The 71,001-nt window shown below is 44.9% G+C and overlaps 5 protein-coding genes, 1 long non-coding RNA gene and 1 pseudogene across 18 annotated transcripts in view; 5 read left to right on the top strand and 2 right to left on the bottom strand.

Moving 5' to 3' along the window:
• Positions 1-4,673: 4,673 nt before the first annotated feature.
• Positions 4,674-5,741, top strand: LOC120669271 (annotated as a pseudogene).
• An 18,151-nt stretch (positions 5,742-23,892) lies between these two features.
• LOC120669270 (proline-rich receptor-like protein kinase PERK2) lies at positions 23,893-25,752 on the top strand. Its single transcript, XM_039949048.1, has 2 exons — positions 23,893-24,053; positions 24,801-25,752. Exons 1-2 carry the CDS (start codon positions 23,893-23,895, stop codon positions 25,750-25,752), a joined length of 1,113 nt encoding a protein of 370 aa, XP_039804982.1.
• A 7,390-nt stretch (positions 25,753-33,142) lies between these two features.
• LOC120671130 (ribosome-associated molecular chaperone SSB1-like) lies at positions 33,143-36,701 on the top strand. 6 transcript variants are annotated; one of them, XM_039951378.1, is made up of 3 exons: positions 33,143-33,952; positions 34,064-34,140; positions 34,182-36,701. In XM_039951378.1, exons 1-3 carry the CDS (start codon positions 33,410-33,412, stop codon positions 34,339-34,341), a joined length of 780 nt encoding a protein of 259 aa, XP_039807312.1. In that variant the 5' UTR covers positions 33,143-33,409; the 3' UTR covers positions 34,342-36,701. The 6 variants fall into 6 exon arrangements, with proteins under 6 accessions (XP_039807312.1, XP_039807311.1, XP_039807314.1 ...); XM_039951380.1 differs by having other exon boundaries at positions 33,144-33,948; XM_039951377.1 differs by having other exon boundaries at positions 33,143-33,948; positions 34,064-36,701.
• Positions 36,702-42,243: 5,542 nt separating this feature from the next.
• On the top strand, positions 42,244-42,950 carry LOC120670923. The gene is made up of 2 exons (XR_005673438.1): positions 42,244-42,394; positions 42,696-42,950. It is a non-coding gene; the product is annotated as an uncharacterized LOC120670923 (long non-coding RNA).
• A 1,471-nt stretch (positions 42,951-44,421) lies between these two features.
• On the top strand, positions 44,422-47,737 carry LOC120671016 (agamous-like MADS-box protein AGL61). 2 transcript variants are annotated; one of them, XM_039951235.1, is made up of 2 exons: positions 44,422-45,126; positions 47,479-47,737. In XM_039951235.1, exon 1 carries the CDS (start codon positions 44,531-44,533, stop codon positions 45,101-45,103), a length of 573 nt encoding a protein of 190 aa, XP_039807169.1. In that variant the 5' UTR covers positions 44,422-44,530; the 3' UTR covers positions 45,104-45,126; positions 47,479-47,737. The 2 variants fall into 2 exon arrangements, with proteins under 2 accessions (XP_039807169.1, XP_039807170.1); XM_039951236.1 differs by having other exon boundaries at positions 45,219-47,737.
• A 1,632-nt stretch (positions 47,738-49,369) lies between these two features.
• LOC120668398 (agamous-like MADS-box protein AGL62) lies at positions 49,370-56,087 on the bottom strand. Of its 6 annotated transcripts, XM_039948100.1 has the most exons (7): positions 55,602-56,087; positions 55,015-55,174; positions 54,501-54,585; positions 53,957-54,076; positions 53,612-53,727; positions 53,254-53,329; positions 49,370-51,242 (listed from the first exon to the last, which is right to left on the bottom strand). In XM_039948100.1, the coding sequence occupies exon 7, from the start codon at positions 50,265-50,267 to the stop codon at positions 49,632-49,634; it is 636 nt and encodes a 211-aa protein (XP_039804034.1). In that variant the 5' UTR covers positions 50,268-51,242; positions 53,254-53,329; positions 53,612-53,727; positions 53,957-54,076; positions 54,501-54,585; positions 55,015-55,174; positions 55,602-56,087; the 3' UTR covers positions 49,370-49,631. The 6 variants fall into 6 exon arrangements, with proteins under 6 accessions (XP_039804034.1, XP_039804029.1, XP_039804030.1 ...); XM_039948095.1 differs by having other exon boundaries at positions 49,370-50,994; positions 51,086-51,242; positions 53,612-54,585; XM_039948096.1 differs by having other exon boundaries at positions 53,893-54,585.
• Positions 56,088-63,704: 7,617 nt separating this feature from the next.
• Positions 63,705-71,001, bottom strand: part of LOC120670010 (WD repeat-containing protein 7-like) — a 17,650-nt gene continuing 10,353 nt past the window's right edge. The window contains exons 3-9 of one of the 2 annotated variants that reach the window (XM_039949956.1): positions 70,494-70,563; positions 69,122-69,928; positions 68,076-68,278; positions 67,360-67,483; positions 65,687-65,893; positions 64,766-65,043; positions 63,705-64,333 (exon numbers count right to left, since the gene is read on the bottom strand). In XM_039949956.1, coding sequence (XP_039805890.1) covers positions 64,900-65,043; positions 65,687-65,893; positions 67,360-67,483; positions 68,076-68,278; positions 69,122-69,928; positions 70,494-70,563 — 1,555 coding nt within the window. In that variant the 3' untranslated portion in view covers positions 63,705-64,333; positions 64,766-64,899. The remainder of the gene's footprint in view (positions 64,334-64,765; positions 65,044-65,686; positions 65,894-67,359; positions 67,484-68,075; positions 68,279-69,121; positions 69,929-70,493; positions 70,564-71,001) is intronic. The other variant, XM_039949957.1, reaches the window with a different exon arrangement.

Genomic DNA, 71,001 nt, shown 5'->3' with positions numbered 1-71,001 from the left:
ATCACCACTCCAAAGCCCACTGAGCCACCGGCTCCAGTGAGAGGGGAATCTGACACTGATGCTGAGTGGCAGGAAAAGGAAAGGGATTATGCTCCTTTAAAGATGGCATATGATCTCCAAAAGATAAAGTGGAATAATGCCAACAAGAAATGTGTGGCAGTGATAAAGAACACAATTGATCCTAACATTTTGGGTTCCATTGGAGAGTGTAATTCAGCTGCAGAGTACCTTGAAAAGATAAAGAACCAGTTTACTAGTTCTTCAAAGATATATGCCACACAGATCATAGAGCAATTGGTCACAAAATGGTACTATGGCAATGCCGATACTATAAGAGATCATATCATGGGGATGTGCGCCTTGAACTCCAAGCTCAAACCAATGAACTTGGATCTCAAGGAAGAGTTTATGGTGCACCTGGTATTCGCCTCTCTGCCAAAAGAGTTTGCAACGTTCATTGTAAACTATAACTCACAGCCAGAGAAGTGGAATATGGAAAAGGCAATTGACATGTGTGCGCAAGAGGAAGATAGACTCAAGAAACAGAATGGTGGGTCTATCAATTTTGTGCATAATAACAAGAAAAGGCCTTTCCATGCTGCTTCTTCCCCTAGGTCCAAAGACAAAACTCCTATGCCACAGAAGTATCAGCAACAGCGTCCTCCAGCTGAAGATGAGTGCTTCCACTGCCATGACAAGGGGCAACATAAAGCAGATTGTCCCAGCTACTTAAAGATGATAATGGCAAAGAATGATGAGAATGTAATTTCATTTGTTAATGAATCCCTGTATATACAGTTTTCTAAATCTACTTGGTGGATTGATTCTGGTGCAACTGTGCATATTGTAAATTCTTTACAGGGATTCCGTTCGACAAGGACTACGCTAAGAAGCGAAAGACACATTAAAGTCGCGAACGGAGTACAAGTAGATGTGGAAGCTGTTGGCGATGTCTCCCTCGAGCTAGTTAGTGGTTTCATGTTTGTATTAAAAGATGTTTTATTTGTTCCTTCGCTTCAAAGAAACTTGATCAGTGTATCACGCTTAGACACAGATGATTTTGGTTGTCATTTTGCGAATGGCAAATGCGAACTATGGTTTGATAATAATTGTATTGTTGATGCTTTTCTTTACAATGATCTTTATTTATTATCTATGCGTGATAAAGTGCATTCTGTATGTGATGTGAATGTAAATGAATCCTTGTCAGAGAAAGAAATAAAGAAAAGAAAGAGAACTCAAGATACTTCATCGAAATTATGGCACTGTCGTTTAGGACATATTTCGAAGGGGAGAATTGAAAGATTAGTGAAGAGTGAAATTCTTCCTCAGCTAGAGTTCTCTGATCTTGAACAATGTGTCGAATGCATTAAAGGAAAATTTGTAAAGCAAATTAAAAGGGTGTCAAACGAAGTGCAGGAACATTAGAAATAATCCACACTGATATATGTGGCATGTTTCCTGTGAAAAGTATGGATGGCTATGATTCGTTCATAACATTCACAGACGATTACTACCGCTATGGTTACATTTATCCAATTAAAGAAAGATCTGAGGCATTGGATAAATTTAAAATATTCAAAGCTGAGGTTGAAAATTAGCTTGACAAAAGAATTAAAATAGTAAGATCAGACCGTGAAGGGGAGTACTACGGTCGACATACCCCTTATGGACAAGTTCCTGGACCCTTTGCAAGATTTTTACAGGAAAATGGAATAGTTGCCCAATATTCCACACCGGGGAGCCTCAGCAAAATGGAGTAGCTGAAAGGCGCAACCGTACACTGATGGATATGGTGCGCAGCATGATGAGTAATTCCACACTGCCATTGAGTCTGTGGATGGAGGCGTTAAAGACCGCCATCTATATTCTCAACAAAGTGCCAAGCAAATCGGTGCCCAAAACACCGTATGAGCTATGGACAGGAAGAGAACCCTCACTGACTCACCTTCGGGTCTGGGGGAGCCCAGCTGAGGCTAAAGTGTTTAATCCAAGTATTGAAAAATTAGATCCCAAAACTGTAAGCTGCCATTTTATCGGCTATCCTGAAAAGTCGAAAGGTTTTCGTTTCTACTGTCCAGACAGACATACAAAGTTTGTAGAAACGAGACATGCTGTCTTTCTAGAAAATGAAATGATCAGGGGGAGTATGGTACCTAGAGAAATTGACCTTGAGGAGAAGTGGGTGTATGTGGCTACTCCTATGATTCAAGAGCCATTTTTCTCACTACCTGTTGATGCTGCATCAAAAGTTCCTGAAATAGTGATGCCAGTACCTTCTTCGGTTGTTGCTGCGCCAACTATTACAGATATTACGGTGACAACATCTGTCGTAACTCCACCCATACCAACAGTGAGCGAAGGTTTGGAACCTGTCATCCAAGAACCGCCTGAACCCGCGGTTGGACATGAGGAGGAGGAGCTGCAACCCCCTATGGAAAATGTGCCAGAAGTTGAGGCACAAAATGTGCCACAAGCAGTGGCCCTTATAAGGTCACAAAGAGAAAGAAGGTCGGCTATTTCTAGCGACTATGAAGTTTATAATACAGAAGAAGTCTATATGGAGGGTGATCCCACTTCATATGAAGAAGCCATGAGAAGTGTTCACTCATCTAAATGGCTGGAAGCTATGAAGGATGAGATGAAATCAATGAGTTCCAATGGTGTTTGGGACTTAGAGGAAATTCCTAAAGGAGACAAAACAGTAGGCTGTAAATGGGTTTACAAGATAAACCATGACTCCAAAGGGAACGTAGAAAGATTCAAAGCACGACTCGTGGCAAAAGGCTTTACGCAAAGAGAAGGGATAGACTATAACAAAACCTTTTTCTCCGGTTTCGTGTAAAGATTCCTTCAGGATTATAATGGCATTGGTGGCACATTATGACTTAGAGTTACATCAAATGGATGTAAAGACGGCATTCCTTAACGGGGATTTGTATGAAAATGTTTACATGGCACAACCGAAAGGTTTTGTCGTGAAAGGAAAAGAACATATGGGGTGTCGCTTAAAGAAATCCATTTATGGATTAAAGAAAGCCTCTAGGTAGTGGTATTTAAAGTTTGATGAAACCATAAGGAAATTTGGGTTTAAAGAAACTGAGGAGGACAATTGCATTTATGCAAAGTTCAGAAGTGGAAAATTTATTTTCCTAATCCTGTATGTGGATGACATTCTACTTGCTAGTAGAGATGTTGGTCTGCTATTGGAGACAAAGAAATTCTTGTCCTCAAACTTTGATATGAAAGATCTCGGTGAAGCTTCATTTGTTTTGGGAATTGAAATTCACCGAGATAGAACAAAGGGGGTATTAGGACTATCACAAAAGGCATACTTAGAAAAGATTCTAAAAAAGTACAGTATGCATATGTGCAAGCCTTCACCTGCTCCAATAGTCAATGGCGATAGATTTGGGAAATTTCAATGTCCCAGGAACCAGTATGAGATCGATCAAATGAAAGCGGTTCCATTTGCTTCAGCTGTCGGAAGCCTACAGTATGCTCAAGTTTGTAAACGCCCTGACTTAACATTTGTTACCGGGATACTTGGCAGATATCAAAGTAATCCAGGACAGGCACACTGGATCATGGTAAAGAAAGATTTACGTTATGTGCAAGGTACAAAAGGCCTCATGCTAACATACAGAAAATCTGATTCCCTAAAGATAGAAGGGTACTCAGATCGGATTTTGCGGGGGACATCGATGACTGAAAGTCCACGTCCGGTTATGTGTTCACACTCGCAGGGGGAGCTATATCGTGGAAAAGCTCAAAACAAAGCATCACTGCATCATCGACGATGTACGCTGAATTTGTGGCATGTTATGAGGACTCGGGGCAGGTTGAAGAGTGGTAGACAGCATTCAAAGACCACTCAGAATGTATTGCGACAATGAACCAGCAGTGTTTTATGCTCACAACAATAAGTCAAGTGGTGCTGCCAAACACATTGACATAAAATTTTATGTTGTGAAGGAGAAAATACAGAATCACTCTGTTACACTCGAGCATATAAGCACAAAGAAAATACTTGCGGATCCGCTCACTAAAGGCATACCATCCAATGTGTTCATGGAACACATAGCCGGCATGGGTTTAAGGGAAAGCCTGTGATTTCTGGAGAATAAAAGGGCCCAAAAGATAAAGAATTTGTTTCAAAACAGTGATGTGTGTGGTAGCTGTTGAGTCTATCAGTCTTGGACCGTGACAATAAAGCATGCTCTATTTATTAATCTGTGATGGAACAACTAAAGAAAAAAGTTTCAAGTTAAAGTATAAAGTTAAAGTAAAAAGTGAGATCAAGGGGGAGAATGTTGGATTGATCTCCTTCCTAATAGGCCCAACGGACTATTAGGCCCTTAATCCGTGCCCTGATCGGGGGCGCCCAACCCTTAATGGTTGGTGGGCCCCGCTGTACAGCGCCAAAATAAAAAGGGGTGAGGGGCCGGGGCACTGGTAACGAGGTTCACCGCACCGCCAGTACCCTCACCCACATTTCCTAAACCCTAGCCGATCTGGAGGGGGCGCTGGAGCAGCGGGAAGACTCATCACCGCCGCCATCGATGCTGATCCATCGGTGTCGCTGCCACCATCCTCGACTCCGCCGCTACGCCCACGACGCCTCTGCACCACTCGTCGCCGCCCTTGAACGGATCTCCATCAACAAACCAGTGATGGCCGCTTCAAGCTTCACCGGTGGTGATGGTCTCTACCTCTCTCTCCCTGTGTACTCTATGTTCTAGATCTAGGACCCCTTTGTGCTCATGTACTTAAAAAGAGAAAGAGACCCTCACTTATCTATGTTCTAGTGGTCCTAACAGTTTAACACCTGCCGCAACGCCGGCGGACCCACACGATCGAGGAGGAAGTAGTATATATCCGCTGTCAAATTAATAACCTGGATTGTCAATTTATTTTCTTGCCAATGCTCGAGCTCTTAGGCTCATCGCGGCATGTATGTATGCTGTAGGAAGAAGAAGAGCCAGGTGAGCAAGGAGGTGACGCGGGTGCCCGCCGGCGCGCCGTCACCGGACCCCTGGGCGTGGCGCAAGTACGGCAGAAACCGATCAAGGGGTCGCCGTCGGCCGTACCCGCGCGGCTACTACCGGTGCAGCACCGACAAGGACTGCAAGGCGCGGAAGCAGGTGGAGCGCTGCCGCGCCGACCACACCACCCTCATCGTCAGCTAGACCGGCGAGCACAGCCACCCCGTCCCGCTCCACCGCAACACCCTCGCCGGCACTACTCGCAACAAGCCGCAGCCGCCATCGTCCCCCTCCCCCGGCGACGAACCTCCGCAGCCGCAGGTTGCGTCGTCGACCGGCACCAAACAGCAGGGCTCGCCGTCCGCGTCCGCCGGGCTGTCCCCCACGACTCCGCTGCGTTGTCCGCCCGCGGGGTTGGAGCACGGGGATGAGGACGAAGAGGAGGCCGTCGCCGCTAGTCTGCTGCTCGAAGAAGATGTGGAGATGGAGGAAGAAGATGACGTGCTGCTGTTTCTCAAGCCCTCTCCGGGTCCCGACGACGGCAGTGGTTGCAAGGACACCATGCTACTCCTGGAACCCAACGAAAGAGGTCCCGCGGGCAATGGCGGAGGCTGCTGGGAGGACGACGTCAAGCTCTCAGTAATAACCACGAGCCTCAGCAGAACGTCCATGAACATTAGCGAGGAGAAGTTCCCTGTCACGGGCCTTTCGCCGTGGGAGGCTACAGCGATACCGGCAGCGAGCAGCTCGGCCTGACTTTGCATACTCGATCTCCATGCACAGTATGCTATTAAATCTTGGCTTGTTGTAGCAACATCCAGTAGTAAATGTAATTATGTGCACAATGCATTCTTATATTTTTTTATTGACTCTTTTTAGCAGTGGAGCACTTATATTTTATATATATATATATATATATATATATATATATATATATATATATATATATATATATATATATATATATATATATATATATATATATAGCAGCAATAAGAAAACAGATGTTTCACAATATTTTTCTTATTTGTTGTGCTTATCTTTAAACATAGCACTTACATTATATACCATGCTATTAAATCTTGGCTTGTTGTAGCAACATCCAGTAGTGAATGGCTTATTTGTAAATCATATATATTTCCCAAATAGTGAAGGGCTAGCTAGTTAAGCTGAGCACTGGAGATAAGCTTGTCATGCTTCGTGAAGATCTTCAGTCGACTTTTACAGCAACATACTCCTACTTGGATTCTTGTAATCCTATACTAGGACTCTTAACTTGTTACTAACTAGTAATCCCACCCCCTTGTCAAAAAAAAATAGTAATCCCACCCCTGGAGTACATAAAGCAGGGCAGAGGTATATAATAGATCAGCTAGGTGACAGGTATAAATACGCTGGATACATAAAATTAAGGGTTAGGGGCTAAGTCGCTCCGTCACGCGGACTGATAGCAGCATCAGCCATCCACGACCTACGTGGAGGGCTTTCCGTCTTGTGCGACCTAAGGGGCGGACCCCTTCCGCCCAACCTAAGAAAGAGGTCCGTGCCCTGCCCGACCAATCGACCGGGCCCGCCTTGTCAGGCGGGCGGGCTGACAGAGGAGGAAACGCACCCGGCCTGTAGTTGGGGCCCACCACGACCCGTGCCGAACTGGTCTGACAGCGGCGCAGGCAGACAAGTGACCAAGTGTGCTCTGGCGCTGTCTGCAATACCACAATACACAGTGGAGCGCCCCTTCCCATCACATCCTACGCGCGTAGTAGGACATAGGGTAGGGGCCAGGCGTGCTGCACTGAAACCAAAATATCGTTGTGTATCCCACTCTGCAGACCACGGGGTCAGACGGACCCAGCCGCGGAGGCGGAGGGCGGTGACGGCAGGGCCAGGAGGGCCCATGGAAACCAACGGTGACTAAGATGACGAAGGGAGGGACCCGCTGACCTCTCTCTCTCTACGATTGTACATTGTTCTCTCCCCTATCATATAAAGGGTAGAGAATGGCCCCCTATGCGGAGGGGATCGATCGAGCCCAGAAGCAACACACGAGACTGGGATCGAGCCCAAGACAAACACACCCACGAGCACACTCTCGCCGCTGGGAAAGAGGCAGGCGGAGCTCCGAGTAGCTTCTTGCCGGCAGCTACCCTAACCAGACGAGAGGCCACGAACACTCCACCTTCTCCCCGATCTCAGAGACTTGGGACGTCCGTCACTCTCTCGACCGTTTGTAATCCCCTACTACAAACCAGTGCAAGATACACGAGCAGCACAAACTGGACGTAGGGTATTACGCCTCCTGGCGGCCCGATCCAGCATAAATCCTTGTGTCTTCCTGCATTACCATCCGCCCCTAAACACGCATCCATGAGAATCACTAGCCGGTGCTAAAAAACACCGACACTAGGGTACACATACAATTTCACGCAATACAAACCATCAAACAGGATTTAGAGTACTACGCTATTCAGCGGCCTGAACCTTTCTAAATGTTTTGTCACTACTGATAAACACGCTATCGGTTCGCCCCACCATTAATTCCGGGTCTTCTTACTACCAGTACATTTTTGGGAGGATGGAAGCCCATAAAGACCTTTAGTATCGTGTGATAACACCACCCGGTACTAAAATGAACCTTTTAGTACCAAGTGGTATTACCACCCGCTAATAAATGGTCCGATGTTCCCATACTAAAATGTCTCACGAATTTCCTCCACGTCTAATTCCAAAAATCAAGTGGCTTTCTGATACTAATACAGCAGGAAATTGTTTTGCTAATAGTAATAATTTTGGATTGTTCATAATTGATAAGGCGAGTTAGTTCGCAATCCCGCCAATTCATGGTTTTCAAAAGCGGTCGGTAACGGTTTTGTGGTTGCGTAACATTGTACACGTCAGATGCCACATAATTCAACTCGGATATTTGACGACCATTAACGTTTGCATTATCCAAACCCGCTACTAGCTCCCACAAATTAGGTAACCGAAGAATAATGCATGTGTACGGATATTTGTCGTACTCGATCGACCAATAATAGCGATCCGTTGTCGTATTCGATCGACCAATAATAGCAATCCGAGGTTTCAATTACATTGTGACATGGCCACTTTACTTAGATAACGTCTCACATAACCTATGCGGATCGAGGACATGCAGGTGGTGGAGTTAATGCCGTGGCAAGAAACGAAGCGTCCAACGCCGTCTGACTCCGAGGGAAAATGGGAATATACCTTGCATTCTTGGATTTTTAAGATTTCCTAATGAGCCTTGGATATTTGGATGTAGGGAGTATCTAGATATAAGATCAAAATCCACAACAGCTAAGACATTCTGGGTGTTGGTGTGCTTCCTTCCTAAGAAAGCAGCTCTTGCTTTGGCAGGGATCCTAGCCAGCACATGAGTGCCATCAATTGTACCCACACAATCCTACAGCATTGGCCAACAAATTAGCTAACATATATAACCTCTAAATATACTTGAATCAAGCTTATAGTAGGTAACCTTGAAGTAGGGATTCCACCGCCGACTGTTCTGTATGCGCGTTGGGACTTTGGTTGAGGGGGGCAAAATCATTTTAGAGCTAAGTTCTCCAACAGCATACAAAACCTCTTGGAAGTATCTACTGATAGTTTCAACAGATCTACAGAATGAGAACTTGATGCACCTAAACCTCTGATTGTGGCCCACCACATGTAGAAACATTGCCACCTGCTCCTCAATATCACAGTGGATGGTGTCTCTCAGGAGGCCCCTATTGCGGAACAAGTCACACAACTGGAAGAAAGGCAACCTCCTCATCCTAAGTAGCTCAACACATTGGGTATCATTTGAATGTTAGATGAATCTAAGGTTGCTCTGGCGCTCCTCTTCCCTAGCACTCAAAGGGCCATAGTATAGTCGGTCTGGAATTTGCAGACACCTAAACCTGACCATCATCCAAGCACAGATCACACAAACAAATGCTGCCCCCCTAACAATCAACTGGCGGCGCCTAGAACCAACATCATGTTCCATGGCTAAAATGACATAAAACGTGCAACAATTAGAACTTTGCAGTGGTGACATTGTGCAGCAAAGATCAATGATTCAATAATAATAGCACAGCTGCGACATCCGTAGAAGCACCACCCAATGCAACATCTAGCATCCACATCATAGACCATTTGCAAAAGCGTATTCAACATATCCATAAGATAAACAAAATTTACCAATCAAAGGCATACAAATAAAGTGCACAACGGGTAGATCTGAGGGGAGAACAATCAAAAAGTGGGATACAAACAATCAATACAACCAGATCCGAAATCAATCCTAAAATGTAGCACAAACAAGGCAAGAAGAAATGATAGCATGCATGAACAAGACAAGCAACAGACAAAGAAGTAAGGAATTCACTACTAGAAAACGGGCCATCGGTCCAGGCCAAAGGTACTAGTTGCTGTTGCAGCTGGTACCGGCTGCAACAGCAGCTGGTACCTTTGGCCTTGGACCAACCAAGTGGAGGACAATTGGCACCGGGTGGTGGTTCCAACTGGTTCCAATGCGTCAGCATAGGCACCGGTTTGAACCACCACCCGGTACCAAATGAAGGCGGCGCTATAGGCACCGGTTGATGGTAATAACCGGTTCCTATGGTGATGAAACGTGGTAGCTGCCAGGAGCTCGGGCCTAAGGCACCGGTTGGTGCCTTGACCCGGTGCTATTGAACAAAATTTAGCACCGGGTCATTGAAACCAACCGGTGCCTTTGGCCCGAGCCTATAAATACCCCAGCCCCTCCCCCCTCAAGCTGTCGTGAACTCACTGTTCATGGCAGCTGAGTGAGGTGAGGGGAGGGGAAGTTTTGCTTTTTTAAAAAAAAGGTTAGTTATTTTTCTTTATAACTTAGCAATTAATTTTTAGAAACAGTTATTATTTGATTTAGTTTATACATGTGATAATTATTTTTATTTGTACCATCTTATTGTAGTTATATGCGTTATCAATTTATTTGATATTTGAATACTATCAAATTATTGTATTTATATGTTTTATCCATTTATTTGATAAGTGAATAGTATCTATTTATTATAATTATATGCATTATCAATTATATAAATGTATTGTTATAAATTGGTAGTATGAATGAACTATTTGTATAGTACAATGATGTATATAAATGTATTGTGGACCCAGATGAGTCGGCAATGGATGTACATGGCCGACCGGCGTTCAAAGGAGTTCATGGATGGCGTGCATGAATTCATAGAAGCGGCCGAGGAACACAAGTATGGCGGTTTCGTTCGTTGTCCATGCAAATTCTGTAAGAATGAGAAGGATTACTCATCATCAAGAACCATCCACAGTCACTTGTTCAATAGTGGTTTCATGCCGAACTACTATGTTTGGACCAAACATGGCGAAAGAGGAATTGTGCTGGATAATAATGTAGAAGAAGCGGACAGGATTCCTGACTTTGCAGCCAATTATTCGTTCAAAGAATTGAATTCTCCTGCTTCATTTAAGGATGGACACATACTCTAACACAGTTTTACGGTTTTAGTTAAGGATGGACCCCTTTGGTGATGACGAGGCCGCTAGGCAATACATGTTGGACACAATAAACGAAGATACGAGGGCCAACACCACCCAGCCAATCGGTGAAGAAGATGCTCGGACAGCTGATTCGTTCCTGAATATATCTGGAGATGCCGATGAAGAAGATGATGACTTTGCGCCACCACCCAATCAACAGCAGCATGTTCCAGTACGAATCTTAAAACTATATGCATGGTTACTTCGGTAGATTAGTTTTGCGATTAACATATCTTTTCTGTAATTTAGTCGATCTCCGCATCGACTTCATTGAGCCAGTCAAAAGGGAGACGCCGGCCAACCAAGAAAATGGAGTGAAGACAAGTCGTCACAGAAGTGGACGCAGAGGGCTGTCCAAGTGCTCCAGAGGCTGCTAGCACAAAATTTGTCAACCAATGTGGGGTTATTGTTCGGGCAAGAATTCCGATCACCACAAGACTATGGAAAACGAGCAAACCCGAAGAACAGCAACACGCCGTGCCTGCACATCAGAAGGAAATGCTATGGGCAGAACTCAAGTATATGTTCACTCTTACACCCCTGAATCCTTCTACTACAATTCATGGAAGGCCGATACCCCCTGGCTACACCTCCGTCACAGTCGAGCAGATAGTTGGAAACAATGAGGATCTTGAGCTCAACTTCGTTGGAGGAGATGGAGAGAAGACATTGGGAGACACACTGCACGGGGTCGTTCTATGGCGCAAGGCCGACATCAAACTTACTGCAAGCACAAAGGCTCCCGTGCAGACCGATCGCTCGTCTCCGCGGTCTCCCTCACCGCCGTCCCCACAACCACCTCCTTCACCACCGTCTCCGCCGGCGCAAAGGGCCACGAGTACTCCAACTCCTCCTGACCCAGAAAAAGGAAAGAAAAAGACATCATCCGGCCTCCCAGCGGATGGACCCTCAAAGAAGAAGCAGAAAACGGTCGAAAGAAAATTAACCTACGAGAAAACTGCTGAGGAGTTGGAAGAGGAGACTTCTCAATATATAAAAGAACAATTGAAGCCTAAAGTCCCCCCACTGAGGGAAAGGGTACCTCTAGAACAAGGGAAAAAGCTTCTCGCAAACCTAGACAACCCACCAAAACCAAAAAGCTTACCCTCAGACTATGATCATACTCTGACAAAAGCACACAAGGTGAGAAATCTGAAGAAAAAATGTGGCAAGACCATTCCTCAGCTTGGTACACAACAAAAAGGACTCGAGCCCCTCCATGTGCCAGGGTTGCCACTCCTACACCCAATGGACGTACAACTCCAGGCGGACCTACAGGCCGTGATATTTCTTTCTGAAACTAGATTAACGCTAGAGGAGGCAACAGAGCAAGTGGAGATGGATTTCCCTGTCACTCTCGTTCTTACTCCATTCTAGCATGGAAAACCTTTTGTCACTGAGGAAGAGGAGAAAAGTCTAGGCACGCAGATGTTCAATTTGCATAGATGGTACTTGCGAATGTCGAAGGACCATGGGAAAATGTTTGGAGTCAAGTATCGTGACCATGATTTCTTCCGTGGGGAGGAGGACTTCTGGGTGTACTTCGAAAATTTATATCACATTTACCATCGACAAGCCCTCGACGCCGCTATCATCACCATTTGGGTTTTGCAAGTATAACTTACCTCTACATTAATACTTTTTGTTAACAAGAACATAATTATATGTGTGCATTATAAAATTTCTATTGTATCATTTAGACAGGAGACCCAAAGAAGCCGAAAACATGGATGGCACCATCAGATCGGCTTCATGTCTCCTTTGCTAGTCAACCAGAAAGTGCTCAACGAAAATTACAAGGAAACGTGCGAAAACATGTACGATTCATTGACTAGGCAAAATTACAAATCCTATATATTCATACCATACAACTTTGGGTAAGTCTTGGTTGACTCAATCCTCTGTTATATTACTAAATAAATACTAAGTTGTCTAATGCATGTATGTATATATCCTATCTATATCCGCAGTTATCATTGGATTTTACTCATAATTTCCGTAGAGACCGGCAATCTTATAGTCTTTGACTCAATGAGAAATTCAAAGTCCGCAATCCAACATATCATAGACCCCTTGAACAGGTAAGTTCAGTTTGCACAATCAAATCTTTTTTCTGTTAATAACAATTTCTCAATATCAAACTTAACTTTGAGCGCAGGGTTTGAAAAAAATTTGTGAGAAATAACAAAGGACATGGTCAATGGAGGTCCGAACTGAACGTTAACATGGATTATCCGGTATGTTGATTCATAAAGATTTGTCTAGTTAAGTATATAATCCCAAATTGTTCTAAATTGAGTAATTTATTTGTTTCTCCTTAAGTGTGCGAGACAACAACAATGAACTGATTGGTGCGGGTACTACGTATGCGACTACTTGCACATCATGACTCCATGCGGGAAGGTTACTGATGAAGACACGAGAGTACGTCCAAACCGTTCACTAGTATATTTTTATAATTGTACTAACGCACATGATGTTAATCTTTTTTCTAAATGATAGATGTCTCAAATGGCGGATGAATGTTACTCTACTGATTGGATCAACACCGTGTGTGAGCAGCTCGCCGAATTCATTTTGAACGAGATCTTCGATCCTAGAGGCGAGTTCTACCACGACGGTCACATCCATAGAGGACTTCCATCTACCTCCTGAGGGGACCAGTAGTTGGACTACAAACATGATTTGTACATTTGTAAATATTTTTAAACATTATGTCTTGATGTTTGTAAATTTGTAAATATATTAGTTCATATAATTAGCTTAATTATATGCTCGCATTTCACTTTTAGTTAGTTTCAAATATTCTCTGAAAACGAACACGAACGACCAATGAACGTATAGTACTGTAGAGCTTGAGTGCGTTTAGAAATTATAAAAGAATAAACAGTAATAAATATAACAAAGAAAACTAGATTTGGGAAAAAAGGGAAAATGTCATTGGTACCGGTTGGAAAGACCAACCGGTACCAAAGGGGCTGCCACGCTGACGTACCAAAGGGGCTGCCACCTTGTGTTAGCGTGGCAGCCTCTTTGGTACCGGTTGGACTTTCCAACCGGTACCAATGGGTGCCTAAGGCACCGGGTTAAATACCCGGTGTCCTAAGGTGAGGCCATTGGTCTCGGTTGGCGGGAACCGGTTGGAAAACCGGTGCCTAAGGCCATTTCCAACCGGTTCCCATGGCCTGTTTTCTAGTAGTGGAAGCATATAGGTGGGCAGGGGAGAGGTGCCGTGGACGGAGATCGGCAACCTGCTTCGCCGGGGAGTGGAGCGCCCAGACAGAGCTGGTCACGAACGACGGTGAGGAGCGATGAGCGGCGCGTGAGTGAGGAGAGCGGAGGAGCCTGGATGGCGGCGCGAGCGATGTACCTAGTGGAGGAGCCTGGATGGCGGCACACTAACCCTAGCGCTTGCTCCAGGTTTTATCCCTTGCACTAGTGGGAGCAGACGGAGCTGCAGGAGCCCACTCGAGTGGCCAGCCCAAGTGCAAACCAGGCTGCATTAGCTGGCTACGCTCGAATTGGGCATTCCCAGCAATGCAGGCTGTGAGAGCACTTTTACACTAGCGAAATCAGGCTTACAGATCTATACAAAAATTCAATTATTCGTGGACTGCATTGTGCAAACCTGGCTATGCCCTAAGCCACCCATCCAATCACACCCTGCAGTCTCGGTGGCATGCCTTGGCGGCTGGGCCACACGTTGTCCTGGTTGCGGGCTGGTGCTGCTGGCCTGTCCGGCCCGATCGATCCCGATTCCCGAGACGCCCCCGGCGGAGTCGCTCGCGGCCCGACTTGCCACTCACCGGTCGCCAGGTCGGCTACTTGGCGACATTGATTATTAATCTTTTTTTCAATTATAAACTATTGATGATTGCAAATAAGACGTGGCCATGGCATGCAGCGGCAGTGCCATTTGTCCTGTCGCCTAGCCCTGCCCTGCCTGCGCGCAAGGGCGGCGGCCAGGGGGGGCGCGCGGCCCCGCGTGGAGACTGGACCCGCAGCAGCGGCGGGAGGGAGCCTGCCTGGCTGCACGGCATTCCCGTCGCGAAAGCTGGAAACGCCTCGACGGTTTCTCCAGCCCATAGCTACAGTGCCTCCGTCACCACCCCGCCGCTCACGCACTTCGCTGGGTGGGTCGAGCCCGTGGGCCGTGGGCTCGCCGGGTCATTGTTCGCTCACCCACAGGATTGGAGTTTTTTTATTTTTATATTATTTTTTATTCGTTTTATCAAAAATATATATCCGAAAAAAAATTTCGCAAAAAATATCACCCTACCCCCAGTTCGTTTGGCGGTAAGGAGTTACCGGCGGTAAGATCCTTGGCCCACGGTCCATGGAACTTACCGCCATATCATCCGGCGGTAGCTCCTTACCGCCAAACGAACCGGCGGTAAGTGCTACCGCTGGGCTACAGCGCGGCTATAGTCGGCTGTAGCTGCCCTGTAGACGGCCAGCGCCCTACCGCCATTTGAAACGGCGGTAGGTATTCCCACAATTTGTTTAATTATTTTATCTGCTCTCACTGCTGTAATTAATTGTATAATTATTTTAAAGATTGTCTGAACTGTAATTATTTTCTTTACGTGTGAGAGATATTTCAGAAAATAATAGAGATAGCGGAGGTTAGAGAAATATTTTTTTTTAATTTATACAAATTAGATTTAACTCTAATAGTCTGTGAAAATATATTTTCATGAGTTATTCATGAGTTTCAATTACGATTTCGATGTCTTGTCACCTTGCATCAGATTCTTCTGCACCCCCACTATAATTAAAAATGTGGGAGGACCTACCGCCGTTTGAAACGGCGATAGACATGCATGAACCATGCATATAGACCATATAGCTCCATCTATAAATAGAACATCGCCCCATCTCATATGAAGTCAGTAGCCATCTCATACGAAGTCTTTAGCCATCCCCGCACGACCACCATGTCTTTCTCTGATTCTACCTACATTCCGTGGAATAAGATTAGAGAACATGTGCCTCAAGGAGTGCAGGTTCCAATGTGCTTCTGCGGTTCTTTGTGCAAGCTGATGGAGTCCAAAGTTTTGGGCGATGACTTCGGCAGGAGGTTCTTCATGCGTGAGAACTACGAGTACGATCCGCCAAAGCGCTACGGCAAGGACAAAGCGAAGGTATCACCTCGCACTATCTAGTTTGCGCCTTCGGAGTTCAGTAAGTTAATTCTAACTCGGGTTGGAAATAGAGTCCACCACCTCTTTGTGATTTCATACAGTGGCTGGACACGGAGCAATCGACCGAAGCTAAGGAACACGTTGAGCGCGAAGCAAGATGGGCTGCGGAAAGGTGCCAGCAAATGCTGCAAGAGGAAAAAATGGAGGTGAAGCGCAAGAAAGATAAAGAAGAGATCCAGAAGAGGATCGCAGATGTGGAACGTCGGCTGGCGGAGGAGCGTGAAGCTGATAGGGAGAGGAAGCGAGAGAGGGCCCGCCGTGCGAAGGAGGCGGGACCCGAGGCTATTAGGAAGGGGAAGTATCCTCGGTGCACTCAGTAGATGACTATCATGTAATGTTCGAATTTCATATTCCCTAAGGCATGTTAGGTCTAGATGGAACACGACATTAGCGTGTTCCATGTACATGCCAGTGCAATTGTTATTGTAATTTCAATGTCAAATTAATCTGCATTGTGTAATTTGTACTAGGTACAACTAGATTTTTCAGAAGCATTACCCTACAAATAAACTTTTCAGACCGACGCGATGACAACTCCATGGGCATATATCAGCCAATACACACAATAAAAACAATAAAAACAATCACCGTTCATACATTGAACACAAATTAAATAGTGGTCCACACAATTGAACGCACAGAACACATGACATGGCATGTCAGGACCTGTTGCAAGTTACGATAACGAGGTCCAAGACTAAACCTAACATGCCTTAGGTAATTCGAATAAACGTTACATTATTTATTCAGACGGAGCCGTACAACATCAATCATTCACGTGCAGTACCCTTATCACGTCCCGCGATGTCTGCTTTAGCACGCTCGCCTTTGCGTAAATCTTCAGTCACCTACTTCAACCACTCCATATACTGCTGATCACGATAAGTGATCCACGTGTCAATCCACTCATGGAAATGACACCAATGAGTATGCGTGTCATCACCAGCGTACTTTTGCAAACAAGAAACGATTCAAAATTAATAAAAATAATAAAAGCATATTAACAAATTAATCTATACCTGTGATGTTGTACCTCTTTTTTGGACTTCCTCGATATTTTTGCAACACCAATACCTCTGGCCAAAAGTCTCGTAATCACGAGATATGTTCGGAACACAACGCATTTGGCAATAGCAATCGGGTGGCTCTACACCTTTCGGCCATACCTTGCAATCTGTAATACATCTATTGAGATCGTTGGGAGAGGGTCCTAAATTAGCCTCCATTTCCCGACAGAAAGCTGCCCGGGAAAATGAGGAGCTCATAGCTGTTTGTTTGGGCTAATTAAAAAAGTGGAACCTGAATTGCAAGTCTGTGCTCTCGGGAACCACAAGGTGCTCTTTTATACACGCAGGGCTGCCTACATGTCCAAGCACTTTGAACACAGATATTACCTCTCACTGCTCCACAGTCGTCCACGGCTCTGCACTCGCACGCTGCACAGCGCGCACTCATTCCACTTTAAACAACAACAGGACCTCTCACTGCTCGTACCATCAGTACTCGCACGCTCCACAGCGCTCACTGCTACCACTTAAAACACGAATTATTGCATCGACCTACTCATCGCATCGACCACTTTAAACTCGTCGTACTGTCACTGCATCGACCTACTCGTGATTATTGCACTGCCCTAACACATCCCATCGCCCGAAACACTACACGGTACCGGCTTAATCGTCACAATGTAAACCATAGGAATTACATCATAATACAACGTTAATGAAACACACAGCAGAAATGCAGTGGCATGGCAGAACCCGTTGCAACTACGGTAAAAAGATTCTGATCTAAGCTAACATGCCTTAGGTAATTTAAAAAACCCAACAAATACAACGATGCGTCACTAGCACTAGGTAGTCCTAATAGCCGTACCCCCACGTAGCAAACTGCGTTGACCCTTCTCCGCAGTATCCACCCATTGCAGCTGGTGCAGGCGGTGGTGCCGGAGGGGCAGGGCCCTTCTTCTTGTGACAAGGGCAGTTGTAGTAAGGAATAGTGCATGGTTCATCTTGTGAAGCGGCAGCATTGCTGGTATCATCATCTTCATTGTCTTTGTTACCCTCGCTCACTTCCTCGTAATGGTTCACCTTGCACTCTAGATCAAAGATCTTTATCTGGAGGTACTCGATGAACTCCTGAACTGAATCAATTGGTGCAGGATCAACCCACCTGGTAAATCCACAGTTTTCTGGAGCATCTGAAGACTGCAAAATAAATTTCATGTAAGGTGTCTCAATGAAGATAAAGAAATAAAACAATCGAGCATTACCCATGCGTGTGGGCATTTGAAGAAACGCCGACCGCCATCCATCCCGTCGGTGCACATCTGCACTAAGCAGTCCTCACCATGTCTGCATTTTGGCCACGTTTCTCTACGGTTATCGTATTGTCGAAGAGGAGTTTCATTGGTAAATCACTCTTGTGCTGTGGCGGAAACTCAAACACTGTTTCCGGAAAGGAATCAGGTCCAAGAGGCCCCTCCCATATTATGGGGTCTCCCTTTCTTCCCCCTTTTTCTTTCCCAAAACCGTAGTAATTCTTCCCGCTAGACCCACCTCCAGACATTGGGTATACAATGAGCTTTGGTGTTTGAGTGGTGCTGGGAGTTCACAAACTGGTGAGTATTTATAGGCGCACAAATGTCTGATACCCGGAGTGTGGAGTGTAAATGCACATGAAAAGCCTACAGTATTCGCACGCTCCACAGCGCTCACTCCTACCACTTTAAACACGAACACGACCTCTCGTTGCTCTTGATTTGTACCCTCACACGCTCAACACCGCTCACTCCTCCCACTTTAAACAACGACATGATGTCTCACTGCTCATGACTTCAGCACTTGCACGCTCTACAGCACTCACTCGTGATTATTGCACTGCCCCGACATATCCCATCACCCGGAACACTGCACGGCACCGGCCTAATCGTCATAATTTCACTGCACGGACATATACCATCGCCCGAAACACTGCAACGGCCTACTCATCATAATGGAACGTAATGGACACATCGAATCATTGTCTGCACAGGCCTACATAACATAGTATGACGGAACAAAGTAATTAACAAGCTACAACCTGTAAACTAGATGCGTCCGCGCTTGCCCACTCTCCTCCTACCACGTCGCTTTGCAGCCTGGCCCGCCCTAGTGTGGTGCTGCGAGTACGTCAGTGGCTCCGGCGGGATGGTCTGGCGAATGGACCGACGACCCTGCTCAGAAACAGGCGTCTGCTCCACCTGACTATTATCGCAAATTAACTACTGGTCTTAGACGTACCTAAATCGTGTATGGGACGACGAAGAGACGAAGATCCGGCGCCGTAGGGATCTATCGACGGAAACAGCGACGAGCCGGGCGCTACACGAATAAGAAGTACAAGTTAATGAATAAAGTTTTACATGATACGGTATTGTAAGTGACACGAGGTTAGAGTACGATTTACCTACCGAGTACAAATGTGCCGGTCGCGGCACGTACGTGGGCCGAGCTGCAGAACCCGAAGGTGTCGCCATCGTGTTAGGTGGCGGTGACCTGACTGTGCCGCGGGTGCAGACCGTCGTGACGATGGACTGGTCACAGGAACCGGCCCCGAACTGCGAGGTGGGAGGAAGGTGTTGTCCTCACGACAGGTCACGGCTCGTCAGAATCGCTTGCACATATCGACGATCTTCTGCAGCGTGCTCTGGTGCTGGGCGGGCGTCATGTCATGGTACTGGCCCATACTCGAAGAAGCCTCGGACTCAATCGCTCGTATGACATCATACTGTACCGAGAAAGTAGTAACATCATATGCAACCAATTTTTTATACTACAAAATCAATCAGAGAAATGTACCGCTATGGCGAAGTTCTGGTCTCGAACTACGGGGTACGTCTCCGACTGAAGTCACCTGATGTAAATGGGCCTTTTTGAAAGCTTCCTCCATATGCTCCGTAACCTTGTATCCGTAAACTTTGCGATTATCGACCATATCTTACTGTGCCACAGCGTAACGGTCCCTGAAGTACTCGCAAGTGCGATACAAGAAGAACTCCAAGATCCCAACAAGTGGCAATGATCTTACACCACGCAGCACCCAATTGTATACCTCGGCTAGGTTGGTAGTCATTAAACCGTACCTAGCACCTCCTTCATCAAAAAGTAATGCCCATTTCTCTTTTGGTTCGTGCTCAATCCACTCAGAGAATGTCTTAATTGCCCTTCTCCTTTTGCGCCTGACATTCGGACCGTCCAAGCCCACGTCTTCAAGTGAGACCTGGTCGTCCTCCTCTGTATTGACAGATTTCTTCGGTAGCTCCGCCGTTTGCTTTTTTGTTAGCTCATCCAATTTTTTCCACAGGAAGTTGAATTTCCTTTCCTGATTCTGGCTGCATAACCACTTGAATAGCTTCAAAAGGATTTTGTTCTTGAACTGGCTATGAAAGTTTGCCCCCATATGCCTCATGCACCACCTACTCTTTAGGTCCGGCCAAAGTGCAGTCCTACTACGCTCAGTAGAACCATTATGTATGTCATCGATTGCTTGTAATATACCCTTGTGCCGATCATGAATCAAACACACGTTCTCTACATCTTTGACAATCATCTGCTTCACCCTCTGCAAAAACCAATACCAAGTATCCCCTGATTCTTTCTCCACAAAGGCAATTGCCAAAGGCAACAATTGTCTGTTACCATCAGCTGCAACAGCTGTGAGGATTGTGCCTTTATACCTTCCTGTTAAAAATGTCCCATCTATACAAATGACTGGCCGGCAGTGCGGAAACGCCTCAATGCAAGCGCCCAAGGACAAGAACGACCGTTGGAGTACCTGCTTTCCAGGCTTCTGGGCACATGGATACGTTTTCAAGTCGTAGTAGCTACCAGGATTTCTAAGACATATAGTGTGCAGCAATGCCGGCATAATTTGATACGAAGCTTCATACGTCCCCCACCTCAAATGCAGCGCTTTCTGTTTCGCTCTGTAAGCTTTGTTGTAGCTAATTTTATATTTAAACTCCTCCTCAACAGCACAAATGATTGACTTAGAAGCATACACCCTGAAAGGACATTCGCTTCTCACACAACGCACGTCATATGTTCTTGGACTGCTCTTGACAACTTTGAACTGTCTTTGCAAAGAGAGAGTCGACCAACATTTTATAGCTTCCTTCATGTTGTCACTGTTGGCATACACCGAACCGATACATACCTCATTTTGCCTGTACTCCCAAGGCACCGCTTCACCTTCATTTACACTTAATTTAGAAAAATCATAACCGGACCAGTTGTGTGGGACATGATAATCTTCGTCATCATCATCATCATCCGAGGAGTCATCATTCATTGCATTGTGTTGTTCTTCACCCTCCCTCTGAAACTCTTCAACTATCTCTGGAATGTTTTCCCTTTCATCAGCCTGATCAGTTGCTTGACGAGGTTCGTGTGCAGCATGTCTATCATCTTCTAAAATCTCGAGTTCACCACCTTCTTCATGAGATTCATGCATCGTCTCAGTTTCTTCCGATACTATATCTCCCTGGCCTTCATGATCCCCGCCCGCTTCAGTTCTAAAACTAATTTTCTCGAATGCTTGAACAAACAACACAAGCGGTAAGCCTCGGCTACTACTTATATTGACATAGTTCCTCCAGTTTTGCGTCCCTTCAAGCGGCAATGGCTCCCAAAATACTGGTTCCCTTCAACTGACCACTGCCATGACAGAGATCTCATGTTCATCTCGACTAAGGCTGAAAGCTTTATATAGCCAATTGGATATTGAAATCCAAGTCCTCTCTCTAGCTCGGGGTACTTTTTAGTGATCGAGCTAAACTCTGACAAATCTATCCCTTCAGGACCATATCTAACTTGTTCTGACCCATAGAACACTTGAAAATACAAATCATCTGACATGCTTGACAATATTTACGACAATAATTATTTGTCCTTAGAATTTAATCAACGCTAATAAATAATTCTGCTATTTTTACATCTATCTTAATTATTTCTCTACAATTTCTATTACTATTTACATTTATCTTAATTTCTATTACTATTACTGACATATATTCATAGGTTTTGTATGTAATATAATATCAATTAATAATATTTTTATGACACTAATATGTCTGTTTGGACTCATTAATATTCATATATGAAATTATATTCGTCTGTAAACTAATATTTCAATTTGAAGTTCTACGATTTCATATTAAAAATAATTATACGTGAATCACTAATATTTATTAAAACTATTTCTATATCTAAACTATATCTAAATCACTAATATTTGTAATACTAATCTACAAATTATTATTACTAAAACTAAAAATAAAAATGTACCTGACACACTAGGGTGCGCGCGAACAAAGGGCGAGCGCGCGGCCGGGGGAGCGCCGGCCGGCCAAACCCCGGCGCGCGGGGGCCGGCCCTCACCACCCGCGACGCGGGCGGCGGAGCGGACGGGCCGCAGGGTTGGCGGGCGGCGGCGCGTGAGAGCGAGCGGCGCTTGGCGAGCGGGCGGCGGCGCGGGGAGTGAGCGGGCTGGCGGGCGGGTGGCGGCGCGGGATTAAGAGGGGGGGCCTTACCGCCGGTTGGTCCGGCGGTAGGTTCTTACCGCCGGCTCATCTGGCGGTAAGCGCCAGCTACCGCCGGTTCAACCGGCGGTAAGTTACCGGCCCACGAAGGCCCATTCCCCTGGCATCTTACCGCCGGATGAACCGGCGATATGTTGGCAGGCGGTGGGCCAGAGCCCTTACCGCCGGTTCATCCGGCGGTATCTCATTACCGCCAAATGAACCGGCGGCAGGGTGACATTTTTGCAAAAAAAAATTTGATATATATTTTTGATAAATCGAATAAAAAATAAAAAAAATAAAAAAAAATTCCACAGGATTGCCGCCGCGCCGCGGGCACTAGGGTGGTTTTGGATGGAACAAAGATGGTATGGCGTTTATTTCATTCCACCTTACTGCACATCACTTTTTAGCTACAGCTGGCCGTTGCAAATTTCTCACGACAATATTTGTTACTGCAAAATGTCTCACGAATTTCCTCCTCGTCTAATTCCAAAAATCAAGTGGCTTTTTAATACTAATACAACAGGAAATTTTTTTTACTAATAGTAATATTATAAGTTTGGATTGTTCATAATTGATAAGGCGAGTTAGTTCGCAATCCAGCCAATTCATGGTTTTCAAAAGTGGTCGGTAACGGTTTTGTGGTTGCGTAACGTTGTACACGTCATATGCCACATAATTCAACTCAGATATTTGACGACCGTTAATGTTTGCATTAATCGAACCCGCTACTAGCTCCCACAAATTAGGTAACCGACGAATAATGCATGTGTACGGATATTTGTCGTATTCGATCGACCAATAATAGCGGTCCAAGGTTTCGGTTACGTTGTGACATGGCCACTTTACTTAGACAACGCTCACATAACCTATGCGGATCGAGGACATGCAATGGTATCAACCTAGCGACATCCGATAATACAATACGTAACAAAAATATTCTTAAACATTGCCTCTATATATTGGGATATACTCATATATATTATGGTTAAATATTCCAAGCATTGTAGTTCGTAGATTCTCGCCACTGCAGAGCTACACGACAATTTTTACTTTTTCGTAAGACTTTTGCCATATTTATCACCCTCTTTCTATAATAAATATGAAATAATAAATCTTAAATCGTAGTTCATGACTGAAGACAAACCATATGCTCTGATAATAAGAATACCGAAGAGAAAACAACGTGACCCGCTATGTTGCTCTCTCTTGCATTGTCTATTATATATTTTTTCCCTAAATACCACTGCATTCTCTGTTTCTCATCCATTTAACATTTTACCTAAAGTTAAATAGTGGATGAGGACCTCCCAAACCAGAAACCACTACCCAGAAACCTAGCTAGAGGCCTAAGCAAACCCAGGCCCTGGCCCGGGTTCTGCTCGGCCGCCCTCTTGCTCCTATTTAAGCATTAGTCCGGTGCCCATTCAAGGCATCACTCAGAGTGAGACAATCATTCTCCATCCTTCCAAAATCCCAACACAATTAATTAGGACCAGCAAGCCAGCGCCCCCTCTCTCCTCCACTTCATTGCGCCGAGGGGCTCGAAACACGAGAGCCCCCCCGGCAGATGGACGACGGTATGGGTCAGAACGACGGCCGCAACGGTGACAGAAGCAACTGGGACCTGCACGACTTCCTGAACTTCGCCTGCGGTGACCCCTTGACGCCGCCACCGCCGACCACCGACGACCCCTTCGCGGTGTACCCGCCGCTACCACCGCCGGCCGCGTTTGATAAACCGTCGCATCAAGATTTCACAAAAAGACAAACTTTCGCATGGAGTACTAAATCTAGTCTATTTGCAAAAAAAATTTAGGGATGAGTGTAACTTTTCGAGATGAATCTAATGACGGTAATTAATTGATAATTTGCTACAGTAACCATCCTCTAATCACGCGGTCAAAGGCTTCATTAGATTCGTCTCGCGATTTACACGGGAGGTTGTGGAGGTGGTTTTCTAATTAGACTTCGTTTACTACTCTAAATTTTTGGTCAAAGATACAAAAAGTTTTCGCGAAATTTTTTTCCACCACAACCAAACACGGCCATGGAGTGGCAGATGGCCCTGGACCAGCCGCCGGCGACAGATCCGGCAGCTGTCGATGTTGGCGGCCCCGGCCAGGCGTCTCTGCTGCGCCGCCCGGGCCGCAGCCCGAGGATCTGCCCGATTCGCCCGAGGGCAACCTGGACCTGCTGCCGCAGGAGGATCCCATCGACGACGACTGCTGCATGCTCATCTCACCCGTGCCGGTCCAAGCTCATGTGGCGGCCCCCCGCAGCCGTCTCAGCCAAGAACCGAAGCGCCCGCGCCGTCCGTCCTGCAGCCACCACCGGACCATCTCCAGTTGCCCAACAATACGGAGCCTTCCAGCGGCGGCGCCAGGCCCAGTCGATCTAGGAGAAGGTACCTACTACCTGCTCACCTGAATGACAAAATCTAACTGGATTTTTCCTCGCAAAAAAAATTTTTGGGAGAAATATGCCTCCTCCCCGCTGCGTCATTTCTGGCAGCAGGAGGAAAGAACGGACAGTGACAAGGTCGTGGGACCTGAACGACGGCGCGCCGCCCCCGGACGCGTGGATGTGGCGCAAGTACGGGCAGAAAGGGTTCAAGGGGTCCCCGCACGTGCGCAGCTACTACAAGTGCAGCACCGACAAGCAGTGCAGGGCACGCAAGCACGTGGAGCGCTGCACCGACGACTCGAGGTACCTGGTCGTCTCCTACACCGGCGAGCACACCCACCCCGCGCCGCTCATCCGCAACATCGTCACCCGTAACCCCCGCGTCGTCGTGAATCCGGCGCCGCCTCCGCCACCGGTCACCAACATCACCGTCGAGGCTGCTGCTCCGGCGCCGTCGGTGACGGCCTCGCTGACGCCCACCGCGCCGGCGTTGGCGCCACCGACACCGTTCCCCAAGATCCCGGCTGCCGTGGAGGGCCCGCCACAGGCTCCGGCCCTGCCGGCGTTCGCCGCAGCGGCCTCGGTGTCGCCGACGCTCAAGATCTCCGCCGTCGAGGAAACGCGGAAAGCTCCTGCTCCGCCGGCGATTGCGGCCTCGGCCTCGCTGTCGCCAACGACGCCGCTGCGCTCGCCGCCCGCCGTCACGATGATGATCATACACGCGGACATGACCCCGAAGGAGGACTCGGTGCTGTTCGCCAAGCGGGACGACGACAAGCCCCAAGACGGCGTTCCGCTCCCCATGCCCGAGGAGCTAGCACCGGTCCACCACGGCGCACCAGGCGGCGGCGGCAACTACAACATGATGTTCCCGGCGACCTATGGCTATGAGCCCGCAGCAGGCAGCAGCAGCAGCAGCGGAGATGGCAGCACGAGGACGGCCCCACCAGTCTCGGCTCCGATCGGGAACCTCGTCGACGAGACGTTCTATCAGCTGGAACCATGCCTCTGGTGCTGGCCGTGACATGTGCCTACATTGCCATGCACACAGCATACTATTGCTCGTGACATGACAAAGTAGAATCAGAGCAGTTGATCATGTTGATGATTAGAAATTTAGAATGGTATACCATAAAAAGCTAGGATGGTATTACTATTGCAGCGTAAGGAATTGAAGCTAGGATGTGGAAGAGACGACAAGAGAAAAGAAAACCATAAAAGCGTATTCTCATTTCGAGGCGAGGCTAATAATCAACTAGTATGTGGTGTAATGAAACGTTAAGTGCTACTTTTAGGTTGTTTTAGTTTTTTTTACTATTTATCTAGACATTGTGTATGTCTAAATATGTAATAAAAACTATATATCTATAAAAGTCAGAACAACCTACCATTTGAACCAGAGGGAATAACTTGAATATGTGGTATGGTAATGCATAATTTTTATCCTAAGTAGAACAAAGAAAGATTTTATTACTTTTTCATTTACCAAGTTTGTGTTTTATTCCCATATTAAGATTACTAGATATTATTTATCCCTTCCAACATTACAAAGTTCGTTTTCATTTGTGTTTTCTTCGCATGTTAAGTACAGTAACTATATTTTTCATGATAAATGTATACATACGTACAGATGGTTTCATATTCAATGTTATACATGGTTTGTTGGTAGCTCTAGTCACTACACCAAAACAGAATTGACTTAGCGGCCAAAAACCGCCAACGAAATGATCCTTAGCGGCCAGCCACCAAGCAAAATTCATCAAGAATAGAGAGCTATAAAAATCAAATTATCTTGACAGCTAGCCGCCAAGGATCATTTTCTTAGCCGTTTGGCTGCTACGTAAAATAGACCTATACGTTAAAATTGCAAATACACCAAAAAAATATTACAACGGCCAAGGATATAACTCAATTTGAATTTATTTGCTAAAGTTTTTACAGGATGTAATATGGATGTATTTTGGTCCCCCATCCAAATTTTGGAATCTTCTTATAAAATTTAGGTATCACTAAATTTAAGAAACTATAAAGTAACAAAGAAAGCTACAATGTGAAGTACCAAACATTTAGTTGCATATATATTTATTTGTAATTTAAAGTTTATTTTTATAACATATATAGTTAAAATGATAAGTAATTCTGATAAATATAAAGAAATGAAACTAAATCATAAAAAATATTATTGGGTAAAAAGTATAGTTAAATTATTTTCTTGGTTAAACATTTTTGAAACATTATTATGATGATGTATTTTAATCCCCAAATTTCTAAGTTTTTTAAATGATGGCGTGTACATATATCAAAAAGGATATGTACGGAAACAATCATGTTTCATATAAGTTTTTAGTTGATACGTGCATAATTGAACTTAACAAATCAAGTGTCATATGTGTGTGAGTGAACTTAACAAGATACAAATACTTGTTATGTATATTTAAGTGAAAGATAAGCAACACGTGTACCCGATAGGCTTTTTATTGGCTGCCAACCGCCAAAAAACATATCATTACCTTGGCTGCCCAATAAAACTGCCAAAAAAAATGCTCAATTTTCTTAGCGGTCCAGAAAAATCGTCAAGGAAATGATCAAATTCCTTGGTGGTTCTTGTCATCTGCCAAGAAATATATATTTCCTTGGCTGTTTTAAACACTACCACCAAGAAAATCATATTTCCTTGGCAGCTTCATTTCGGCCACCAAGGAAAGTCACAGCCGCTAAGGTAATTCCAATTTAGGCATATAGTGAGTCTAATACGTAAAAACATAGTCGTCATCTTCTCCTCCTCCTTTCCCATACCTTATCTCTTTAACACCTTCTTCAACCTCACGACATTAGCTCCCCTCTCGCAGTTCCAACTCTCCCCGGCTAATGAAGCTTGAGCTGTTGTCAGCCGCCAGATTTGGGGAAGGAATGGTTAGCTAGGTTTTAGCTCAGGTATTCTATATGAGAAGAGAAAATTGGGTTGGGCCTTTAAAATTCTGCGCAGCTACGAGTGGGCTTGGTGCTGTCCTATACTACATTTTACGACAAATCGTTCGATGATGATGAATATAAACAGAAATAGCAACTGATTGTTCGATGTAGCAACTCGCATCACCTACTGATGGTGTGACATGCATTTTTACCGATCGATAAACTTAAACCCATTGATGGTCTGCTTCGAAACATCACGCCGTCTGCTATTTCTGCACGTAAATCGACTTGATTCGGCAAGGGCGAGGGACAAGCGCTGCTCATCTGTGAAGTCCGCCTGCCGAGGCACCGACGGCCGCTTGGAGGCAAATGTTAGGAGTCACACGTGTGACTGGCAGTCGAATCATCACATAAGGTGGAACAATTGTTTTGATTGCTGGAACAAATAAAAAATTATTCCGGATAAAAATTTATTCCAACAACAAATTCAATTGGACCACGCGTGTAGGTCGGTTTGTTGGGTTGGTTTTAGGTCCAAAACAGATAATCCTGGAGGGGTGGGCTGCCTGCAACACGTCCACTCGAGGTCACGCGCGTGGCCCCGAGCAGCACCCCCCTTGGAGGGGAGTCGTTGCGACTACGACGTATGAACTATGAACTGTTGCTTGGTGCCACGACCGATCTAGGGGGTGGGCTGGGTGGGACCGATCCACCCTAAGATTCGGCTCAAAGAGTTTCACTCTCATTTTTTTTTCATATTTGATCTTATTTATTACTAGCAGAAAAAATAGCTACTAATATTTTCTTGTTTATAGTCATTGATAATTGAATTGAAAAGCAAAATGAGAAATTACATCTATATAAGATTAGATTGACATATTCACTAAAATATTTAAATATAGAGATTTACTCCTAACCTAAAATTCTAGATTGGCCACTTGGTGCAACCTGGACGTGGAGTAGCGCCCTTGCGCTGGCAGCGGCTATTACCGTGCATGTATTGTTACATCAGAATGAAAATCGTCGAGCGATCAATGGTACTTTTTGATCAGGGATATTTCCCTCTTAATTATTTTTAATAGTATCTGGTGGTTCCAAAACTGCTACTCTTTTTTTTTTACTTTGTCTACGTTATTTGTATTGAATGTACTCATTAATAACTGCTAGCTGCAAATAATAACAAGCGCTACTGCTGCTACGGGATTCATTGAATTGAGGAAAGATGGATCAAACTTAATAGTGCCTTGCGTTAGCTAGTAGTGGTTTTAGTAGGAACAGCGAGCAGTAATTTAATTATTAGTGTTGACAGCCAAAATTGGCACTGACCGGTCCGACCGAGCGGTCTGACCGGTCGAGGCACTGTGGCCAGTCCGGCAGGGACCGACCGGTATAACCGGTGGGTCTGACCGGTCTGACCGGTCCATGAGGAGTCTGAGTACAATTAGGAATCTTATAGATTTAGATCTGTAAACAGGATTTCTTGCGGGATTTCTTGCGGGGTAAGTCTTCCCCTTCCTATAAATATAAAGGGTCACGGCCGATTGAGGATACAACCCAATTGAATCTATCAAAAACACATCTTTTTTTTTACTGTCAAAGATACTGTTACATGTCATCTTATTAGAATCAAGCAATGTTATCATAGTTCGATTTTGCTGTGGCTTGAGGCCTTGTAATCTCCCTTTTTGTCTGCCCCTCTCTTCTTCCTCCTCCCTCTGGTGAAGCACTGTAGTCTTTGTCCTCTTCTCTTCCCGCCTCAGCCCCAATTTCTGGTTGGGCTATTTGTAAGTTATTCCCTCCTCTGTAAACTCTTTTTGTCTTTTTAATATAGTTGCCAGGGGGCTTTGCCCCACGGTTTTGGCTAAAAAAACACATCTTTTATTTTTTTATCTAATTCTCTTTACCTAGCTTTTTCAACCTCGACATGCTGTTCTTCTCTCATCTCCATGGCATTTGAGGACGTCCTAGCTGGCCTGCCGAGCCTAGGGCAACCCTACGCGCGCTTGCCCCGACGGATCCCTCCCGGGCGAGCGTTCGTCGGATCGTTGTCGTTCTACACGGCGACCGGTCTGACTGCTCCACGCAGGAGACTGCTCCACGCAGGAGGCACCGCGCGACCTAGCGCGTTCGTGTGTTGATCCGCAAAAGGCGTCAACACAAATTGGCGACTCCAGTGGGGAAGAGAATCTGGCTATCATGGCCGATCTATTAAACTCCAGTGATATGATGGCACTTGAAGGATTACCTGAAGAGCTACTCAAGAAGACTTTACGTCCTCACTGTTATCGGGTAACGGAACAAGGTGTCATCATGTTGAAGATATCTGTCATCAATGAGTTGAGGATGTACGATCTACCAAAGCACAGTAAGTCCATAGCTAGCGCCATAAGTGGTTTGCTTAATTTTGTGGATGAGCTGATTAATAAAAAGAAGAGTGTAGATCCAATTCCTGTTATTCCAAAGTCGGCTATTGAAAACCCGGCTAATAATCCTTGCAAAGATTTGCCTGATGTTGCTGGTCAAGATACAATACGGTTGTCTCAAACTGAAATTGTCGAACCAAAATCCCCTAGAAAGAGAACAGAGACTATATCTAGTACTTCAACGCTCGTGGGGGCAACAAAACAAAGGCAAAGATGCTGGTTGCACTGCAACCGGTATTAGGGTTTTGCAAAATAAATCAAAACCTAAGACGGTAAAGTCCAAAAAAACCCGAAATTGGTGTTTGGAAAACCGTTGAATCCAAAAGTCATCACAAGCATCAAAAGGAAAAACCGAAGCCTTTTCTTGGAGAGCTTCTGGCTAAATCCAAAAAACAAAATAATGATGCTAGTTAGCCAAAACATCCAAATCACTCAAGATTTTCTCCAAGACAGCAATTCCATAATCGGAATCGGCAATGGAATAATTTTTCTAATTCAATGCCGTTTCCGTCACATGGGTCACCTATACTTATGCCATGCAGATCTTGTTATAGCATGCCTTATTTTTATCCGTCATGGTATTATAATTCATGTATGCTGTCTCTTCCTAGATATTCGTGTCCAGATTATATTACCAATAGGGAGCCGGCAATTCGTAAACCATCACCTACCAATAATGACCATTTTGTTCAGAAAAATTGGTCTGTGCAGAAAAATAAATACAAGGTGATCAAACAAGTTTATCGTGTCAAAAAAGATGGACGATTAAACAAAAATTCAGATTTGACACTAGATAAAGAAAAGCCGGTTGTTGAAGAGCAATCGGATAGCTCAATTAGTAAAATTGTCCCCAATGATGATCATGTTTCAAACAATGTAGTCGAACAATGTTCAAGTTCGACCAGGAGGCAAGATAAGAGCAACCATATTGGTTCTGATAGGACCGGTCTGATCGGTTTGTTAGACCGGTCTGAGCCTACGAAATCTGGTTGTGCAAAAAATAGGATCAAGCCGACCTTTGAGGAGCTTCTGGATAAATACAAGAAGATATCTAAACAAAAACAAAGCGATCAATTGGAAGGCAAACGAGGAAGGGCTTCATCACCAAGATCAAAAAAGAATCAACGGTCATCGCATTGGTCTTCATCATTTATTCTGTCGATGCATATGCCATGGAACGCGTATTCGGGTATACCCAATTATAATCCATGGTTTTGGTATAATCCTTGCTTGCCATATTATGACTATCAATCTCATACTTAGGCCTTACCAAGGAGCCAAGATTTGAATAATCAGCCACATTGGCCGTGTCAAGATTTCTATTATTGAACATGCTAAACAATATAAAGCCGAAATAGTTTGCTCATCCTAAGCTAGAAATTGTTACATTTGATAATTCTCTTATTTCGGCTATTTTAGCATGTTTAGAGATAATATATGGCCGATGCATTGCTAATCGTCGCCCTTAGACAATTTTGCTACTAAATATTGTTTTTTTTTTGCAAGCAAACTTTACCAAAAAATAGGGGGGCATATGTTGATAGCCAAAATTGGCACTAACCGGTCTGACCGGTGGGTCTGACCGGTCTGACCGGTCCATGAGGAGTCTGAGTACAATTAGGAAATCTTATAGATTTAGATCTGTAAATAGGATTTCTTGCGGGATAAATCTTCCCCATTCTATAAATATAAAGGGTCACGGCCGATTGAGGATACAACCCAATCGAATCTATCAAAAACACATACTACAAGAAATCTGTTGATCTATGACGATTTTTTTTGTGACATTTTAAAAAACGTCACAATGATGCACCATCTATGACGATTCTCCAGTTTTCGTCATGGATCTAGAGTTGTGGGTTCTAGGCCCAAAACTCAATGACGTTTTAGCAATTTCGTCACGATTCGGCCCATAAGCAATGACGTTTTAGTAAATTCGTCACGTCAATATATTAAAAATTGTCATAGTTCTTTTGGCCTATCTATCAAGTATATGGCACAAAATTTTATATACACAAGATATTAACAAAAGAAATGGAGATGGAAAATGCTACACTTATATATATTGTCATAGTCCTTTTGGCCTTTCTATCAAATATACGACGTTTCAACAAATTCTTCATCATGATTAAAGATTGTTATTGCGTAGAAAAAACTCCACCTATATATATTCTCACAAAAAAATTATTGTTGATCCGCTTCAACATTCTCCTGGGCTTAGCCCACTTTCCTGCCGCATGTGCCAGCGATTAAAAGAAAAAATGGCCACAAACTCCCGCCGTACATGCGCTTGTGGTAAAAGGGGGGAAAGCAGTCCAGGAAATAATAATAAAAATAGAATTGCAGCCTCCCACCTGCGCTTGTGGTAAAAGAAAAAACAATCCAAAAAAGAAAACCAAAATGGTATGGGTGACATAGGCATCGAACGTAACAACACCTTGTATATTGAAGAGATAGGAGCCTAACCAGCTCCACCAGACAACTTCATCTGTGTTGTGTCATAGTATTAAATTTTTTATAGACAAAAACACATGCCGCAAAAAAAGCTACAATAAAGAAAGCAAATTATTTCTATTGGCATTTGGAAAAAAACTTAACCGTGACGCTCAAAAAGGGGAGGAAAAAAGCTACAATAAAGAAAGCAAACTATTTCTATTGGTATTTGGAAAAAAAAAACTTAACCGTGATGCTCAAAAAGGGGGGAACAAAAAGGAAAACACACGTACCAAGCTGGAGTCGAACCAAGACCACAAATCTGAAGGAGCAAAGGATTAACAATTGAGCTACTACTTCGTTTGGTTGAAGACGGAACGTTAAAATACTTTTTATACACGGTGGAGCTAAATTTGGAAAAAAAGAGAGGTGTTTTGAAGGGAAATTAAAATGAGCTGCCGGGCGCCGTTCCGCTGGACGACGTACGTTGTTTCCGCGCGGTGAAGTGGTTGTCTCGAGATTTGTGAAAGAACAATAAATTCTTTAATTGTTGTGAAAGAACAATAAATTCTTTAATTGAAAAGGATATATGGTGCATTATAATACAGAGAATATGTAGACATACGGACCCACATTATCATTTAAAAATAGAAAAGCGCTGCTAATGGCTATTGCTCCCTCCGCTCCCCCAAAAAATCTAGAGCCAGTGTCCCCATGGCTCCCTCCGCTCCCCGAAAAATCTAGAGCTAGCGCACCAGAGCTTTCCTCTTTCCTTTCCCTTGGCTGGGATCCATGGAGGCGGAGGGGATCCTGTAGCCCTCATCTTGATCCTGCACCAATCGATCCAAGTCTTGTAGGATGGGATCTTCTCGGCAACGACCGCAGTGACAATCGGCCCTAGCCGGCGCTCACATGGCCGGCCGCTCGCACCTCGGGCAGCCGCGGCCGTGTCGCTGCTCGGTTCGGTCGGCCGCGCCTCGGGCCCCCGCGGCCGCGGCGTTGCTCGACTCGACCGGCGGCGCCTCGGACCTCTTCAAGAAGACGCTCGGACCCGTCAAGAAGGCCATCGCGGACGCCAAGCTCAAGAAGACCGACATCGACGAGATCGGGCTCAGCGGCGGCAGCACCAGGATCCCCAAGGTGCCGGAGCTTCTCACGGAGTTATTCGACGGCAAGGAGCTCAACAAGCGGATCAACCCGGACGAGGCCGTCGCGTACGGCGCCGCCGTCCAGGGTAGCATCATTAGCGGCGAGGGCGGCGCCGACCAACAGGGCCAAGACGACCAGCAACGGCTCCTGGCGCGCCCCACCGCCGTCTTGGACTCGGCTGTATGCGCCTGGACGCGGTGGCGCAGCGTGCCGGGGCCGGCGCCAGTGGCCTCTGCAAGGTGGTCTCTACGGCTCGTGCTCTACCGCGATGCAACCACGGGGGAGCCCACCGTCGTCAACATGTATGTATGTACGCGATGCAACCCATAATATTTGTGTTTGGAGATTTGTGATACTGCACAAGTTTATGAGTAACCAGTTGCATTGGTCATATGCAATTTTTTTTTACTTCTGCAGTGTTCATCTTCCGTTGGTGATGTTGAGCATTTTTCTTCAATCTTTGTTGATGTATACGAAGACCAGTGCTTCTTTGCAAAGATTAGTGCATTTCTGTTTCGAAAAAAAACTACGCACAAAAATATGTGCACGTCAATATAAACATCCTCATGTGCTCATATATACTAAATATAATTCTTGTGATTTGCAAAAAAAAATGTGCATCTGTTATGATTGGGTCATCAATTTGTTTCCATACTAAATATATAATACTATTTCTTACTATGTGGTTTCTATAGAACGTGCATCTAAAGATTTCAGGCAACAGTGCACACAAATTTGTGCATCTCACATGTTTAATAATTTTGACATTTTCTATCTGCATCAAAATTTATGCATAGTATGTACTGAGATAATTAAACAAAATATATGTGCATCTTGAACATGTTGCAGTAATTAAATTAATTCACTACGAGTTATAAAAATTATTGTAAATACTTTTTCCACAAATATATATGTGCCTATATTTATTCAACATTTATTACTTGTTTGCCTTGCACAAAAATTTATGCATCATTAGATGATTTTATTAATATTTTACAGTACACAAATTTATGCAGATTATGTGCATCTTAATTTAGAGTGTCCCGTATGTGCATCTTGATTAAAAAAATATAAAATAAATATGGGCTGCAACCGCAATTATGTGCATCTTAATTCTTAATCAAGCATCGTGTGAGTGTACACCATGTATCCCCACTTAGCCCTGCTAATGGGTTGAAATCCGCACCATACCCAACCCACCCAAAATTAACATATTTAGATATCCAACCCCACCCAACCCAATTAGTTAATTTCTCAACTCTAACCAACCCGCCCCATTATAAACGGGTAACCCATAAAAACCCATGGGTTCTACTATGTAGAGGAATTTAGTGGTTCTACACTTAATGTGGGGACCACATATATGTCTAGCCACACTATTTTTCACAGAGTATCTGTCAGTCATATTGACTCATCTCTAAAAATTTTAGTCAATTTCGATAAAATTTTATAGTGTGAACGTGAGATTTTAATTCTAGGGTCCGGCTCTTGATGTGGAGCCCATGTGTAGTTCTAGCCACGCTGCTTTGCACATAGTAGCTGCCGGTCGTACTTAGTCATCTCCAACAAATTTCAGTCAATTTCGATAAAATTTTATAGTGTTAACGCGAGGTTTTAATTCTAGGGTCTGGCTCTTCATGTGGGGCCCACAGGTAGTTCTAGCCACATTGCTTTGCACAAAATAGCTGCCAGTCGTACTGAATCATCTCCAACAAAATTCAGTCAATTTCGATAAAATTTTCTGATATAAACACGTGGTTTTAATTTCAGAGTCCAGCTCTCACGTGAGACCCACATTTATATATAGATATACTATTTTGTAAAATGTATCCATTTCAACCCACCCCAACCCGCCTTAACCCGCATTTATATAGAACCCGCCCCGACCCACCCCATTAACTAATACAATCCATTTTAACTCATCCAAACACACTCCATTTCAAAACCCACCCCATAAAACTCATTTCAACCCAACCCATTAGCAGGCCTATCCCCACTCATATTTTTTGCACAGTGATGAATATTTCAGCCTACGTCGCCGGGTTCATCCGCGTTTAGTTTAATCCTATTTGTGCCGTGCTGTTTAGTTAAATTTTGTTTGCGCCGTACGTGAAGTAACAAGATACATGCATCATGTATGTGAAGTAACAAATTTGTTATGTGCATGAATATGTACACATGTACGTCATGGTACATTATTGGAGATTCCATCTCTAGAATACACGATGCACTGTTGATTTACAGTTTCACAATAATAAGTGCACCGTGCACTTTATATTTTTAGGATTTTTCTGTTCACTGCTTTGTTAAAATTTTATATTATTTTTTAAGCAGTGCTTACAAGGAAAATATATGTGCATTTTAGACCCTTTTACTTATTTTTTTTTTCAAAGAGTGCTTATAAGGAAAAAATATATGTGCATTTTCTTTGCTACTTACAAAAAAGTGCATCATCAGACAATTTTGTTAGAAATGTACATACATCTTGAATAAGTTACGTTTCTACCCAGCTCTCTCTAGATTATTTGATGTGAAAAAATATTTTACAATTTTATGAGCAAAAGTATAGATATCACCTTTTTGTGCATTTTCATATTTTTCACAAGAGAATGTGTGAGAACTTTTTCTCGTAAAGACTAGATGCACAACCATTCATTGATCAGTCCCCTAACTTGTTTTCTCAGTTCAAAAATAATTCAGCGCCATATACACTCGTTCTTAGATGCACAAAAAAATTGCATTATACTCTGTTGGTATTTTTATTCTGCTATTTTTCATATTCTCTGTTGATATTTTTATTCTGCTATTTTACATGTTCTTGCTTATAAATGATGTGTGTTGATTTACATATTCTGTGTTGATATTTTTATTGTGCTATTCTTTTCGCAGTGATAGTCTTGGGGGGAAAATGTAGTGATTAACTCCAATTTCTGGTGCCAAACGGCACGTGTAAATGTGTCCTAGACTTTAAACCTATTTGGAAGCAAATTGTAACTTTCATATTTTTTTTATTTTCCTTCTATATTTTTTTTATCTATTTGTACTGTTACAAGAAGAGGTACCGCGGTTCCGTGTCTCAGGGTCCAGCCACCAAATGTACTGTGCGAGATTCGTTGTCTGGAAGCCTCCAACCGAGCCCTTGGCTCCAAAGCCACGCGTCCACCTGCAACCTCGTTTCTCGTGCTTCAAAATATGACTTTTCCAGTGAAATACGAAGCATACTGTTATTAAAGTACAGATCCCATACGTTCGTACAGATATCCGGCGCATCGGCGCCGGGCGGCACAAAATCCGCACTCGTGTTTTGAATGGCGGGGATTCGAACCCGGGTCCACCAGTACAAGACATCGTCGCCCTACCACTGCGCCAATCATCAACTTGTGTTTATGGAGGATAATAAAATATTTATATATTGTTATTTACACGTGGCCCTGCAAGAACACATGTGCGATTCATCTTTTTCTTTTTAATCCAGAATTAAATTTTGTTGTTGGTATTTCTCCCTCATAATAACTCCAAATTTGATGATTCTTGTTTCTGAATTTTTCTAAAATCAAGAACTTTCATCTATGGCATATTTTTGTATGTAAATTATTATTTATCATAACTTTTCTATATAGCAAGTTTTCTTCTAACCAAGTACAAAATAGAAAATAACTTTTTGGCATAGCAATGACCAATGTAACTTCATATTTTCTAACAATATGGGGAAAATGAGGTTGTGTCCGGGTTCAAGGTGCATATGAGTTCAAAAATGTTATGAGGTATTCAAAACTCAAAGTTTAGCTTGAGTTATAAGAAACTAGATGAGACATGTATCATTTTGTGAACAATATATGGTCTCACTTTACTAATACTATACAAGTTTTTTTATGGTGAGCTTATGGACCAAAAACATGTTACTGTGTTAATTTGTAGATTTTTTTTACCAAATTTAGATATTATTGTAATTATTATGCGGTAATTTGGAGAAAGAAGTTTGAATTGTCCATAGAATACAATTGAATTTTTCATATATCTCGAGGAAATTGACTAAACTGTAACATATGAGACTAAATATAGTTTTTGTAGGTTTTTTTTAATCCTATTAGATGCACATGTAATTCAATTTGGAATTAATTTCGATAACCATGTAGAAATTCATTTAACTTATAGAAAATAGTAAATAAGTTCTAACAAATTTGAAACTTCTACAACACAATTTATCTCTAGGCTGTTACACATTAAAAATAAATTTGTATATATAACATAATTATTTTTATAGTTTACTTCACAGTGGTCCATAAAAAAATTAGAACGTTAAACAGGCCAAGAAACACAGACATGCCTGTTTTTCACTAAGGCCCAACTTCTCTTAGCCATCCATCTTCGATCCAACGCCTAAGCTGCATCAATCATCCAATAAATATCCCCTGCTCCACCTCCAAACCCTACTCGCTTCTCCTCCCCCTCCCACATCTCACCTCAGACGCGCCGCCGCTCTTCTCGCCTCAGATGCGCCGGTTCGGTCTTGGGTTGATCAAACTTCGATTTTCCTACAACTATCTTTGGCTTACTTGTTTGAAGCCACTGCCAACCACGTTAACTAGGGCCACAAAGTCAAGTCCTTCATCCTATCGAGGCGAGCGTATTCATCCAAGTTGGCATTCCGTCAACACGGTCTGCAATCGATACCAATTACAAGTATCTCCTCCAAAACTACACCTCTACTATGTTCCCACAGGAACGGTCTAGCACCCGTCACAGGTTCCCGTCACCCATCACAGGTGCTCACAGGATCGTGCCCAACACACAATCCCCGGCTCTTGATCCGAAGATCAGAGAAAAGGGTTCGCTTGCCCCCGCTGTAACCTAATCACCAACTCCCATATATGTGGAGGCATCTTCCAGCAAGCAAGGACTATCACATCATATATTCCCATACCCACAAATCTCACTCATAGTAGCAATAGCATGTATCAATCAAAGCTAAGTATGGGAAACAAGGAATACGGAAAGTAAATGGCCATGAAAGCTCATCTCATCACACTCAAATTGGGAGCGTAGCGTATCTAGCAAGAAATGCCTAATAGGAATTCAATCGCGGACGGGCGTGAACCTGATAGGTCTTCGTAGTCTTCCTTGATCTCTGACATCTTCTAGTTGTCCGTACGTCCTTCTGGATCCTCCGGGTGTCGAGGTAGTCCTTCTGGATCTTCTGGTCGTCCGGGACGTCCTTCTAGATCCGCTGGTTGCTTGGAACGTTGATCAACACCTTCTCGTCAGGACCTAGTCGTAATTACGTATAAATACAGGGGGCAAAGTGCAAGAATGCACAAAATAGGCTCAAAAGAGATCCAACTCACAACAAAACCTATTCTAACGCGTAGTTCATGATTTGAGAAGAATTATGAAACTGGTTTCCTATTTTTCGGAGCTCCGGTTGAATTACTATGAATTTTCTACGGTTAAAGCATTTTCTGGAATTAATAAATAATTATCGAAAAGGAAAACACAGAGGCGACACGTGGCAGCACCAGAGCGTGCCATGTGGCACGATGACGTCATCATGACAGCACCTTGGGGTCAGCTCTGCTGACGTCAGCAGTGGGCCCTGCTTGTCAGCCTCTCAACAGACGCTTACAGGTGGGACCCGTGGGCGGCTGGTTTACTGGACTCAAAGGTAAGTTGGACCGGCTCATGGCCCACTTGGTTCGGCTCACATTGTTGGGTCGGCTCGAACGACGGCTCGCAGGCCGGCTCGGGCAGCGGCTCCAGATCAAAGGCCGGCTCGGACTGGCTTGGTCTCTTGGCTCGTTGGGCCGGCTCAAGCTTGGCTTCAGGAAACAAGCTCGGCTCAGGGCTGAACAGGTTGGCTCGGGCTCCGCTTGGTGAGGCGGCTTACTAGGCCGAATGTTGGCCCATGCGTCAGCGCCTCCCTTCCCTCTTCTCCTCTCCTTCTCTGCTCTGCTTCCTCGCACGGTGGTCAGGCCCGCCAGCCTTAGTGGTGGCGACGAGGCGGCTTCGGGTCGTCAGCGAGGCGGAGTAGAAATGGTGAGGTGGAACACGAGCAGAGGCTTGGGCCGGGCTTAGACGCGCGGTGGCTCAAGGAACAGCGGAGCAGGGGAGTGGCGAGACATGGCGCGGCGGTGGAACAGAGATTCCCCCCCCCCCCCCAGGCGGAGCAGCAGGTCAAGGCGGAGCGGGGCTAAGCGGCGACTCAGGGGCTCTTGTGCGTGGGATCCGGGTTTCTCCTTCGTCTCCGGCTTCGGCATCGACGGTGGCTCGGAGAAGTCCTCTCCGGCGGCGGAGCTCCTCGGAGGTCCAGCTGCGGGGCGTCGTTGGCTCGGGCGGAGATCCAGGCTCGGCGCGGCTTGGCGAGGCTGCCACGGCGGGGCGGCGCTTGAGCCATGGGTTCAGGCAGCGGCGAGGCAGCTTGCGCGCGCGGGGTCCCAGCATCCTCGGCCCGCAGTGGCGGTCCGGTCAGGGCGGTCGAAGGCATGGCGGCGAAGGGCCCGGTTCGGGGCAGCAAAACCCAGGGCGCAGCGCGAACGCGTCGCGCGTGGTCCAGAAGGGTAGAGCGGAGCGGGGCTCGGCTGCGCGGGTCGTGGCGTGCGCGTGCGGCTACCGTGCCGCGGCGTTGCGACATGGCGGCGACGGCAGGGCATGGTGTAGACACGGTTCAAGGGTAGCGAGGTCAAAGGTGTGGCCTCCAAGCTCGCCATGGCGTTAGCTGTGTGCGAGGGCACTGGGGAAACCAGAGCCGTGGTGGGGTCGGCGGCGAACGCCCGGCGACGGGTTTGGTCTCATGGCCGAGTCAAGGCCAGGGCAAAAGGTGCGGCCGGGGTGCATCGGGTCCAGGGTCGCGTGCGTTCGTGCGCGCGATGGCCGGTGTTCGGGGAAGGTCCAAAAGCACGGCCTTCCGGCCGGTGCCCGGTAAAGTGCGTGCACGGCGTGCGCACGTCGTCGCGGTGGCGACGTCATGGGCACAAGGCCAGGCAAAGTCACGGCAATGAGTCGAGGTGAGCAAGGCGAGGGAGGCGGCCTACCGAGTCAGGTCGAGGGAGACTGCGTGACGTGGTGGCAGGTCGGAGGACCGAGGAGGCGAGGCCGTGCCGTGCCGAGCGGGTTCGTCGAGGTCGTCGATCGGGGTGCCGGTGTGGTGAAGCTTCTTGGCGGTGGTGATGGCATCGTGGTCCTCCTCCCTGACGGATTCCGCTCCTTGGTGCTGCAGCGGCGTTCCTCCGGTGGCAGCGTCCTCCTCTTCGTGCTCTGCTCCTTCTTCCTTCTCTCCACGCCTCCTCTGTTCTTCTCCTTCCCCTCCTCTTCTCTCTCGATTGGTGGCAGCGGCACTGGGGAAAAGAGGGCGACGGCTCTAGGGTTGGAGAGGACGCGTCCGGGGGTTTTATAGGGACTCGGCTAGGGTTTGGAGGCACGGGCGCTGCACGGACGCCGAGGAATGGCGGAGGGCTCCCGGCACGGGCTGGCGGACACATGGCACACATCCCGCGGCTGCGCGGCGCGGGGCTAAGGCTCGGGCGCGCGCGGGCGGTCAAAAGCGTGGCGAGGAAGGGAGCGCGGCGGCCTCCGCGCGTTGTCGCGGAGCGGCGGCGCGGCACCGGTGACGTGAGCGGGCTGCGGCGTCGGCGTGAGTGGCGTGGGGATGGTCAAAAGGCGAAAAAGCAAGGCAAGGCGGCAGGGCTGGCGCGGGCAGGTGTGGATGGTAGAGAGGCGCGGCCGTTTCGTCTCGCTGTCGCGGAGCGGAGGCGCGCTGCACGGGGCGGAAAGCAGAGCAGGGGATCGGCATTGCCGATCTGGGGAAGAAGGGGAATAGTTCCCCTCCCCGACAGGCAGGCCCGGAACGGCAGAGAGACAGGCGGCGTCGCGGCTGGCCTGCGCGTCCGCGCGGGCGGTTTGGGTCGGGCGCGTGAAGACGGGCCGGCGAGCGCGTGCAAACGGGCCGGTGGAGGCCGGTGGTTGAGCTGGGCCGCGGGGTAGCAGGCCAAGCTGGCTAAACAGGCTGCTGCCGGGTTGGTTTGCTGGCTGGGTTTGAGCTGCTGGGTTTGGGTTGGATTGGGTAGCGGGCTCGCCCGGTTTGGGTCAGGGCTAGGGTAGGTTAGCGGGTTAGGATTAGAGTTTGGATTTAATTTGAATGGCTTAATTCAAATTAAATCCCACACAGATGTTAGCTCTTGAAATTAAATTGAGGGGCACACCTCAATTTAATTTCCACACAATTTCACACAATAAAATAAATCCAAATCGAATTCGAATTAAACATGGTAGAGCCAAATAAATCCAATAACTCCAAATATTTCCACACTAGCAATTATCATCCTTAATTCTAAACAAAATTTTTAATTACTAGGATTTTTGAGGAGGCAGAAATCCTACTTAAGTTGATATTTACAGCATTGCCACGAAATTTTTTTGAAATTCACATTTTTCGACTTTATAACATTCCGGAAAAATCCGAGATGTTACATGCGCCTCTTCCGATGAACACTAGTACTGCACCAAGATTGATCCGATCCATGCAAAGAGCTAGTCAGAAATTGGTCTTAGATATCGATGCAAAGTTTTCCGTACCTTGGAGCTTGTCAGAAATTAGTCTTAGAGATCGATTTGCAGCTTCAGCGGCCGGCCCTTTGAAAAACTCGATGATGTTCTTGCACGCCTCCTTGGGCTTCTCAAGATTGACTGCGTGCCCAGCGTTTTTGGTGACAACCAATCGAGAATTCCCCTCTAGATGCCTGTCAATTGTGTCAGGTAATCAGCAATAGGGTAACAATTTTCATGGGGGTGTTGATGAAATAAGCAGCAGGCAGCCGGCAGATCGACAGCGTGTTCAACTCGCTTGCTGATTTATAACAGTCATAATAATAAGAGAGTTTTTTTTGCAGGTATAATAATAAGAGAGTTATTAACAGCAGGCCAGCAGCTAGTAACATCTAGTGCTTGGGATTATATGTGCTGTGTTTCATCGTGGACTAGTGCTCTTAAGTTGCAGTTAATGACCAGTAGCACTACCAGATTGACCAATGTTCAATGGAATGTTGCTGTTTTTCAGGGCACCCAAGGCGGCTACAATGATTCTAAGCCTTTCACTTGCTGACAATGGCGCCTCACTGACTGTATGAAGTGGTGAAAAATTTGCACCGAGCTGATTGCTGATGGGTTCTGTAGTAGCCTGACATGTAGATTTCGCGAGATTATGGTGCTGTAAAATAGTAGCTGAGAATGTGCGTCTGCAGTCTGCACTCCAAATACCCTAGCTGCTGTCTGAACACCTATAATGTAGCCAAGAATGCCTGTATTTTGTGTGTTTTTGTGCATTTTAAATCTTGGAAACCTCCCATTTTTGTCTGAATCAATGCGTTGAAAGTTCTGCGTTTGTCCAAGGTGCCTCTTTATTACTATCGAGTATCGAGTGTATAATTCGTACTGGAAGTTTGTTCTTAACAGCAGAAAGGCTTTCTCACGTTGTTGTGGAAATGCATTTCCTGAGTGCCATAGAGTTGGGTCGGTATTTACGTTGTTGTGTGCTCTTTCTCCCTGTCTCGTGAGACCCAGGCATGACCCGCACTTTTGGGGCGGGGCGGGGTGGATATTAAATATATATATATATTTGGATCGGGTTGGGTTGGTTTAATTAACTAGCTAGCTACGGGTTAGGGTGGGTTAGGGGCGGGTTTGGCCCCATTAGCAGGCCTATTTCCACTGGCATAATGTTTCGGCCAGCATCTTCCAAGCATAATGCTTTGCTTTATCTTTAGTTCCTCTTCGCATACTAAAAGTTTTTCTCAATAGTTGCCACATCTTCTTTCTTCCCCTCAGGATCTTTCGTCCAAACAAAATAACTTAAATAATAAAAATATCATTCACATTTCACATTCAAATGAAAAAACAATAAGAACAGTAATGAAAATAACATTCACATTTTACATTCAAATGGAATAAAACAAACAAAATCAAGAAGGCAAACTACCAGAGGAGTGGGAGGCGCCGACCGGGAGGAGGAGGTGCTGCACGTTGGAGGCGGCCGACATTGAGGATGGCCTTGGGGGCAACGAGGGCAGCCGGTGCATGTGGAGGAGGGGAAGCATGGTGGTACGACAGTAGGAGGAGGAGGAGCGCGTGGAGGAGGGGGAGTGGCAGTGGAGGAGGGAGGAGCGGCGAGCGGAAAGGGCGGAGACACGCACGTGCGGCGAGTGGGAACAAAACTGAAATTGTCAGGTGCGGACTAAAAGCTGGGCTCAGGAATCATACTGAAGCTAGGTTCGGGATTAGTAATCAGCTGGAATACTATATCTTCGAAGTAGTAAATTTTTTAGTATTGAAGAAGTTGAATACGAGTAATCTGGTGGAGGCGTGGAAATACTGTAGGCCCTGTTTAGTTCTCAAAATTGTTCCCGCGCTACAGTAACTTCAAACGTTTGATCACTAATTAGAAATATTAAATGTGAATAACTGACAAAACTCATTCCATAATTCCCGAGCAAAATCGCGAGACGAATCTAATGAACCTAATTATGCAATGATTAGACAATGTCGTGCTACAGTAAATAATCTCTAATGATGGATTAATTAGGTTTAATAAATTCACCTCACGATTTCCCATCCATCTTTGTAATTAGTTTTATAATTAATCTATATTTAACACTCCTAATTAGTGTTGTAAATGCTTCAAAAAAAATTAAGCAAATTTTTTTGGAACTAAACACACCCTAAACCCACCAAAATACCTAATGAAGTCATCCGACCGTGTGTTCCAGACGAGGCAAGCGGCGAACTTGTTTCCAGCAGAACGCGATCGTTTTCCATTTCTGCCCCCACCCTTTCTTCTTCCCGTGGGCCGGAGCTGGACTCTGCATCATTCCATTTCGCTACCCCACCGATTCCGCGATGGCCAAGGAGCTCCGCCCCATCGACAACGAGCACCAGCGCCGAGAAAGCTTCTGGAATCACCGCGCCACCCTATTTGGCATGGCTAACGAACTCTACGAGGAATTCGGCGCCCATGTCGCCGTCATCGCCTTCTCCCCCGCCGGCGAACCCCATGCCTTCGGCGCGCCGACCGTGGACTCCGTCCTCCGCACCTACTTCCCCGCCGCCGACGGGCCGCCTCCCAACCCCACTACCCATGCCCCTTCCCCTGGCGCCGCCGCCGGCGTCGGCGCCGAGACGGCGGGGGAGGCCGCGGCCCGTGTGGCCGGGATGAGGCGGGAGGTGGACGAGACCAAGGTTCTGGTCACGGAGGAGTGGGCGCGGGTGGCTGCCGCCACGGAGAAGGTCAGGGCGGCGCAAGGGGCCGCGCAGAAGCAGAACTGGGGGGAGGTGGACGTGGAGGTCCTCGGGGAGGAGGAGCTGCCGGTGTTCATGAGGGCGCTCGAGATGCTCAAGGCCGAGGTTCAGGAACGCATCGACGCGATGGCATCGGCCCAGATGTCGCTGCCGAGGGAGAGGAAGCAGCAGTAGACAGTAGTGGTCGCATCTATCAGGTTAATCCTCACTCGTCTTATCAAGCGATCAGCGTAGTACTTTCACTAATGGCACGACTAACTAGTATTTTGGCCTTTTTGGAATTGCGTAGCCTTATTTCGTCGCATATGAGATCCTGAACGCGGTGCCTATCTTGGTTTCCCAGTTGCTTTTACTGCCATTCAGATTGCAAGAATTCTAGTTTGGTGAATTTTTCTGCTACCTTTACTTACTGCAGTTTTTCTTATTTTCTGTGCATAAACACAAATGTGTATGAATACGATATGATCAGGAATGCTGTGCTTGAGCAAATTATTACTTTATCTGCTATGCTGATTTATTCTGCTGGGGGCAAACTGAAATCGTTTGATTCTCATGTTGTTGATCAACTTAACTCAGAAAGCCATTCTGGGAACTTTGTTTCTGAGTTATAGCTTCCCCCATTTTGTGGTTTGGTTGTAGTTATATTGGTCTGTCAACATCTTCTATACTACATTAGTACATTATACTAGTGTATATGTCCCACTGTAAGAACAAGTTCTAGTAGTAGTGCCAAAGATATAATCAGCCCACATACAAATGTAGAAACTTGAGTTTCCTCTGTGTCCACTTCAAAAAACAGATAGGTTTTAATACTAATAACTCGAAATGACACTATCATGTTACGTTTTACTAATAACAAAAATTGGTTCCAGCTTCTGCCATCAAAAGGGTCGTGTATTGCTTTTATTATTTATTTTGTAGGGTCATAATTGCTAGACGAATATTATAAGGCGAGTTATGTTGTAATCCTGCCACTTCATGGGTTTCAAAGTGGTTGGTAACAGTTCTGTGTTGTTCCATGTAGTGTTGGTGTATGTGTTAGATGCCACCACGGTTGATGTGCTTATTGTGGCTTTGATATATGACAACTGTTAATGTTTCCACTATCCAAACCGCTCCGACAACTTTGTTAATCAACTAATGCTATTGGTTACCTCGCCTATAAGGAATGCTTGCTTGTACTTTTTGTATCGCTGTTCTCTCTATCAACAGGTCACCCTGCAACCTTGCTACTTTAAATAATGCTGCCAAAATTAGCAGTTTTAATTACTCGAATACGACCAATAGTAGTTTGATATGTCGGCTACATCGTGACATGGCCACTTTAGCTGACGCCACACATATCCTATATTTTTATGTCAATTGAGAGAACCCAATGCCACCAAATAATCCACGTGCGTGCACCAAAATATATCCAGATCGCAGGGATTCTAGTTTGATAAATTTTGCTGCTGCATTTATTTACTGCAATATTGTCTTTTGTGGTCCTTGTGGATAAACACAAATGCATCTGAATATGATATGATGAGGAACGCTGTTCTGAACAAATTGTTGCTTGGCATTATTTTTTTATCAGTCAACCTGATTTATTCTGCTGGCAGCAAACTGTCATGCTGTTGACCTACAGTCTACAGAAGTAAGAAAGCCATTGTGGGTACTTTGTTTGAGTTAAAATTTTTCCATTTTGTGATTTTTACAGTACTTATATTGTTCCATTATCATGTTCAGTACTATTATTAGTTATTACTAGTGTAACTCCCATTACATGGAAGTGCTTAGTTGTGCCAAAGATTTAACTAATCCACATAAAAGTGAAGATAACATGAATCATCACCAACTCACTGCCGATGACATTTTAAATTCCTATTCTGCATGGAATATTTCTGACAGAACTTTTATTTTGTTGATGTGCATCATTTCTCAACGACTTTTGTGATTGTGCAGTTTTTGTTTTAAGATAAGAAAAATGGAACGCGTACCAAGTAATCCTGAAATCGATATCATATATTGGCATTTTCACTGATGATCTTGTAGGTTATATATTTTGGATTGAACTGTGTGAAAACATACTTTTGCAAAGCAGCAATGCCCTGATTACAAAATTAATGCACACCAGATTATATTACCTCTTGTTTTTTCTGCAGTTCATGATCCATCATCTGTCTGCATGTTTCATGAATACTACTTATACAGTGGAATGTCTGTTACTATGCTAGGTCTGAATTAATGCAACAAAATGCCCTTCTCTTATCCTTTTTATGCTATTATTATGCCTGGAACTAGATACCTGAAAATTATGTATACTTACCTGAATGCATGTAACGAAGCTCAGGGTACACTGATTTATTCTGACATTTTTGACCTGGCATTCAGTGTCTCAACTTATTTTTAGAGAATCATCAGATGTTTTTTCTAAGTTTGCTAAAAGCAACTACACTATATATGGTCCGTCCCATGTAGAAGAAAAAACTGTCAAAAAAATAAAATAATTCGAGGCTCCATTATATCTGTTCTTGTGCTGAGTTCTGAGGTGCTCCAATTGTTTGCAGAGATTTTGACATGTAGCACCAAGAGCGGTTCAATGGTGGAAGAGATGACCTATTGGAGGAATAAAAAATTGATCAGTGCTTATTTAGGCCTAGTGTGCATCTTGCTATGTTACCAGTGTCAAGCGAGTGACTCAAGTTTGCTATTACTGACTCTCGGTGCTTGTTGCCTGCTCTCATTTAGACATGTGACTGTCAAAAAATATTATTAACTTGAACCTCTCTATCTCTGTTTTTTTTTGAACAATTCGGGGTTGGATTACATTGAATTTTAAGCAGGCATACCTGAGCGAGACTACAGGAGGAGGAGCCACAGCTCTAAGCTCTCTGTCTCTGTTCTTGAGCTGAGCTCTGAGGTGCTCCAATTGTTTGCAGGGATTTCGTCCTTTTGCCATTTTAGTTTTCTGTTTAATAATCTTTATTATGCACATAATAACCTAAACTTTTATGCGTATTCTTTCCTGTATTTGAAGTTTCACTCGATCGTACACTGTACTGAAATGGGTGCACATGCAACCTTCACTGCTCATGAGTAGTGGGGTTCACATGTGACCGGGGGCCAAATTGAGGCCGTCCATGCTGTGATGAGAGCAACAAGAACGAGGTGACTGGGGATGGGGTCGCCTCATGGGATGCAAAGGAGGATATCTTCGATGAGGTCGTCCAGCTGTAATTTTCTTTTACCTGAAGGCTTTAATTTCAAGTTTTCAGTGTAGTTTTCTTTTACCTGTACGGCTGTACGGTGTGCTGCATGTGCGTCGTCCAACGTGCAGTTTTGCGTCTGCTGCTTCGCAGGCTGGAAGATTTGGGCCGTTCAAGTAAGGACACTGCTACTCATCTGTGTCTGTTAACGTTGTTCTAGTCGAATTGTTCATGATCATAAATCAGAACTAGATATATATTTCTGTTTGCTTCCATTCCCCAAAAGAGTGGTTAAATATGATCCAGTTCCTGTCTGTATTGTGCATAACGTCCCAATGCAAATAGCAAGTCAGAAATATCAATTATGGTTCTTCCTTCCTAATTCGTCAGAGCCATGAAAATAGCGATTCTGCTTACAGGAGCCATTGTACTGTTCAATTGAAATAATGCTTGGCTGCGGTAGTGCCTCCTGGAAATGAAGTCTATTCTGATGGAGATGCAGTTGCCCTGCTTTCTCTCATTCCGTGTGGTTCAATCTCAGTATGGCTAGTGCCTCATGGAATGAAGGTCTATTCTGTTGGGCAGCGAGGTTTTCACCTCTTTTGAGTTTTGTTCTCGTTTTCGTTTTGTATTTGGAGTTCCTGCAGGGTATTGTCTAGCTACTTCCCGGAAGTGTTCTGTTGTACTCCCTCCGTTTTTTTTATATGACATTGTTGACTTTTTTCTTCAACTTTGACCAACATTATTTAATTAATCAATTAGTTAAATGAAGTGAAATAAGTACCTTTACATCTATTATCAAGAGTCTCTTGAATCTAACTTGAAGATTTGGCTATTTGCATAAATATTTATAGAAAAGACGAATAGTCAAACGAAGAAAAAAAATCAATAGTGTCATATATTTAAAAACGGAGGGGGTATTAGGGCCGCAAACGTGTGGTCAGACTATACTCGGCATTATGTAATCGTACTGGTGGCTTCCTTTTCTTCTCAACCATATATGTGCGATTCACATTTCCAAAAAAAAACAGTATGACCCAAGAATTAGTGTCACCCTTTCATGATACATCAAAAGAACTGAAGTTGAGAAATACAGTGGAAATGTTTAATCGATCATGCACGAAGGGATGATTCAAAGGTACATGCCACTTAGGTTGGGAGGTAACTTATTTCTTTCTCAGTTCTTGAGCACATTGAAATCACTCCGACGGGGTAAGTTTTTTTCAGAAAGAGATGCGGTGCTCAATTATTCTTGCATCCAAATCTTTCGGGAAAAAAATTATTCTTACATCACAATCCCGGGGATATGTATGTCAGTATATATGTATGTAATGTACGTAATCACCCACCCTAGCAGTACGTAATAGCAGTAATACTGACCCATAAGGTAGACAACCTGAGTATACTAGTACTAATCTACACTCAGTACGTAAATAAAACATTTTAAGCTAGCAAACAGGCTCCGTAATTGAATCGAATTACCCCGCAATTAATGCGACTGCCCTACTCCGGTCCTACGGATGCCACGGCGCCGCCGCCACCGCCGGCGGAGCAGAGGCCCGCTGCTTGTCTGCTACGCGTTGCACGTTCTCCCTGACCCGCTGCAGCGCCCTGGCGAAATCCGGCAGCTCCGCCTCCCCGAGCGCCTCGACGTCGGCCTCCCACCAGAACCGCCTTCCGGCGGCCTGCTGCACCTTCTCCACGACGGCGCTCATCCGATCCTTCCCCGCCTTCACGAGCGCCTTTGCCTCCTCCAGCTCCCGCGCCGCCGCCTCCACCGCGGCGCGGTCGGCGCCCGCGGGGAGGAGGACGCCCATCTCGTCGCCGGGGAGCGGGGCGAAGCAGCGGACGACGTGGTCGACGGAGGGTGTGCCCATGGCGAACACGTTGCCGGCGCGGGAGCTCCTGCCGCCCGCCGTCGGAGCGGGCGGTTCCCCGTCGCCCTGGGGCTGGGCCTGCTCCTCTTTCTTGGAGAAGATGATGACGGCGTCGTGAGCGCCGCAGAGGAGGTGGAGCTCGGAGCACTTCTTCAAGATCCCGCCCTTGCGCTTGCACAGCGCGACATGGCGTTTCGCCTTGTCGTCGATGTAGCGGATCTCGATTTTCTGCCGGCCCTTGCTCGTCTTCTTGCCCGGTTTCACCATCGTCATTGCCAGCGGCCGCTGCCCTGCTTGAACTACCTCTCTTCTTCGCCGCTCGATCCTCTGCTTCGAGCTACCTGCCTACCTCTCTTCTCCGATGGAGAGCAAGGACAAGGGTGGCAATGCCACGGCAGGAGGGAGGCCGGGTCTATAAGTAGAGGCGAGCATTGCCAAAAACAAAAAAAAATTCAGGGACGGGAGGAGGCGCCAGAGGTCGAGACTGCGTCGGACGCGGGGTAATTTTCCCTCTTTTGGAAGGGGAGGATCAGCAGAGATCCTCCGTATAACCTTTGCTGCCGTAATAATAATAACTAGGTGAATCCCCGTGCGTTGCTACAGGAGGTAAAAGATCAAGTATACAACATGCAAGTCTACCAAATAAAAATAATAATCATTGAGTAAACATTGCCATCCCAAATATATTAAGATCCATCAAACTCGTAAATACATCATCATATTTACGTTTGCACAAATTAAATACTCCTATCTATTTTATATTCTTGTCAATGATGCGGCTAGGATAATATTTTATATTAGCTTTTGACGTCAACACATCAATGTATTCTCTCACTGCCTGAGAAAGACAAAGTAATCTAAACAATATACAGAAAATATGGGCCAAGGGATCACCAAAAGTTGACGAAAAGCCCACTCTAAAGAAGTCATATGTTTCTCTTTTAACGAGCAATGGAGTGGTCACCGCATGCAACTGCTTCTATTTTGGAATTTTGGTACCCTGCGGACACATATTAGCCGGCCATCAGACAATTAGATGACTGCAATCACGCTACCTTCAGTTAATATATTTGAGATACGATATCACACACTTTTTTTAAAAAAAATGACCGCACTGCTCATCCACCAAGACAACGTGCACGTACGTCTTCATTATTCTCTCGTAAATTACCATTTCATAACACCCTTGCATTGACATCCCATTTATTAAAGGTGTGGGCCATTTTGATATCAAGGAACACTACCCACCTGCAATCACTACGGGAGCCAGAGTGTTTGCCATGTCAGAGGCACACGGCAAAGACTATTTTGCACACGGTAAAGTCTTTGCCGTGTGTAACACACGGCAAAGTGCACACGACATCCAAATGTCGGCAAAAAGCCATTTTGCCGTGTGCTCTTTCTCAAACACTCGGCAAACAATTTTTCAAAAAAAAAACATCGGCGCCGCTACAGTGGCAGTGCCGGCCACCACAACCACGCCGCCGGCCACCGTCACCACCACCACGCCGGCCCGCCAGGAGAGGAGGCGCCGCCGCTCGTGGTCGCGCCGCCGCCACCGCCCGCGGACGCCCCGCCGGCCAGCCAGGAGAGGAGGCGCCGCCGCTCGTCGCCGCGCCGCTGCACGCGGACGCCCCTGCCGGCCGCCGCCCGTTGCTGTGCCGCCGCCTCCCACGGGCACCCCAGCCGGCCGTGGCCGGGCCGCCGCCGCCCACGGGCACCCCGTCGGTCGGCGTTCGGGGCCGCGCCGCCGCCGCTCGTGGGCGCCCCCGCCAGCCGCCGTTCGAGGCCGGGCCGCCGCCTCCCGCGGGCGCCCCAGTTGGCCGTGGCCGGGCCGCCGCCCGTGGCCACACCACCGCTGCCGCCCGCGGGCGCCCCCGCCGGCCGCCGTTCGGGGCCGGGCCGCCGCCCGGGGCCGGGCCGCCGCCCGGGGCCGCGCCGCCGCCCGGGGCCGCGCCACCGCCTGTGGCCGCGCCGCCGCCGCTCGTGGCCGGGACGCCCCCTCCCGCAGGCGCCCCCGCCGCCCATGGCCACGTCGCCGTTCGGGGCCGCGCCGTCCGGGGCCGCGCTGCCGTTCGGGGCCCTCGTCGCGCCGGCCACCACTCGGGGCTGCGCTGCTGCCGCCGCCGCTGCTGGGTGCTCCCGCCGGCTAGCGCTCGAGGCCGCGCCGCCGCCGGGGCGGTCGGCGCTGGCAGCCCCTGCTGTCGGCAGAGATGGAAGGAGGGAAGGAGAGAGAGAGTATGGGGAGGGAGAGAAATGAGAGGGGGCTGATCCGGTGGGGGAGGAGGGGACCAATAGGAGAGCCCCATTTGAAGGGGTGGATTGATGACATGGCATCTTTGCCGTGTGCCAAATTCCAGCCCACGGCAAAGTTCTATTTTTTTCAAAATTGTTTGAAATGTATTTATTTAATTAAATATAGCAAATAAATACAAAAAGATGTAAATTTTAACATGGAGTACCACATATTGTATGTGAAGAGTAGAAAAACTTTCGAAGTCGAACTCAAATTCCACCGTCACTTTTACTCCAAACTTAACTGCATCCTTCTCAAATCTCCGAGTCTTCTCCGGAGATGTTTCCATTTGTAAGCATCGTACGTGAAAAAATTATGAAACCTACTCCATTTTTTACCACTGCCTCCACATATGATATAACGAGGTATTGACTAATATCATAATTTTCAGACTTCATTTGCTTTTTTTAAAATTTTAAAATCATTCGAACACACGTTCGTGACCGTGTTTTATAGACAAGATGTTGAGAATTTCTTTTCATTTCACGTGTAAGGTCTCAAACTGAGCTAAATAACATGAATATTATTTTTCACTCATTTTATTCTATTATTTGAATAACTTGCAGTTCAAATATGACTTGATTCAAAAAATTGATCGAAATGCAATTAATTTGTTATATATAGCAAAAAAAAATTTAAAAATGTACCCAATTTTAACTTGGGGTACTACATGTTGTATGTGGTGGGTAGAAAAAGTTTCGAGGTGAGAAGATAAAAAAATTATAACTTTGCCGTGTGCCGAAAATAACACACGGCAAACTATTTACTTTGCCGTGTGCAAAAAAACACACGGCAAAGTCTTTGCTGTGTGTCATCACACGGTAAAGCATGAATTTTGCCGTGTGCCCGACAAAAAGCACACGGCAAAGAGAGAGGCACACAGCATTCTAGCAATTTCCGGTAGTGAATGTCAATATTATCAAAATAATTACTTCGGTCAATCTAAAATTATTTGTAACTTACATGAACCTGGTTGGCTCGTTCAAGGATGTCATTGGGCTGAGGTACACCTCTTTCTCAACAGAATGCATACTGGCAACTGGGAATTGAAAAATTATGTGATTCATTAAAACACTAATTAGTGGAAAAATAGGATAATATTATTATTCATACCAATTGAAGACATATGTTAGTTATCTAATAACATTGAGTAAAATCATTTGAAACATCGCCAAGATAACTCATGCAAATTTTCTTTATGCACGGCAATTTATGCTACTAAGATTAATTTGATCACAGCTCATGAAGACAATTTTTTGTTTATGCGGCTAAGATTAAATTCTTGCGAAGTCATTCCACCCAGTCATGATAAGAGATGTACCTTCAAAGTACATGTAAACACCATCCTTTCCGCGCCATGGCTTGCGCTGCCTCATAATGACAGCTGGCATCACCTTCCTTAGGTCAGGGTTTCCCTTCTTCACAGTTGCCATAAGCCTATAACCATGTCACCAACACAGGCAAAAGGAAACCTGTTAAGGCACCCTTTGATTCCCTTCACTGGCTCCAGTGTTGTCAGCACAGTTCAGTGACTGCCACTGGTTGAGCCATGATGTTGAAATCATGTCTAGAAGAAGGATAAATATGCAATGAAAACACAACGGTTAATTGGAGAATATGTGACCCAACATCAGGCACATTGACCTATAGAAGCATATTGACTGACCAAATGTCACCACGATGATGTGTTCCAATTCCCAAACAACAGACATGCTCGAGATCCAGGAAACAATTTTGCAAAGAACAAACAGTTCATCAGACCTGTTGTAACATTGAATGAGTAGCTCTGCAGCAGAAAAGGTAAGTCAGTTTTCTTATAAGCAGGAGGAAAATGTGGTACTGCTACACCTGTTCATCAGACCTAGGTTTGCTCTGACTAATCCAATCCCACAAAGATCATACAGAAACCGCATGCTAACATCCAGAAACAATATATCCATTTTGCATGTAACCCAATCTAACCATTCCTATACAACAGCTCTTTTTTTCTGTTTTATACCAAACAAAAAATAACCTATACAGCATTGCCTATACAATCTATATAATTTATTTCTTCTTGTCCGAATGCAAACCCAATGTGCCAACACTGCACTCGCGTTGGCATGATCATCTGATTGATGTACAGATATGCTGATCAACAAAATATTCCCCATCATCATTAGTTGAGATATTGTGCCACCCTAGTTATCCATGGAAGCAGAAGAAATTACCCGATAGTTGGTTCGTTTTAGTGATATAAGCTGCAAGCATATCACAATTTGGACCGCAGAATATGAATCCATTCATGTCTATCTGCTGCATATGTAAACAAACATAAGAGAAGAACACAGTTTCAATAGGTAGTAGAGTAATAATCTTAGGAGCTCAAACATTTCTCTAGGTAGTTCAGAAAGGTGCACTAATATTACTACTTCAGTATGCAGTATGCAGGGAGGTTAATTAAAATATGAGCTCTTACATCACTGCTTCTGAGCTCTAAGATTACTAATTCAGTATCCAGGACATCTGTATTCAATTCAATCTGCTAATAGAAGATTCTGAGTTTTGACGCGATAAGATTGTTTGCCAATGATAATATACTGGCTAAACTGCTGCTTTAAGGATTATTTGATTTTATTATAACAGCCTAATCGCAACATCTAGTATTCCAAATTCAAGCAAAGTGAAACAGTGACATATCAAACGTCATAGACATCAGAATCTAATTTCCCTTTCTTGACTTACTGAATGCAAGGGCTTGACATCCTCTGCAAGCAATGAAAGCATGGGATTGTTTGTCGTCAGTATCAACTACAAGCGACTCCATGTCCCCCTCGTGGCAGTTGATGGTGCTCCTGGCGTTCAACTTGAACCCAAGCGACTCCATGGGATCCTGCTCCCCGACCTGTTAGAGTTGTTCGGATTGCCAAGCTTATTTATCCCATTTTTGGGGGAAGGAAAGGAATCGAATTGAACGAATAAATCGCAGGAGAGGAGAGGAGAGCAGACTGTCACAAAACTCTTGTTCCCACGACGGATTTCTCACTCACAATATAGAATCTCGAGTCTGGATACAAAGGATTAGGAACTCTCCGGCGATCAGTCGCCGCCGCCAAGGTTGCCGGTGACATCCAAATCGAGTCTCCCTCTGTCTCCTGTGCACGCTTAAGTATTACAAGCACTCCCGTGCTCGCCCGTTACATGGGCCTCCGCTACTCACGCCAATCCGGCCCAGTTACAAAAGCATTTGGCTTCTTAATTCTTCTACCGCGCCTGATCGCCTTGTCCTGGTCGTCAACAGCTGCATGTTCAGGTGACACCGTGACACAGACCTGGTAGAGGCGCGCGAAGCCGTGGGCTTGGTCGAGGAGGCGGCACTCGAAGAGACCGGGGATGAAGTTCGCGAGGCCCTCGTAGTTGGTGAGCATGGCCCAGAAGACCTCCAGCGGCGCGTCGACGCGCACCCTGGCGCTCACGACCCACCAGTTTCGCTTCCCCATCTTGGAGACCTGGATCTCGAAGCCGTGGGAGGAGGCGGGGGAGACCGGAGCTCGAGCGAAGGGGAGGCCGGAGGCGCGCGGATCTTGGAGGCCGGACCGCCGGAGAGGCACGGATCGGCGGCCGGGGACGGCGCGGGCGACCCGCGGCGGCGCGAGCTGCGGGGCGGTTCGGGCGAGTGCCGGCGTCGAGGGCTGCGTGGCGGCGGCGAGGGTCGGCGAGGAGACTAACCAAGACGGAACTGGGTGCGGGACGTGGAGACGTGGGTTGGGGGGGTGCGTGCGGGGGGCGACGAACGAACGAAGCCTGCGGGGGGAACGCGTGACGAACGAACGAAAGGGGGGTGACGAACCAAAAAATGTGACGGTTGGAGTCTTTTAGTAGTAGAGATTAATGGATGATGAAGAACATGCGGGCGAAACTGTTTCTTGCAGAGGGGCTGACTTACCATATGGACATGTTGTACATGTGTACTTCTAAATATTTGGGGAAAAAAAATCTGATATTATATGTACATAACATGATGTCGAATTACATTAATGAAAATGAATCATCTTATGACTTGTCCCAAAACCTCCTAGCGTCATCTTGTATTAGGCTTGTGGTTTTGTGGATGATGTGCGCCCTACCAAAATGTTGACTCAACTATAATGTTGACCCAACTGTCAAAGCATGTTAGAGGCATGCAATGCAAGGGAGCGAGAAAAGGATGGGTGAATCCTTCGCCAAATTTTTAGCTCACTCTCACTTTTTCTTAAATTATATATTACAACTCAGATACGCCCGGAACTAGTATATTCTCGAGATTGACGAATTAACCACATGTGCCTCGTTGTTGATGAGAACTTTGCCAATCTTTGAAAGCACAACACCATTAAATTGTTGAATTTCACTCTCGTGGAGAGTCAAACCCAGAATCCGAGGACACCCTCTCATCTTGACGCGCTGGGATTAAATAATGTATGGTATGCATCATGGGCAAAATTCATGGTAAATGCTTTCTGGAAATTAGTTTCAATGGCTGAAACTTAGTAAATGCATGGTAAATAGTAGAAAATGCTAAAAATATGAAACCACTTTTGTTAGCTTTGTTAATGTTATATTACCAACGAAAAAAATACATTTGGTAAAATAACTTGTTTACCCCTAGGAAAAACCAGAGCCTGAGGTAGGGTTAATTCTTTTTATATAGTTAAGCCGATTAGAATATTATGAAAAATTGCAAATAGGTTATATATGAGTTGTTTTTATTTTTTGAAATACAGAACACATATAGACGCTCATATATACCCACAAACACACATCTCTATAAATGCACGCACGTATCCTTCCCTATGAGCAACTCCGATAGATTGAACCGGCAGATCTTAAAGATTGACGAAGTCACCAATAGCACCTTGTTGTTGATGGGCACGTCGCCAACCACTAAAGCACTACCCGCCCCTTAAGTCCTAGAATAATTTAGAAAAATACAAGAACCCATAATCGAGGATGGTTTTCTCCGCCGATGCGCAGTTGAGGTGTGAGGAGAGGAAGTTCTTGCACCGCCTTTGTGGTATATGCTTATCTGAAGGTGTGAGTAGACCAGGAGTTCGCGGTGCCGGAACAGCCCGCGTCTGGAGGATGGAGGATATATTTGTGTTGTTGCATGCGCATAGGAAACCTTTACTTTTCCTTCAACTATTTAATACCCGTAGTATAGTCCACTTAAAGTTGCATACGGATTGTGATGTAAGCCTATTCCGTCCTGGCGATAGTTTGTCAAGATGTAGTGTTTGACTTGGAGTTCGACACCAACGATGATGGTTGGTACCACTGAAGCTTGTGCTACGCTCAAGTTTGCCTGTGTGGAGAAGGAGACCAGAAGGAGAGGCCGTGAAGCCTAGCTACCGCTATCGTTTTTTGTTTGCTCTGATTTAGACCAGCGGGCTTGTAATGGGAGAATCGTACTACAAATCTTCAAGATTTATGTAATAAGTAAATTCGTGATCATACTATTTAAGGGGTATGACTGTTATATTGCCTGAAACGATGAATCTGTAATAGCGTCTAATCCAGGGACTATCACGATGATACAGAGAGTCTGGTTCACCTGACGGGAACCCGATACGTTTCAGAGAGGCTCGTCGACGGTGAGGTATGAGTGGGGAGGCAGAAGGGGACACAGTCAAGATGGGAATGGGCCGACCCGGCCCTGGCCTTGGACCCAGCCCCATGGCCTCGAGGCCAGTTCTAGGGGTTATGGATCGACCCATTTCTCCTAGATGTTATGGCCTTGATGGTCCATTGGGTATTATGGGCTCACCCAAATATTTTTCTATAATCCTAAACCATGAATACTATCAACACTTTTAGAAAAGATAAGATTCAAGATTAAAATATATCACAATAATATGTTAAGCTTGTTAGCAATGCATCAAATTAAATATATTTACTAGCGGTCCATGATTTTAATTTTATCCATTTTCACTTCCAACGTATGATATTCCTCACTATATTTTGAAGTATATAGAATCTAACAACTTATGACCAGTTGTATTTTTATTCAAAGGAACGAAGAAAACCGATAAATTAAATAAAAAATCATTAATATGACAAGTGGGTCGGCTAATAATACTCATTGGGTCAATAGGTACCGGCCCTATTGACCTATTTTAGAATTTAGGGTCGGCCCTATAGCTCATTGGCCTTATTTTTGTGGGTCGGGTCAACTACCCAATGGGTCGACCCGGCCCATTTCCATCCATAGGACACAGGCTACCTTTTAACGTGCTTGGTTTGGGCGGGTGCGGCTGGAGTTGGACCGGCAGCGGGGACAGTGGGCGGCGGCGGTGGTGTGGTGCTCTAGCGGTGGTCCGGCGAGGGAGGACTGTGGTGTTCGAGCCGAGAGGCTTCAGGGGGTCGGGGCAGAGCTGTTTAGGGGCCTAGCTCGGGCGAAGGAGGATCGGAGGAGGGGGCTCGACGTGCAGGTGTAGGCAGCAGTGGCAATGGTGTGCGGTGGAGCTCAGACGCGTGAGCAGGGAGCAGGGGAGGGAGGGGAGGTCGAGCGCGTCCGGGCGGAGGGCCAACATGCAGGGCTCGGTGCGGCCGGTGCACTGGCGAGGCCTTGTTGTCGGGCGCCCACAGGCAGTGGCGGATGTACACCCCGGGCCACCCGTGCCATGGCCCGGGGTTCGGCCCAAAAAATTGCTGAAGAAGCCCAAAAAATTGCTGAAGAAGAATAAATATACTACTTCGCGATAACACTTGTTGTATGTTTTCTATCTTTCCATTATGTTCTCGTGTATTTTTTGAACTTCCATTATGTTCTCGTGTATCTTTTGAACTATGAGTTTGTTGATGTCTGGTTTTTGTCACAACTATATTTAAAACTCGGCCCGGGGTTCAACTCAATCCTGGTTCCGCCACTGCCCACAGGCATCTTGCGCCGTATGGCGGCCGGCGGCAGGGCGCTGCAGTGGATTGGCGTGCGGGAGGAGGCGGGCTTGGCGTGGTTTGGGAGCTCGACTGGCGGTTGGCTTGGCCGTCGCAGCACTAGGCATCTGCGGTTCACTGCGGCCACGTGGCGCCGACGTGCTGCCATGGTCAGGCAAGAAACAGGCAGGGGAGGGAGAGAGAAGAGTGAGAAGAGAGAAAAAGAAAGTCAATACTATTTGACTGCTATTCGCTGTGTTCGCTTGGTTGTGGCTGATGGCTGGTGCTGATTTATTACGAGAGAACAATACTGCTGACTGGCTGGTATATAATGGCTGGTGCTGATTTAGTAGGAGAGAACAGTACTGCTGGCTGGGTGGCTGACAAGCTAAGCGAACACAGAGCTGAACTCGAAAATTGGTCAAAATAAAAGAACCTATAACTTCTATGTTAGGTAAAAGTTCATTTAAACTGTAGTTTAAATGATAATTTAAATTTTAACAGGCTATGATTGAACTACTTGTAATTTCATATGCAAATTTTCAAATTTGAATTTGATTCTTTTAGCAAATCTGTAGCATAAGAGAGGTGTTGGTGCATTTTATTTGGCATATCCTATTGAGTATGAAAAAGTACACAAGTACCCTATTCTAAGCATATTTTGCACATGTACATCTGCCCGTACACACATACATATATGCATGCTAAGGCCTTGTTTAGTTGCGCCTGTAAACTTTTTGAAATGAAATCTTTGCACATTTAAAGTATTAAACATAGACTAATTACAAAACTAATTACAGAACTTATCTGTAAACTACGAGACGAATCTAATGAGTCTAATTAATCCATCATTAGAGTATATGTACTGTAGCAATTACTGTAGCAATTTAGTGTCTAATCATAGTCTAATTAGACTAATTAGATTCGTCTCGCAATTTACAAGCAAACTATACAATTCGTTTTTTATTTCATCTGGATTTAATACTTTATGCATGCAAGATTCTCTTTCGATGTGATAGATTTGGAATCTTGAATTTTGCAACTAAACAAGGGCTAAATAAAAAAAATTCTTTGATTTGATAGCGCTAAAGTTTAGGAGAGACGACCTCCCCCGTCACCGGTGATCTTTAGTTTTAGATTAAGGGAAAGTCCCGGCCTTGAACATTCAAAAATGAATGTCTACGACCATAAAAGAACAAATCTGGCCACAAAGCCAGAAGTTTACACAAGTACTTAGACTCCAAACCTCTAACCGAGGAACACAAAAGACAAGAAAGAAGAAACAAGAAAGAAAGCTAAAGACTAAGCTTCGATCTTCTTCTATGTTCTTTCTTTAATCTTGCTTGGTCCTCGTATCATAATATAAATCTCACATCAACTGTCTTTTTAGAAATTCTTGATGTAAGAATCGTCGATGGTTTCGTGTCTTCCTGTCGCCCATGGTGTTGCTTTTAAGGACTCCAAGACGACGCCTCAAGAGGAGAGCAATATCAAAGTGTTGTCGCCGTCCGAACCACTTAAATGGTTTTTTGGTTTTCATCTGGATCTGTCCTTTCAGATTGAGGTCCTCACGGTAATGCCTTCAACAAGAAAAATGATACCCACAGGCACCATCATCACCGACACATGCAAAGCTTTCGCCCGAGAACCTACGTACCAACAAGCAAAACACGGCGAGCGCCAAGCAGGACCCCGACGGGAGGCGGCAAGCAGAGGCAAGCCGCCATGTGTCAGCAACCAGAGCGAAGATACATCTTCAATCTTGAGCTCAGTCAAGAAGAGAAACTCTGCGTGCGACGAGAGCCGCCGGAGCCCTGGACCGCCGCCGCCGGTGGCAAAGCACGCCGACCGCGCAGGGGTGAGATCCGCTCCCCACCACCGGACCACAACGGCTCGTTCCGCGTCGCTTGCCACCCCCATGGGTAGTCGCGCCGCCGGCCGTCAGACCTCCACCATGGGGACCCGCGCCACAGGCCGTCGTGCCCCATTGCGGTGATCTACACCCGCGTCGCTGCGCCGCAGACGCCTGAGCCGCCGTCGCCGCCACCACCAGTGGCAACTGGATCTACATCTAGAAGAAGGGGAAAAGGGGAGGAAGAATCGGGGGAGAAGCTGTGGAGCTCCTCGCCGCCGCCGTCTTTGCGGCCGCCGGGCTTCCGGCGACCCTCTCAGGCGGCGGCGAGGCTAGGGAGGGGAAGCGGCGCGGCACTTGGGAGTGGAAGGGACCAGGGCCGTACCGGCAAATTCGAGGGCCCTGTGCGAAACAATGGACTGGGCCCTAGTGGCCTAGTGCAGGATCGCGAATATCAAGCGATAGCAGCCGGCAAGCGCGATAAGCGCGATGTGCTGTGTGAAAGCACAAATGTTAGAAGTCACACGTGTGACTGGCTGTTAAATCATCACAAAAGGTCTAATAACTATTTTTTGTTCCGGAATAATTTCTTTTATTGCTGGAACAATTGTTATTGTTTGAGCAACAAAATTTTTTCCAAAAAAAGTTTGTTTTAGCAACAAAGCATTGAGAGCCCTGGTTTATTAGGCCGATTTTAGGTTCAAAATATGGAATCCTGGAGAGGTTGTGGTGCTGTGATAGGTCCACTCGAGATCACACACCTGACCCCGAGTAGCACCTATGTAAAAGGAAGTGATAAGTGATACGCCTACAATGATTTATCTTTTAGGAGTAAATTGGGCCATATTTTACTACAAATTAGATCAATAATTAACTAAATTAAAGTATTTATATGACTATATCTAATGTATATCTAATATTTTGGGGGCCCTTCAAATTCGGGGGCCCTGTGCGGTCGCACGGTCCGCACGTGCTTAGATACGGGCCTGGAAGGGACAAGGCCAGAATAGCTCACCAAAATAGTGAAGGTCAAGGAACTAAACCATATGGTGAGTGGTGACAACATTTAGATGACAATCAGCACATAACTTCAATCCTTGATCCTTTTTCTTCATAGATAATGCCGAGCATCCCCAAAGTGAGGGTGGTATGCGATATGGTCTTCTAGAGATGGGTGTTATTGCTACCTTGAGCCATAAAACAGCCTCACTATCATGATGAAACCAAACTTTGAACTACTAAGGCTAAAACATAATGACATAACAATACTTTTCTCTCTATGAGAAATTTCAGAATTTGGGACTCAATTCGCACACCTCACTAAAATTGACATCCAATTCGCAAGTCTTTTAGAATTTGACATCGAGCACACGAATTTCTTCAGTTTAGGTGTTTCTCATCCATTTTCTTCTATTTCTCTCTTTTTAATTTTCTTTCTAAACACCGGTCCATGGGAAAGACAAGAATGCCCCTACCTTATCCTTAAGGGAATGAATCGATCCGAGACCGACCCTGTCGGCCTCTCGCCGTTCTCCTCTATCTTGCTCGCCCCGTTCCCTGTTCTCCTCTGTCACGCGCGGCCCGAAATCTTCCCCGGCGCCGGCGTCTTCCTGCCCGACCGCCGGCGCGCCGGCCGCTGCCCGCCCGACCGCCGCCAGGCCAACTAGTGGAATCTCCGCTGCGCCCGACCGCCGTCTCCGCACGTCGCCGGCAAACGCCTGGCCCTGCACGGCTGCGGACAGGGGAGCTCCCGCACCGCGAGAGCTAGGGCCGGTGACGGTGCCATGGACCCCATCAGCCCGACGAACCAGCGCCGGCCCCCGCCGCTGCTTGCGCCGCACTCCTGAAGGCAGCCCCTGGACGCCGCCGGCCTTGGCCCCTGGCCGGCCTGGCCGAGCGAGCCCCTGGCCAAGTTGTTGGCTTGTTGCTATGCTGGTGAGTGGTGAAGCACTAGTATGAGAGAGAGAGGACAGGAACAGAAGAGAGGAGACGAACAGGAGACCAGCAGGGTCGATTCACATGAAGGGATAAGGCAGAGGGGCATTATCGTCTTTTCCCATGGCTGGTGTTTAAAAAGAAAATAGAAAAAAGAGAAATTGATGAAAAGAGACGAGAAACACCCAAATCGAAGAAATTCGCATGCTCGGTGTTAAATTCTAAAAGGTTTGCGAATTAGATGTCAATTCTAGTGAGACGTACAAATTGAGTCCAAATTATGAAATTCCTCTCTATTTAGCGAGACGAAGAGTTAGAATGTTTAATTACAATCCGGGTTGATTCAACTGGGCACCCTGCCACCCTGTAATTGCACAGGTGGGCCCGTCCCGCTTTTCACACAACCCGAGGGATCCTCGGCAGTGTTGCTCTCTTGAGGGCTCCTTTAGTTAAAAAAATTATACATATTATCTGTCACATCGAATCTTCAGACATATGCATGAGATATTAAATGTAGTTGAAAAAAATAACTAATTACATAAGCCATGTTTAGATCTTTACATGTAAACGCAAAAAAGCCGTAAACGCATTAAAGTGAAACGGAATCTTGCTAATTTGAAGCACTAAATGAAGTCTATTTACAAAACTTTTTGCATGGTTGGGCTGTAAATCGCGAGACGAATCTAATGAGCCTACATAATCCATGATTTGCAACAGTGATGCTACAGTAACCATCCGCTAATTATTGATTAAACATGAATTAATTAGCATCATTAGATTCGTCTCGCGATTTACAACCCATCTATGCAAAAAGTTTTGCAAATAGACTTCATTTAGTACTTCAAATGCCCTATTTATATCTTTACACATTTTTGCAAAATGAACTAAACACACCCATAATCTAACTGATTACCACGAGTTGAATTTTTTAAATCTAAGTAATCTATAATTGGATATTATTTGTCAAGTAACAACGAAATGTGCTACAGTACCAAAACTCAAACTTTTTCACCAACTAAACACACCCTCATTTGAGTCCCTAACATGTGAACCCAGACCCACATGTCAGTGAGTCAAGTGCAGAAGCCCCGTCCTTTTCAACAAGTCCCCCTTCATCCTTGCAGACCATCTCCGCTCGGACCATTTGTCAGGGCACTTTCGGGCTTCTATCCGAGCATGGATCCAAGCTTTCGCCGAACGGGTATCCTTCCTTGTTCCAACTTCATCAACTGATCAGGACCTAAAAAATTCACCGATGAAGGTTTCGACAATGCCAGAAAAATGTCCTTCATGTTCCACGTGCGGATTCTGAGGGTCACCTCTCCATCACAGCCCCATTGTTGGGTGCTGCATGTGAATTGTGTCCTGTAAACGAAAGCAACATTTTTAGTTACAAAATTCAAAATTCCAAAAAAAAATTTCCGACACCTGCATGGAGACTTAAATCTAGACGAAATAAAAAACGCATTGCGACTGCTATCTGTAAATGGCGAGACGAATCTAATGAACCTAATTAGGCTGTAATCAGACGCTAAATTGCTACATTAATGCTACAGTAAACAACCTCTAATGACGGATTAATTAGGATCATTAGATTCGTCTCGCGATTTACAGACGAGTTCTGTAATTATTTTTATGATTAGTCTATGTTTAGTATTCAAATGTACAAAGATGCCTTTTCAAAATTTTTACGGAGCGCAACTAAACACGCCCTTAGTACTCTTTTTACTGTTTACATTGGGAATCCAATTATGCATTCTGTCTGCACAAGAAAATAGTCAGGAAACAGCAAGATACCTTACATGGCACATGAATCAACACGATGGTGACTCTGGTTCAACTTGCCAGCCATTTGGATCATACTGTAGTGAAGCCTAGCTGTCTTTCAGAACTCCAAAACTCAAGTTTCATGAAGCATCGGTAAGCCATGATCACAACTGAAATGTACCCAACTCCTGGCCGTGCCTTGTAAGTTTGATAGTCTTTCGGCCAACCCACTGAAGGCGGTACGAAAGGTCAAGATTACGAAGCAATAGCTTCAGATTATCAGCCTCATCTAATTCCTTTGTCTTCTTCTGTGGAGCCCAGAAGGCCAGAGCCGAATAAATTATTCATGGTATAGCAACAGTAGTAGGGGTGTTATTTAAAATGTGGGTGAAAACTACATAAAAATTGTAACTGTACTTTCAGCTATCAGTATCAAGAACTTATCAAAGCAACAAAGTACAAATAATTGAAGATGAAATGTGAGCTTCAAAACACCAGATAAATGGGAGAATACGTAAAGAAAATAACTGATTTATCTTTCGATATTTGCAGCATCATATCCAATCCAATCAGTTTCCAAAGTCAAAACAAACTGTTTTGGTCAATATGGATTCATGGCATTGCCAGTTTCTTTCCAAAATAATTTCATTTTCCCCAACTAATTAAGTACACAAACTGAATCAGTCTTAAGATAAATTTCAAGTTATATCCAGTCGGTTCGATTCTCAACTTATTTGGACAACTTTACAATTCATACTAATCCTTATGTTAGAATTTCAGCAAATAGATCATATTAAGATCTAGCAAGATGATAGTGAAATAAGAACATGCATGCTAAGGATTCCCTGCAACTCAATGAACAAATCTAACAGCACTAGTAAGACTGAAAATAATACAATAAAATTGTCTTGAATAACATAATAGTAGAGAAGCAAAGAATAATAAATATACCTCTGAACTTCCATGTTTATCATGTCCTAAAATACTAGAAATTATACTTAGGCGAGCAGAGTTAGGTGAAAATCCTTCCCATGGAGGAACATAGATAAGCTTTGTGCATTGGATAGGAGTAAGGCTCTTGCTGAGCCTCTCCCACCAGCCAGTACCCAATGACCACCATCTTATCATCAATCCATTCTCAGAGAAGGCAACCAGACCCTAGGGGGAAAAAAGAAAATTATTAAAAAAAACTACTAAGGTCGAGTTACAAGCATCAATTTAGGGATAGAAATTTATAGTGAGCAACCTCATACAGCCTAATAAATGCAATTGTGTTTTTTAACACAATTGTGGATGAATACAATGAGCAACAGGATAGACTTAAACTGCACAAATATATTAACTTGCATATCTTTCTGGCAGTTGGTTAATTAACTGATAAGCTGCATTCAAGACATCCTTTTTAGCTTATCATGCCAGGGAAAATCTATATACAAAGGTAAGGCCAGCATCCATTTGATGGAAGCAAGGGATGATGGAAGCAAGAAAGAAAGACAACTGTCTGCATTTCCCTCTCTCAGTAAGGTTTCAGGGCAATGATCAACACCATGGGATGACAGCTCCTGATTGGCTGGCCTAGAGCAACTATCCTACCTTCAGTCCATAGGCTGCACCCAACCAGTCAGAGGCACATGCCCACATCACAAAAAATGCACTGTAATGTGAGACTGAATTTACAGTAAGCACAAATTGGAAATGCAACAAACCAGCACAGTATGTCAGATTGCTAGGTGCTTGGTTTTGACTTTGTAGGGTGTCAAACATCTGTTGGTGACCACACCTTATAAAGGTTGACTCAATGAAAACAACAGCAAAATCAAAGTTTTGCACATAGTTACATGAGATGGTATTAGAGACCATTCAAATGTAAGTGCTCACAGCTGATAGCAGAAGTAAATACTTACTGTAGCATGTATGATATGGACTGGGTCAATTTGTCAAATAACTTTGATGGCAACATTACCACAGCTTTATCAACCCAGTGGTGATTGATGGGATGAAGTGTAAATTAGAGTTTCCCTGGGGTTGGTAAAGAGAAATGGGGGCCACCCTAACCCATTGAGTGCTCTACGACTTCCATATTCTCTTACAGAGCAAAAGAAGATTGGGCTCGTAGCAGCCCAATCTTCTTACAGAGCAAAAGAAGATTGGGCTGCTACGAGCCCAATCTTCTTTTGCTCTGTAAGAGAATATGGAAGTCGTAGAGCACTCAATGGGTTAGGGTGGCCCCCATTTCTCTTTACCAACCCCAAGGAAACTCTAATTTACACTTCATCCCATGCGTAGCAGCCCGCTTCAAGATATGATGACTAATCAAACTCATTATTTGTTATTTCCGGGTCTTTTCGTTGCATTCAAACAAGTCAATCAAGTCCTAGGTAGAGCCCTTTTCCGAAACCCTATAACGGCTAGTGAGGCGAAAGAATCGTATAGTTTTAGTTTAAAACATTCTATAGTACTTCCTCCGTTCCAAATGATATGTCGTTTTAACTTTTCTAGATGCATAGTGTTTGCTATACACCTAGATGTACATGTCTAGATACATAGAAAAAACTATGTATCTAGAAAACCCAAAACTACCTACAATTTGGAATGGAGGGAATATATTAATTGTAATGTCGAACCTCTCCATCGGGTGAGAAACTCAAAGCTGATATCAGTATGGTTGCCGTTGTATTAGATGATCCTGTAAGTAAGCTTGGAAGACCTGGTGGTCCACTTGCATCAAGAATTCTTATTTTTGTGACACTGCAAAGAAAAAAATGGAACAAATAAAGAAAAAAACAGTTAAAATTTTGTGTTCCAGTTAAAAATTATGCAAGGAAACATACCACGAGACTACGAGAGTAGCATTAATTCCATACTATAAGAAAACATCAATATCAAAATATGAAACTTGCATATTCAAGGAAAAAATGAAACGTTCCTGTCGCCAGGTACAAACTATATATGTACTTAGTCAATTCAACACCAAAAGAGAGAACACAAATGCTATCAAACATTGACCAGATTCACAACCTATCAGTGACACTGATAACTCCATTAGGTACCAATCCCACTAGCACCCAAAGAACACAGAGATTTTCCTATAACGGCCAAACTTAAATTCGTGAAAGAAAACAAAGGTGATCTATCCAAATTTGAACCTCTTTCATCCAAAGTTACTGGCCAAAAGGACAATCTCATATTTCAATGGCCCATTTGACAGCACAATATCAGGAGAAAGATGTGTTGTACTATTCAGGATGCAGTAATCATCTAGTAGCATAGAGACATATTCGATGGAGAGATAAAAGATGCATAAGAAAATAATTTTTAGTAACTTGAAAAGCCTATGTACCTTTCTATGTCATATACTCGAATTGTGGCATTATGAATCTCTCCAATAGCATCACCAACGGCTAATCGTGTCATCGATTCATTGAGAGCAACCATCGGAAATACACGTGCCATTTCTCTTAGAGCCATCATTGAACTAATAATGCAAGCTTTACGCATTATTAAATTGCTTGGATCCATAGTGTGTAAGATGTAGCTGATTGCCTGCACAATTATTCAACTTTAAGAACTACAGAGCATACTGTTTTAGTAAATTAACACACTCTTAAGGAATTACAATAAAAACAAGTGTTACAGCACCAAAGGACATAATTATCAATTTGTGAAAAATAAGGTAGATGCCTGCAACACATATGTAATTAAACGGCCTCTTAACTTTACCATAGTTACTCGACTTTGGATGGAATATAACCTTGTTCAAACATAAGAATTCGGTCGAACACCTCACACCCGCACCACCATCAGAAAGAAATAAAAAAAAAGATATATTCTATGAACTGAGCGTAAATCCTAATTGTTTTCCCTAAAACTTAACTAGGATCCCAAAATTCATCTTGCAGCTAAAACATTCTAGATCTACTGAAGCCAGATGTTAAACAAACTACAAAGGAACATACACAGGTAAATACATATATTCAGGTTCTAACATGCACAATAGCAGTTAGAATCTTCGCAGTGGTAACATATTTAACAAGACAAACAGCAGACATCAGAATGAATTTTAATAACTATTCCGTTTCAAAAAAAAAAGAATTTTAATAACTATCAACAAAGAATGATTTATACATTTTGAGCAAGAAATTAAAAGGTAACAGCTGCAAGATGACCATTTTCTGTAAAACATGCTTCAGATTAACAAATACATTATATTTTTTAGCAGCAGAACCAGGTTTTTGCATTGTGCAAAGAACATTTCTAGTGTAACTGTTTAGTGTTTACGACTTTTGAGCAAATAAAAGGCTCACATGTGATATAATGATAATGCACAGTGACCACAATAATTCTTTTAATGATTACAACAATCACCAGAAGGTTGAAACACTTAACCTTTTCGAGGTAAGGAGCCAAGGCCTTTGGAGCGCCTCGTACGGCACGGGTTAGAGTTTTGAGTGATGCAACATGAACAGGTGAATCAGACGAAGTAGCCCAAATTTGGCTTTCTATCACACTAAAAAACCCTGTTACATCAGCCATTGCTAAGCTTGGTAAAAGGGTGCCAACCAATGCTTCCCGCATTGTAACAGCAACTGCAGTTTTATGGATGGCACTGCTTGAAGGTGCAGTACTTAGGCACTCAATTTGGAAAAGGATGTCACTCATAAAATGAGTGATTTCAGAACCCAAACATGCTTTCCAAGTGCTTTCCATTCCCTCTGCTAGAAGTTCAGCTGCAGTTGAACTGTAGCGATCATTCATTGACATAACTAGCTTGATTAGTTGACTAACAACTAAACTTGCAAGCTTAGCTTTTACAATACTTGGATACCAAACAACCAAAGCAGCTGCAACAATGATATTTGATGCCATAGCATCCTGACTTGTGCCTCCTATCCAAGATAGCCATTCCTGATTTTCAAATGATTCCAACCATGAGATCATGTTAGCAGTGTCACTATCATCTTTGTCAACATTTCCACTATCTGCCTTCAACTCCCCATCACTAGACACAGAAGCACTCTGCACAGCAGAGATAAAATCATTCATATTATCTGATGAAGACAAGACGGCATCAGGAGCTTTGTTTTTATGCATCCGTAGTGGTTGTGGAATAGAACGGGGAGCTGCACAGTGGAACAAGGAACGTGCAGCCATTCGCACATGTTCTGAAGGGTGTTGCCAAAAGCTCACCAGAAGCTGCAAGACATTTACCGATTAGTTGGATTCCCCTCCTAAAACCACCTATTTGCTAGCACGCAGATGTGCTATCATATAATCATGAAACATATAGCTACACACATAAATGTGATTGTACATACTGAACCCAAACAAAAATACATATTTTATATTAAATTTATCATCAAAGCATTGTGAATATTTGGATATTAAATAGCAGGTAGGAACTGACTGCAGTAAGGGACCAAGAACTTTTACACCCCTAAATGTGTTCCATAATCACTTCATGCAAAAAAGTTAACCCAGTGGATATTGTTTAGTCCCAGAGGTTATAACTTAGAAATCAACTCAGGTAAGCATACTAAACCAACCAGGTCACATTATCAGATTTAGAACATCAACTAAGCCAGTTACATCCTAGAATCAACAAATTTTTATGTATTTCATAAAAGCCATATGACAGTAGGATGGTCTCCAATTTACTTATTTTTCCATATGATAAAAGATATGCAGTGGAATTGTGCTGTAGTAAAAGGTTGTAAGATTGCAATAAAATAGCAAAGCAAACAAACGTAAATAACTAAACCTGAAGGGATGGAGGCTTTATATCCGGAACCTTTTCAGCAAAATGCCTTGTATAAAATGCTGCCAAGGCGCTGAAACAAGACAAAGGCAAAGATAAGTGTAATACAGGCTGAATTCAAGTTATTGTACTAAGAGCTACCAATCATTCAAGAAATTGGACTATTTCACCCCCGAATGATAATAGTCATTTTTATTGTTCACCATAAAGGTAACGATTTAAATTGAAATTCTGTGGGACAGCAAATGGCATCATACCCTATGTCAAGATATATTTTTCATAATTACTGATCCCAGGTCATCCCAACATATGCAATCATTACAACAACAACAACAACAACATAGCCTTTTTTTCTAAGCAAGTTAGAGTAGGCTAGAGATGAAACCCGAAAGAAATAAAGTTCAAAGTTCAGGCACATTGATAGCTAGTCTCCAAACGCTCATATCCAAAACTATCTCTTTAGAGATATTCCAATCATTAAGGTCTCTCTTAACCGACTCATCCCAAGTCA

This window comes from Panicum virgatum, chromosome 4N (assembly GCF_016808335.1).
Source record: "Panicum virgatum strain AP13 chromosome 4N, P.virgatum_v5, whole genome shotgun sequence".
NCBI lineage: Eukaryota > Viridiplantae > Streptophyta > Magnoliopsida > Poales > Poaceae > Panicum > Panicum virgatum.
This window is presented reverse-complemented; position numbering and strand designations above follow the sequence as displayed.

Coding starts and splice junctions, on each gene's coding strand:
- LOC120671130 (XM_039951377.1), top strand. CDS start 33,410: ATGGCCGGCCGCTCGCACCTCGGGCAGCCGCGGCCGTGTCGCTGCTCG. Junction 33,949..34,063: donor GAGCCCACCGTCGTCAACAT/GTATGTATGTAC, acceptor TTACTTCTGCAG/TGTTCATCTTCCGTTGGTGA.
- LOC120669270 (XM_039949048.1), top strand. CDS start 23,893: ATGGACGACGGTATGGGTCAGAACGACGGCCGCAACGGTGACAGAAGC. Junction 24,054..24,800: donor CCGCTACCACCGCCGGCCGC/GTTTGATAAACC, acceptor AATTTTTGGGAG/AAATATGCCTCCTCCCCGCT.
- LOC120671016 (XM_039951235.1), top strand. CDS start 44,531: ATGGCCAAGGAGCTCCGCCCCATCGACAACGAGCACCAGCGCCGAGAA.
- LOC120668398 (XM_039948094.1), bottom strand. CDS start 50,267: ATGACGATGGTGAAACCGGGCAAGAAGACGAGCAAGGGCCGGCAGAAA.